The sequence below is a fragment of the Eschrichtius robustus genome, chromosome 1 (genome assembly GCF_028021215.1).
Source record: "Eschrichtius robustus isolate mEscRob2 chromosome 1, mEscRob2.pri, whole genome shotgun sequence".
Lineage (NCBI taxonomy): Eukaryota > Metazoa > Chordata > Mammalia > Artiodactyla > Eschrichtiidae > Eschrichtius > Eschrichtius robustus.
Window position 1 is genome coordinate 140,747,791 of NC_090824.1, and position 72,089 is coordinate 140,819,879.

Below are 72,089 nucleotides of genomic sequence, written 5' to 3' on the forward strand. Positions count from 1 at the left end.
GAAACCCGGGAGCTGTGCGAACAAAGAAGAGAAAGGGAAATTTCTCCCAGCAGCCTCAGAAGAAGTGCATTAAAGCTCCACAAACAACTTGATGTACCTGCATCTGTTGAATACCTGAATAGACAACGAATCACCCCAAATTGAGGAGGTGGACTTTGGGAGCAGGATATGTTATTTTTTCTCCTTTTGCTCTTTTTGTGAGTGTATATGTGTATGCTTTTGTGTGAGATTTTGTCTGTATAGCTTTGCTTTCACCATTTGTCCTAGGGTTCGGTCCATCTGTTATTTTGGGAGTTTTTTTTGTTTCTTTGTTTTAACTCAAAACTTTTTTTTTTCCATAATTTTTTCTTAATGATTTTTTTCTTATTTTCATTTAAAAAAATGAAATACATTTTTTCTTAAGAAGTTTTTTTTATTTTTTGTTTTAAAGAACTAAAAAAAATTTTTTCTACGTAATTTCATAATAATATTTTTCTTATATTTATTTGAAACAATTAAAAATCTTTTTTCTTAATAAATTTTTTTAAATAATTATTTCGTATTCTTTATTTTAAAAAATTTAAAAATTTATTTTAAAAAATTAATAATCTTTTATTAATAATTTTTTAAATAATATTTTTCTTATTTTTATTATACTAACTTTATTTTATTTTCTCTTATTTTATTTTATTTTATCCTCTTTATTTCTTTCTTTCTATTTATTCTCCCTTTTGTTCTGAGCCGTGTGGATGAAAGGCTCTCGGTGCTCCAGCCAGGCATCAGGGATGTGCCTCTGATGTGGGAGGGCCAACTTCAGGTCACGGGTCCACAAGAGACCTCCCCAGCTCCACGTAATACCAAACGGCAACAATCTCTCAGAGATCTCCGTCTCAACACCAAGACCCAGCTTCACTCAACGACCAGCAAGCTACAGTGCTGGACACCCTATGCCAAACAACTAGCAAGACAGGAACACAGCCCCATCCATTAGCAGAGAGGCTGCCAAAAATCATAATAAGGCCACAGACACCCCAAAACACACTACCAGACGTGGACGTGCCCACCGGAAAGACAAGATCCAGACTCATCCACCAGAACACAGGCACTAGTCCCCTCCACCAGGAAGCCTACACAACCCACTGAGCCAACCTCCGCCACTGGGGACAGATACCAAGACCAACAGGAACTACGAACCTGCAGCCTGTGAAAAGGAGACCCCAAACACAGTCAGATAAGCAAAATGAGAAGACAGAAAAACACACAGCAGATGAAGGAGCAAGGCAAAAACACACCAGACCTAACAAATGAAGAGGAAATAGGCAGTCTACCTGAGAAAGAATTCAGAATAATGATAGTAACGATGATCCAAAATCCTGGACATGGAATAGGCAAAATGCAAGAACCATTTAACAAGGACGTAGAAGAACGAAAGAGGAACCAAGCAACGATGAAAAACACAATAAATGAAATTTAAAATATTCTAGAAGGGATCAATAGCAGAATAACTGAGGCAGAAGAACGGGCAAGTGACCTGGAAGATAAAATAGCGGACATAACGACTGCAGAAGAGAAGAAAGAAAAAAGAATGAAAAGAACTGAGGACAGCCTCAGAGACCTCTGGGACAACATTAAACGCACCAACATTCGAATTATAGGGGTCCCAGAAGAAGAAGAGAAAAAGAAAGGGACTGAGAAAATATTTGAAGAGATTATAGTTGAAAACTTCCCTAATATGGGAAAGGAAATAGTTAGTCAAGTTCTGGAAGCACAGAGAGCCGCATACAGGATAAATCCAAGGAGAAACACGCCAAGACACATATTAATCAAATTATCAAAAATTAAATATAAAGAAAACATGTTAAAAGCAGCAAGGGAAAAACAACAAATAACACACAAGGGAATCCCCATAAGGTTAACAGCAGATCTTTCAGCAGAAACACTGCAAGCCAGAAGGGAGTGGCAGGATATACTAAAAGTGATGGAGAAAAACGTACAACCAAGATGACTCTACCCAGCAAGGATCTCATTCAGATCTGATGGAGAAATTAAAACCTTTACGGACAAGCAAAAGCTGAGAGAGCTCAGCACCACCAAACCAGCTTTACAACAAATGCTAAAGGAACTTCTCTAGGCAAGAAACACAAGAGAAGGAAAACACCTACAATAACAAACCCAAAACATTTAAGAAAATGGGAATAGGAACATACATATCCATAATTACCTGAAATGTAAATGGACTAAATGCTCCCACCAAAAGACACAGACTGGCTGAATGGATACAAAAACAAGACGCGTATATATGCTGTCTACAAGAGACCCACTTCAGACCTAGGGGCTCATACAGACGGAAAGTGAGCGGATGGAAAAAGATATTCCACGCAAATGGAAATCAAAAGAAAGCTGGAGTAGCAATTCTCGTATCAGACAAAATTGACTTTAAAATAAAGACTATTTCAAGAGACAAAGAAGGACACCACATAGTGATCAAGGGATCGATCCAAGAAGAAGGTAGAACAATTGTAACTATTTATGCACCCAACATAGGAGCACCTCAATACATAAGGCAAATACTAACAGCCATAAAAGGGGAAATCGACAGTAACACAATCATAGTAGGGGACTTTAACACCCCACTTTCACCAATGGACAGATCATCCAAAATGATACACTACTTAATACACTAGTTAATAACCAAGTGATCACGAAGAAATCAAAGGGGAAATCAAAAAATACCTAGAAACAAATGACAATGGAGACACGACGACCCAAAACCTGTGGGATGAAGCAAAAGCAGTTCTAAGAGTGAAGTTTATAGCAATACAAGCCTACCTCAGAAAACAGGAAACATCTCGAATAAACAACCTAACCTTGTACCTAAAGCAATAAGTCAAAGAAGAACAAAAATATCCCAAAGATAGCAGAAGCAAAACAATCATAAAGACCAGATCAGAACTACATGAAAAAGAAATGAAGGAAACAATAGCAAAGATCAATAAAACTAAAAGCTGGTTCTTTGAGAAGATAAACCAAATTGATAAACCAGTAGCCAGACTCATCAAGAAAAAAAGGGAGGGGTCTGGGCAAGAGGGCGTAAGAGTAAGACGCAGAGATAACCTTTCTCCCCACAGATACATCAGAAATACATCTACACGGGGAACTGCTCCAATGGAACTCCCACTGAACGCTGGCAGAAGAATTCAGACCACGCAAAAGGCAAGAAACTCCCCACGTACCTGGGTAGGGCAAAAGTAAAAAGAAGTAACAGGTACAAAAGAATAAGGACGGGACCTGCACCAGTGGGAGGGAGATGTGAAGGAGGAAAGGTTTCCACACACTAGGAAGCCCCTTCATGGGCGGACACTGCAGGTGGCAGAGGGGGGAAGCTTCAGAGCCACGGAGGAGAGCGCAGCCACAGGGGTGCAGAAGGCAAAGCGGAGAGATTCCCGAAGAGAGGACCGGTGCTGAGCAGCACTTAACAGCCCGAGAGGCTTGTCTGCTCACCCGCCGGAGCAGGCGGGGGCTGGGAACTGAGGCTCGGGCCTCGGTCGGATCCCAGGGAGACGACTGGGGTTGGCGGCGTAAACACAGCCTGAAGGGGGCTAGTGAACCACAGCTAGCCGGGAGGGAGTCCGGGAAAAGGTCTGGAGCTGCCGAACAGGCAAGAGCCTTTTTCTTGCCTCTTTGTTTCCCGGTGCATGAGGAGAGGGGATTCAGAGCGCCCGCTAAACGAGCTCCAGAGACGGGCGTAAGCCACGGTTATCAACGCGGACCCCACAGACGGGCATGAGTCGCTAAGCCTGCTGCTGCCGCCACCAAGAAACCTGTGTGCGAGCACAGGTCACTATCCACACGGCCCTTCCCGGGAGCCTGTGCAACCCCCCACTGCCAGGGACCGGTGATCCAGGGACAACTTCCCCGGGAGAACACACGGCGCACCTCAGACTGCTGCAACCTCACGCCTGCTTCTGCCGCCGGAAGCTCGCCCTGCATCCATACCCCTCCCTCCCCCAGGCCTGAGTGAGCCAGAAGCCCCGAGTCAGCTGCTCCTTTAACCCCGTCCTGTGTGAGCGATGAACAGATGCCCTCAGGGGACCTACACGCAGAGGTGGGTCCAAATCCAAAGCTGAAACCCGGGAGCTGTGCGAACAAAGAAGAGAAAGGGAAATTTCTCCCAGCAGCCTCAGAAGAAGTGCATTAAAGCTCCACAAACAACTTGATGTACCTGCATCTGTTGAATACCTGAATAGACAACGAATCACCCCAAATTGAGGAGGTGGACTTTGGGAGCAGGATATGTTATTTTTTCTCCTTTTGCTCTTTTTGTGAGTGTATATGTGTATGCTTTTGTGTGAGATTTTGTCTGTATAGCTTTGCTTTCACCATTTGTCCTAGGGTTCGGTCCATCTGTTATTTTGGGAGTTTTTTTTGTTTCTTTGTTTTAACTCAAAACTTTTTTTTTTCCATAATTTTTTCTTAATGATTTTTTTCTTATTTTCATTTAAAAAAATGAAATACATTTTTTCTTAAGAAGTTTTTTTTATTTTTTGTTTTAAAGAACTAAAAAAAATTTTTTCTACGTAATTTCATAATAATATTTTTCTTATATTTATTTGAAACAATTAAAAATCTTTTTTCTTAATAAATTTTTTTAAATAATTATTTCGTATTCTTTATTTTAAAAAATTTAAAAATTTATTTTAAAAAATTAATAATCTTTTATTAATAATTTTTTAAATAATATTTTTCTTATTTTTATTATACTAACTTTATTTTATTTTCTCTTATTTTATTTTATTTTATCCTCTTTATTTCTTTCTTTCTATTTTTTCTCCCTTTTGTTCTGAGCCGTGTGGATGAAAGGCTCTCGGTGCTCCAGCCAGGCATCAGGGATGTGCCTCTGATGTGGGAGGGCCAACTTCAGGTCACGGGTCCACAAGAGACCTCCCCAGCTCCACGTAATACCAAACGGCAACAATCTCTCAGAGATCTCCGTCTCAACACCAAGACCCAGCTTCACTCAACGACCAGCAAGCTACAGTGCTGGACACCCTATGCCAAACAACTAGCAAGACAGGAACACAGCCCCATCCATTAGCAGAGAGGCTGCCAAAAATCATAATAAGGCCACAGACACCCCAAAACACACTACCAGACGTGGACGTGCCCACCGGAAAGACAAGATCCAGACTCATCCACCAGAACACAGGCACTAGTCCCCTCCACCAGGAAGCCTACACAACCCACTGAGCCAACCTCCGCCACTGGGGACAGATACCAAGACCAACAGGAACTACGAACCTGCAGCCTGTGAAAAGGAGACCCCAAACACAGTCAGATAAGCAAAATGAGAAGACAGAAAAACACACAGCAGATGAAGGAGCAAGGCAAAAACACACCAGACCTAACAAATGAAGAGGAAATAGGCAGTCTACCTGAGAAAGAATTCAGAATAATGATAGTAACGATGATCCAAAATCCTGGACATGGAATAGGCAAAATGCAAGAACCATTTAACAAGGACGTAGAAGAACGAAAGAGGAACCAAGCAACGATGAAAAACACAATAAATGAAATTTAAAATATTCTAGAAGGGATCAATAGCAGAATAACTGAGGCAGAAGAACGGGCAAGTGACCTGGAAGATAAAATAGCGGACATAACGACTGCAGAAGAGAAGAAAGAAAAAAGAATGAAAAGAACTGAGGACAGCCTCAGAGACCTCTGGGACAACATTAAACGCACCAACATTCGAATTATAGGGGTCCCAGAAGAAGAAGAGAAAAAGAAAGGGACTGAGAAAATATTTGAAGAGATTATAGTTGAAAACTTCCCTAATATGGGAAAGGAAATAGTTAGTCAAGTTCTGGAAGCACAGAGAGCCCCATACAGGATAAATCCAAGGAGAAACACGCCAAGACACATATTAATCAAATTATCAAAAATTAAATATAAAGAAAACATGTTAAAAGCAGCAAGGGAAAAACAACAAATAACACACAAGGGAATCCCCATAAGGTTAACAGCTGATCTTTCAGCAGAAACTCTGCAAGCCAGAAGGGAGTGGCAGGATATACTAAAAGTGATGGAGAAAAACGTACAACCCAAGATGACTCTACCCAGCAAGGATCTCATTCAGATCTGATGGAGAAATTAAAACCTTTACGGACAAGCAAAAGCTGAGAGAGCTCAGCACCACCAAACCAGCTTTACAACAAATGCTAAAGGAACTTCTCTAGGCAAGAAACACAAGAGAAGGAAAACACCTACAATAACAAACCCAAAACATTTAAGAAAATGGGAATAGGAACATACATATCCATAATTACCTGAAATGTAAATGGACTAAATGCTCCCACCAAAAGACACAGACTGGCTGAATGGATACAAAAACAAGACGCGTATATATGCTGTCTACAAGAGACCCACTTCAGACCTAGGGGCTCATACAGACGGAAAGTGAGCGGATGGAAAAAGATATTCCACGCAAATGGAAATCAAAAGAAAGCTGGAGTAGCAATTCTCGTATCAGACAAAATTGACTTTAAAATAAAGACTATTTCAAGAGACAAAGAAGGACACCACATAGTGATCAAGGGATCGATCCAAGAAGAAGGTAGAACAATTGTAACTATTTATGCACCCAACATAGGAGCACCTCAATACATAAGGCAAATACTAACAGCCATAAAAGGGGAAATCGACAGTAACACAATCATAGTAGGGGACTTTAACACCCCACTTTCACCAATGGACAGATCATCCAAAATGATACACTACTTAATACACTAGTTAATAACCAAGTGATCACGAAGAAATCAAAGGGGAAATCAAAAAATACCTAGAAACAAATGACAATGGAGACACGACGACCCAAAACCTGTGGGATGAAGCAAAAGCAGTTCTAAGAGTGAAGTTTATAGCAATACAAGCCTACCTCAGAAAACAGGAAACATCTCGAATAAACAACCTAACCTTGTACCTAAAGCAATAAGTCAAAGAAGAACAAAAATATCCCAAAGATAGCAGAAGCAAAACAATCATAAAGACCAGATCAGAACTACATGAAAAAGAAATGAAGGAAACAATAGCAAAGATCAATAAAACTAAAAGCTGGTTCTTTGAGAAGATAAACCAAATTGATAAACCAGTAGCCAGACTCATCAAGAAAAAAAGGGAGGGGTCTGGGCAAGAGGGCGTAAGAGTAAGACGCAGAGATAACCTTTCTCCCCACAGATACATCAGAAATACATCTACACGGGGAACTGCTCCAATGGAACTCCCACTGAACGCTGGCAGAAGAATTCAGACCACGCAAAAGGCAAGAAACTCCCCACGTACCTGGGTAGGGCAAAAGTAAAAAGAAGTAACAGGTACAAAAGAATAAGGACGGGACCTGCACCAGTGGGAGGGAGATGTGAAGGAGGAAAGGTTTCCACACACTAGGAAGCCCCTTCATGGGCGGACACTGCAGGTGGCAGAGGGGGGAAGCTTCAGAGCCACGGAGGAGAGCGCAGCCACAGGGGTGCAGAAGGCAAAGCGGAGAGATTCCCGAAGAGAGGACCGGTGCTGAGCAGCACTTAACAGCCCGAGAGGCTTGTCTGCTCACCCGCCGGAGCAGGCGGGGGCTGGGAACTGAGGCTCGGGCCTCGGTCGGATCCCAGGGAGACGACTGGGGTTGGCGGCGTAAACACAGCCTGAAGGGGGCTAGTGAACCACAGCTAGCCGGGAGGGAGTCCGGGAAAAGGTCTGGAGCTGCCGAACAGGCAAGAGCCTTTTTCTTGCCTCTTTGTTTCCCGGTGCATGAGGAGAGGGGATTCAGAGCGCCCGCTAAACGAGCTCCAGAGACGGGCGTAAGCCACGGTTATCAACGCGGACCCCACAGACGGGCATGAGTCGCTAAGCCTGCTGCTGCCGCCACCAAGAAACCTGTGTGCGAGCACAGGTCACTATCCACACGGCCCTTCCCGGGAGCCTGTGCAACCCCCCACTGCCAGGGACCGGTGATCCAGGGACAACTTCCCCGGGAGAACACACGGCGCACCTCAGACTGCTGCAACCTCACGCCTGCTTCTGCCGCCGGAAGCTCGCCCCGCATCCATACCCCTCCCTCCCCCAGGCCTGAGTGAGCCAGAAGCCCCGAGTCAGCTGCTCCTTTAACCCCGTCCTGTGTGAGCGATGAACAGATGCCCTCAGGGGACCTACACGCAGAGGTGGGTCCAAATCCAAAGCTGAAACCCGGGAGCTGTGCGAACAAAGAAGAGAAAGGGAAATTTCTCCCAGCAGCCTCAGAAGAAGTGCATTAAAGCTCCACAAACAACTTGATGTACCTGCATCTGTTGAATACCTGAATAGACAACGAATCACCCCAAATTGAGGAGGTGGACTTTGGGAGCAGGATATGTTATTTTTTCTCCTTTTCCTCTTTTTGTGAGTGTATATGTGTATGCTTTTGTGTGAGATTTTGTCTGTATAGCTTTGCTTTCACCATTTGTCCTAGGGTTCGGTCCATCTGTTATTTTGGGAGTTTTTTTTGTTTCTTTGTTTTAACTCAAAACTTTTTTTTTTCCATAATTTTTTCTTAATGATTTTTTTCTTATTTTCATTTAAAAAAATGAAATACATTTTTTCTTAAGAAGTTTTTTTTATTTTTTGTTTTAAAGAACTAAAAAAAATTTTTTCTACGTAATTTCATAATAATATTTTTCTTATATTTATTTGAAACAATTAAAAATCTTTTTTCTTAATAAATTTTTTTAAATAATTATTTCGTATTCTTTATTTTAAAAAATTTAAAAATTTATTTTAAAAAATTAATAATCTTTTATTAATAATTTTTTAAATAATATTTTTCTTATTTTTATTATACTAACTTTATTTTATTTTCTCTTATTTTATTTTATTTTATCCTCTTTATTTCTTTCTTTCTATTTTTTCTCCCTTTTGTTCTGAGCCGTGTGGATGAAAGGCTCTCGGTGCTCCAGCCAGGCATCAGGGATGTGCCTCTGATGTGGGAGGGCCAACTTCAGGTCACGGGTCCACAAGAGACCTCCCCAGCTCCACGTAATACCAAACGGCAACAATCTCTCAGAGATCTCCGTCTCAACACCAAGACCCAGCTTCACTCAACGACCAGCAAGCTACAGTGCTGGACACCCTATGCCAAACAACTAGCAAGACAGGAACACAGCCCCATCCATTAGCAGAGAGGCTGCCAAAAATCATAATAAGGCCACAGACACCCCAAAACACACTACCAGACGTGGACGTGCCCACCGGAAAGACAAGATCCAGACTCATCCACCAGAACACAGGCACTAGTCCCCTCCACCAGGAAGCCTACACAACCCACTGAGCCAACCTCCGCCACTGGGGACAGATACCAAGACCAACAGGAACTACGAACCTGCAGCCTGTGAAAAGGAGACCCCAAACACAGTCAGATAAGCAAAATGAGAAGACAGAAAAACACACAGCAGATGAAGGAGCAAGGCAAAAACACACCAGACCTAACAAATGAAGAGGAAATAGGCAGTCTACCTGAGAAAGAATTCAGAATAATGATAGTAACGATGATCCAAAATCCTGGACATGGAATAGGCAAAATGCAAGAACCATTTAACAAGGACGTAGAAGAACGAAAGAGGAACCAAGCAACGATGAAAAACACAATAAATGAAATTTAAAATATTCTAGAAGGGATCAATAGCAGAATAACTGAGGCAGAAGAACGGGCAAGTGACCTGGAAGATAAAATAGCGGACATAACGACTGCAGAAGAGAAGAAAGAAAAAAGAATGAAAAGAACTGAGGACAGCCTCAGAGACCTCTGGGACAACATTAAACGCACCAACATTCGAATTATAGGGGTCCCAGAAGAAGAAGAGAAAAAGAAAGGGACTGAGAAAATATTTGAAGAGATTATAGTTGAAAACTTCCCTAATATGGGAAAGGAAATAGTTAGTCAAGTTCTGGAAGCACAGAGAGCCCCATACAGGATAAATCCAAGGAGAAACACGCCAAGACACATATTAATCAAATTATCAAAAATTAAATATAAAGAAAACATGTTAAAAGCAGCAAGGGAAAAACAACAAATAACACACTAGGGAATCCCCATAAGGTTAACAGCTGATCTTTCAGCAGAAACTCTGCAAGCCAGAAGGGAGTGGCAGGATATACTAAAAGTGATGGAGAAAAACGTACAACCAAGATGACTCTACCCAGCAAGGATCTCATTCAGATCTGATGGAGAAATTAAAACCTTTACGGACAAGCAAAAGCTGAGAGAGCTCAGCACTACCAAACCAGCTTTACAACAAATGCTAAAGGAACTTCTCTAGGCAAGAAACACAAGAGAAGGAAAACACCTACAATAACAAACCCAAAACATTTAAGAAAATGGGAATAGGAACATACATATCCATAATTACCTGAAATGTAAATGGACTAAATGCTCCCACCAAAAGACACAGACTGGCTGAATGGATACAAAAACAAGACGCGTATATATGCTGTCTACAAGAGACCCACTTCAGACCTAGGGGCTCATACAGACGGAAAGTGAGCGGATGGAAAAAGATATTCCACGCAAATGGAAATCAAAAGAAAGCTGGAGTAGCAATTCTCGTATCAGACAAAATTGACTTTAAAATAAAGACTATTTCAAGAGACAAAGAAGGACACCACATAGTGATCAAGGGATCGATCCAAGAAGAAGGTAGAACAATTATAACTATTTATGCACCCAACATAGGAGCACCTCAATACATAAGGCAAATACTAACAGCCATAAAAGGGGAAATCGACAGTAACACAATCATAGTAGGGGACTTTAACACCCCACTTTCACCAATGGACAGATCATCCAAAATGATACACTACTTAATACACTAGTTAATAACCAAGTGATCACGAAGAAATCAAAGGGGAAATCAAAAAATACCTAGAAACAAATGACAATGGAGACACGACGACCCAAAACCTGTGGGATGAAGCAAAAGCAGTTCTAAGAGTGAAGTTTATAGCAATACAAGCCTACCTCAGAAAACAGGAAACATCTCGAATAAACAACCTAACCTTGTACCTAAAGCAATAAGTCAAAGAAGAACAAAAATATCCCAAAGATAGCAGAAGCAAAACAATCATAAAGACCAGATCAGAACTACATGAAAAAGAAATGAAGGAAACAATAGCAAAGATCAACAAAACTAAAAGCTGGTTCTTTGAGAAGATAAACCAAATTGATAAACCAGTAGCCAGACTCATCAAGAAAAAAAGGGAGGGGTCTGGGCAAGAGGGCGTAAGAGTAAGACGCAGAGATAACCTTTCTCCCCACAGATACATCAGAAATACATCTACACGGGGAACTGCTCCAATGGAACTCCCACTGAACGCTGGCAGAAGAATTCAGACCACCCAAAAGGCAAGAAACTCCCCACGTACCTGGGTAGGGCAAAAGTAAAAAGAAGTAACAGGTACAAAAGAATAAGGACGGGACCTGCACCAGTGGGAGGGAGATGTGAAGGAGGAAAGGTTTCCACACACTAGGAAGCCCCTTCATGGGCGGACACTGCAGGTGGCAGAGGGGGGAAGCTTCAGAGCCACGGAGGAGAGCGCAGCCACAGGGGTGCAGAAGGCAAAGCGGAGAGATTCCCGAAGAGAGGACCGGTGCTGAGCAGCACTTAACAGCCCGAGAGGCTTGTCTGCTCACCCGCCGGAGCAGGCGGGGGCTGGGAACTGAGGCTCGGGCCTCGGTCGGATCCCAGGGAGACGACTGGGGTTGGCGGCGTAAACACAGCCTGAAGGGGGCTAGTGAACCACAGCTAGCCGGGAGGGAGTCCGGGAAAAGGTCTGGAGCTGCCGAACAGGCAAGAGCCTTTTTCTTGCCTCTTTGTTTCCCGGTGCATGAGGAGAGGGGATTCAGAGCGCCCGCTAAACGAGCTCCAGAGACGGGCATAAGCCACGGTTATCAACGCGGACCCCACAGACGGGCATGAGTCGCTAAGCCTGCTGCTGCCGCCACCAAGAAACCTGTGTGCGAGCACAGGTCACTATCCACACGGCCCTTCCCGGGAGCCTGTGCAACCCCCCACTGCCAGGGACCGGTGATCCAGGGACAACTTCCCCGGGAGAACACACGGCGCACCTCAGACTGCTGCAACCTCACGCCTGCTTCTGCCGCCGGAAGCTCGCCCCGCATCCATACCCCTCCCTCCCCCAGGCCTGAGTGAGCCAGAAGCCCCGAGTCAGCTGCTCCTTTAACCCCGTCCTGTGTGAGCGATGAACAGATGCCCTCAGGGGACCTACACGCAGAGGTGGGTCCAAATCCAAAGCTGAAACCCGGGAGCTGTGCGAACAAAGAAGAGAAAGGGAAATTTCTCCCAGCAGCCTCAGAAGAAGTGCATTAAAGCTCCACAAACAACTTGATGTACCTGCATCTGTTGAATACCTGAATAGACAACGAATCACCCCAAATTGAGGAGGTGGACTTTGGGAGCAGGATATGTTATTTTTTTCTCCTTTTGCTCTTTTTGTGAGTGTATATGTGTATGCTTTTGTGTGAGATTTTGTCTGTATAGCTTTGCTTTCACCATTTGTCCTAGGGTTCGGTCCATCTGTTTTTTTGGGAGTTTTTTTTGTTTCTTTGTTTTAACTCAAAACTTTTTTTTTTTCCATAATTTTTTCTTAATGATTTTTTTCTTATTTTCATTTAAAAAAATGAAATACATTTTTTCTTAAGAAGTTTTTTTTATTTTTTGTTTTAAAGAACTAAAAAAAATTTTTTCTACGTAATTTCATAATAATATTTTTCTTATATTTATTTGAAACAATTAAAAATCTTTTTTCTTAATAAATTTTTTTAAATAATTATTTCGTATTCTTTATTTTAAAAAATTTAAAAATTTATTTTAAAAAATTAATAATCTTTTATTAATAATTTTTTAAATAATATTTTTCTTATTTTTATTATACTAACTTTATTTTATTTTCTCTTATTTTATTTTATTTTATCCTCTTTATTTCTTTCTTTCTATTTTTTCTCCCTTTTGTTCTGAGCCGTGTGGATGAAAGGCTCTCGGTGCTCCAGCCAGGCATCAGGGATGTGCCTCTGATGTGGGAGGGCCAACTTCAGGTCACGGGTCCACAAGAGACCTCCCCAGCTCCACGTAATACCAAACGGCAACAATCTCTCAGAGATCTCCGTCTCAACACCAAGACCCAGCTTCACTCAACGACCAGCAAGCTACAGTGCTGGACACCCTATGCCAAACAACTAGCAAGACAGGAACACAGCCCCATCCATTAGCAGAGAGGCTGCCAAAAATCATAATAAGGCCACAGACACCCCAAAACACACTACCAGACGTGGACGTGCCCACCGGAAAGACAAGATCCAGACTCATCCACCAGAACACAGGCACTAGTCCCCTCCACCAGGAAGCCTACACAACCCACTGAGCCAACCTCCGCCACTGGGGACAGATACCAAGACCAACAGGAACTACGAACCTGCAGCCTGTGAAAAGGAGACCCCAAACACAGTCAGATAAGCAAAATGAGAAGACAGAAAAACACACAGCAAATGAAGGAGCAAGGTAAAAACACACCAGACCTAACAAATGAAGAGGAAATAGGCAGTCTACCTGAGAAAGAATTAAGAATAATGATAGTAACGATGATCCAAAATCCTGGACATGGAATAGGCAAAATGCAAGAACCATTTAACAAGGACGTAGAAGAACGAAAGAGGAACCAAGCAACGATGAAAAACACAATAAATGAAATTTAAAATATTCTAGAAGGGATCAATAGCAGAATAACTGAGGCAGAAGAACAGGCAAGTGACCTGGAAGATAAAATAGCGGACATAACGACTGCAGAAGAGAAGAAAGAAAAAAGAATGAAAAGAACTGAGGACAGCCTCAGAGACCTCTGGGACAACATTAAACACACCAACATTCGAATTATAGGGGTCCCAGAAGAAGAAGAGAAAAAGAAAGGGACTGAGAAAATATTTGAAGAGATTATAGTTGAAAACTTCCCTAATATGGGAAAGGAAATAGTTAGTCAAGTTCTGGAAGCACAGAGAGCCGCATACAGGATAAATCCAAGGAGAAACACGCCAAGACACATATTAATCAAATTATCAAAAATTAAATATAAAGAAAACATGTTAAAAGCAGCAAGGGAAAAACAACAAATAACACACAAGGGAATCCCCATAAGGTTAACAGCTGATCTTTCAGCAGAAACACTGCAAGCCAGAAGGGAGTGGCAGGATATACTAAAAGTGATGGAGAAAAACGTACAACCAAGATGACTCTACCCAGCAAGGATCTCATTCAGATCTGATGGAGAAATTAAAACCTTTACGGACAAGCAAAAGCTGAGAGAGCTCAGCACCACCAAACCAGCTTTACAACAAATGCTAAAGGAACTTCTCTAGGCAAGAAACACAAGAGAAGGAAAACACCTACAATAACAAACCCAAAACATTTAAGAAAATGGGAATAGGAACATACATATCCATAATTACCTGAAATGTAAATGGACTAAATGCTCCCACCAAAAGACACAGACTGGCTGAATGGATACAAAAACAAGACGCGTATATATGCTGTCTACAAGAGACCCACTTCAGACCTAGGGGCTCATACAGACGGAAAGTGAGCGGATGGAAAAAGATATTCCACGCAAATGGAAATCAAAAGAAAGCTGGAGTAGCAATTCTCGTATCAGACAAAATTGACTTTAAAATAAAGACTATTTCAAGAGACAAAGAAGGACACCACATAGTGATCAAGGGATCGATCCAAGAAGAAGGTAGAACAATTGTAACTATTTATGCACCCAACATAGGAGCACCTCAATACATAAGGCAAATACTAACAGCCATAAAAGGGGAAATCGACAGTAACACAATCATAGTAGGGGACTTTAACACCCCACTTTCACCAATGGACAGATCATCCAAAATGATACACTACTTAATACACTAGTTAATAACCAAGTGATCACGAAGAAATCAAAGGGGAAATCAAAAAATACCTAGAAACAAATGACAATGGAGACACGACGACCCAAAACCTGTGGGATGAAGCAAAAGCAGTTCTAAGAGTGAAGTTTATAGCAATACAAGCCTACCTCAGAAAACAGGAAACATCTCGAATAAACAACCTAACCTTGTACCTAAAGCAATAAGTCAAAGAAGAACAAAAATATCCCAAAGATAGCAGAAGCAAAACAATCATAAAGACCAGATCAGAACTACATGAAAAAGAAATGAAGGAAACAATAGCAAAGATCAACAAAACTAAAAGCTGGTTCTTTGAGAAGATAAACCAAATTGGTAAACCAGTAGCCAGACTCATCAAGAAAAAAAGGGAGGGGTCTGGGCAAGAGGGCGTAAGAGTAAGACGCAGAGATAACCTTTCTCCCCACAGATACATCAGAAATACATCTACACGGGGAACTGCTCCAATGGAACTCCCACTGAACGCTGGCAGAAGAATTCAGACCACCCAAAAGGCAAGAAACTCCCCACGTACCTGGGTAGGGCAAAAGTAAAAAGAAGTAACAGGTACAAAAGAATAAGGACGGGACCTGCACCAGTGGGAGGGAGATGTGAAGGAGGAAAGGTTTCCACACACTAGGAAGCCCCTTCATGGGCGGACACTGCAGGTGGCAGAGGGGGGAAGCTTCAGAGCCACGGAGGAGAGCGCAGCCACAGGGGTGCAGAAGGCAAAGCGGAGAGATTCCCGAAGAGAGGACCGGTGCTGAGCAGCACTTAACAGCCCGAGAGGCTTGTCTGCTCACCCGCCGGAGCAGGCGGGGGCTGGGAACTGAGGCTCGGGCCTCGGTCGGATCCCAGGGAGACGACTGGGGTTGGCGGCGTAAACACAGCCTGAAGGGGGCTAGTGAACCACAGCTAGCCGGGAGGGAGTCCGGGAAAAGGTCTGGAGCTGCCGAACAGGCAAGAGCCTTTTTCTTGCCTCTTTGTTTCCCGGTGCATGAGGAGAGGGGATTCAGAGCGCCCGCTAAACGAGCTCCAGAGACGGGCGTAAGCCACGGTTATCAACGCGGACCCCACAGACGGGCATGAGTCGCTAAGCCTGCTGCTGCCGCCACCAAGAAACCTGTGTGCGAGCACAGGTCACTATCCACACGGCCCTTCCCGGGAGCCTGTGCAACCCCCCACTGCCAGGGACCGGTGATCCAGGGACAACTTCCCCGGGAGAACACACGGCGCACCTCAGACTGCTGCAACCTCACGCCTGCTTCTGCCGCCGGAAGCTCGCCCCGCATCCATACCCCTCCCTCCCCCAGGCCTGAGTGAGCCAGAAGCCCCGAGTCAGCTGCTCCTTTAACCCCGTCCTGTGTGAGCGATGAACAGATGCCCTCAGGGGACCTACACGCAGAGGTGGGTCCAAATCCAAAGCTGAAACCCGGGAGCTGTGCGAACAAAGAAGAGAAAGGGAAATTTCTCCCAGCAGCCTCAGAAGAAGTGCATTAAAGCTCCACAAACAACTTGATGTACCTGCATCTGTTGAATACCTGAATAGACAACGAATCACCCCAAATTGAGGAGGTGGACTTTGGGAGCAGGATATGTTATTTTTTCTCCTTTTGCTCTTTTTGTGAGTGTATATGTGTATGCTTTTGTGTGAGATTTTGTCTGTATAGCTTTGCTTTCACCATTTGTCCTAGGGTTCGGTCCATCTGTTATTTTGGGAGTTTTTTTTGTTTCTTTGTTTTAACTCAAAACTTTTTTTTTTCCATAATTTTTTCTTAATGATTTTTTTCTTATTTTCATTTAAAAAAATGAAATACATTTTTTCTTAAGAAGTTTTTTTTATTTTTTGTTTTAAAGAACTAAAAAAAATTTTTTCTACGTAATTTCATAATAATATTTTTCTTATATTTATTTGAAACAATTAAAAATCTTTTTTCTTAATAAATTTTTTTAAATAATTATTTCGTATTCTTTATTTTAAAAAATTTAAAAATTTATTTTAAAAAATTAATAATCTTTTATTAATAATTTTTTAAATAATATTTTTCTTATTTTTATTATACTAACTTTATTTTATTTTCTCTTATTTTATTTTATTTTATCCTCTTTATTTCTTTCTTTCTATTTTTTCTCCCTTTTGTTCTGAGCCGTGTGGATGAAAGGCTCTCGGTGCTCCAGCCAGGCATCAGGGATGTGCCTCTGATGTGGGAGGGCCAACTTCAGGTCACGGGTCCACAAGAGACCTCCCCAGCTCCACGTAATACCAAACGGCAACAATCTCTCAGAGATCTCCGTCTCAACACCAAGACCCAGCTTCACTCAACGACCAGCAAGCTACAGTGCTGGACACCCTATGCCAAACAACTAGCAAGACAGGAACACAGCCCCATCCATTAGCAGAGAGGCTGCCAAAAATCATAATAAGGCCACAGACACCCCAAAACACACTACCAGACGTGGACGTGCCCACCGGAAAGACAAGATCCAGACTCATCCACCAGAACACAGGCACTAGTCCCCTCCACCAGGAAGCCTACACAACCCACTGAGCCAACCTCCGCCACTGGGGACAGATACCAAGACCAACAGGAACTACGAACCTGCAGCCTGTGAAAAGGAGACCCCAAACACAGTCAGATAAGCAAAATGAGAAGACAGAAAAACACACAGCAGATGAAGGAGCAAGGCAAAAACACACCAGACCTAACAAATGAAGAGGAAATAGGCAGTCTACCTGAGAAAGAATTCAGAATAATGATAGTAACGATGATCCAAAATCCTGGACATGGAATAGGCAAAATGCAAGAACCATTTAACAAGGACGTAGAAGAACGAAAGAGGAACCAAGCAACGATGAAAAACACAATAAATGAAATTTAAAATATTCTAGAAGGGATCAATAGCAGAATAACTGAGGCAGAAGAACGGGCAAGTGACCTGGAAGATAAAATAGCGGACATAACGACTGCAGAAGAGAAGAAAGAAAAAAGAATGAAAAGAACTGAGGACAGCCTCAGAGACCTCTGGGACAACATTAAACGCACCAACATTCGAATTATAGGGGTCCCAGAAGAAGAAGAGAAAAAGAAAGGGACTGAGAAAATATTTGAAGAGATTATAGTTGAAAACTTCCCTAATATGGGAAAGGAAATAGTTAGTCAAGTTCTGGAAGCACAGAGAGCCGCATACAGGATAAATCCAAGGAGAAACACGCCAAGACACATATTAATCAAATTATCAAAAATTAAATATAAAGAAAACATGTTAAAAGCAGCAAGGGAAAAACAACAAATAACACACAAGGGAATCCCCATAAGGTTAACAGCTGATCTTTCAGCAGAAACACTGCAAGCCAGAAGGGAGTGGCAGGATATACTAAAAGTGATGGAGAAAAACGTACAACCAAGATGACTCTACCCAGCAAGGATCTCATTCAGATCTGATGGAGAAATTAAAACCTTTACGGACAAGCAAAAGCTGAGAGAGCTCAGCACCACCAAACCAGCTTTACAACAAATGCTAAAGGAACTTCTCTAGGCAAGAAACACAAGAGAAGGAAAACACCTACAATAACAAACCCAAAACATTTAAGAAAATGGGAATAGGAACATACATATCCATAATTACCTGAAATGTAAATGGACTAAATGCTCCCACCAAAAGACACAGACTGGCTGAATGGATACAAAAACAAGACGCGTATATATGCTGTCTACAAGAGACCCACTTCAGACCTAGGGGCTCATACAGACGGAAAGTGAGCGGATGGAAAAAGATATTCCACGCAAATGGAAATCAAAAGAAAGCTGGAGTAGCAATTCTCGTATCAGACAAAATTGACTTTAAAATAAAGACTATTTCAAGAGACAAAGAAGGACACCACATAGTGATCAAGGGATCGATCCAAGAAGAAGGTAGAACAATTGTAACTATTTATGCACCCAACATAGGAGCACCTCAATACATAAGGCAAATACTAACAGCCATAAAAGGGGAAATCGACAGTAACACAATCATAGTAGGGGACTTTAACACCCCACTTTCACCAATGGACAGATCATCCAAAATGATACACTACTTAATACACTAGTTAATAACCAAGTGATCACGAAGAAATCAAAGGGGAAATCAAAAAATACCTAGAAACAAATGACAATGGAGACACGACGACCCAAAACCTGTGGGATGAAGCAAAAGCAGTTCTAAGAGTGAAGTTTATAGAAATACAAGCCTACCTCAGAAAACAGGAAACATCTCGAATAAACAACCTAACCTTGTACCTAAAGCAATAAGTCAAAGAAGAACAAAAATATCCCAAAGATAGCAGAAGCAAAACAATCATAAAGACCAGATCAGAACTACATGAAAAAGAAATGAAGGAAACAATAGCAAAGATCAATAAAACTAAAAGCTGGTTCTTTGAGAAGATAAACCAAATTGATAAACCAGTAGCCAGACTCATCAAGAAAAAAAGGGAGGGGTCTGGCCAAGAGGGCGTAAGAGTAAGACGCAGAGATAACCTTTCTCCCCACAGATACATCAGAAATACATCTACACGGGGAACTGCTCCAATGGAACTCCCACTGAACGCTGGCAGAAGAATTCAGACCACCCAAAAGGCAAGAAACTCCCCACGTACCTGGGTAGGGCAAAAGTAAAAAGAAGTAACAGGTACAAAAGAATAAGGACGGGACCTGCACCAGTGGGAGGGAGATGTGAAGGAGGAAAGGTTTCCACACACTAGGAAGCCCCTTCATGGGCGGACACTGCAGGTGGCAGAGGGGGGAAGCTTCAGAGCCACGGAGGAGAGCGCAGCCACAGGGGTGCAGAAGGCAAAGCGGAGAGATTCCCGAAGAGAGGACCGGTGCTGAGCAGCACTTAACAGCCCGAGAGGCTTGTCTGCTCACCCGCCGGAGCAGGCGGGGGCTGGGAACTGAGGCTCGGGCCTCGGTCGGATCCCAGGGAGACGACTGGGGTTGGCGGCGTAAACACAGCCTGAAGGGGGCTAGTGAACCACAGCTAGCCGGGAGGGAGTCCGGGAAAAGGTCTGGAGCTGCCGAACAGGCAAGAGCCTTTTTCTTGCCTCTTTGTTTCCCGGTGCATGAGGAGAGGGGATTCAGAGCGCCCGCTAAACGAGCTCCAGAGACGGGCGTAAGCCACGGTTATCAACGCGGACCCCACAGACGGGCATGAGTCGCTAAGCCTGCTGCTGCCGCCACCAAGAAACCTGTGTGCGAGCACAGGTCACTATCCACACGGCCCTTCCCGGGAGCCTGTGCAACCCCCCACTGCCAGGGACCGGTGATCCAGGGACAACTTCCCCGGGAGAACACACGGCGCACCTCAGACTGCTGCAACCTCACGCCTGCTTCTGCCGCCGGAAGCTCGCCCCGCATCCATACCCCTCCCTCCCCCAGGCCTGAGTGAGCCAGAAGCCCCGAGTCAGCTGCTCCTTTAACCCCGTCCTGTGTGAGCGATGAACAGATGCCCTCAGGGGACCTACACGCAGAGGTGGGTCCAAATCCAAAGCTGAAACCCGGGAGCTGTGCGAACAAAGAAGAGAAAGGGAAATTTCTCCCAGCAGCCTCAGAAGAAGTGCATTAAAGCTCCACAAACAACTTGATGTACCTGCATCTGTTGAATACCTGAATAGACAACGAATCACCCCAAATTGAGGAGGTGGACTTTGGGAGCAGGATATGTTATTTTTTCTCCTTTTGCTCTTTTTGTGAGTGTATATGTGTATGCTTTTGTGTGAGATTTTGTCTGTATAGCTTTGCTTTCACCATTTGTCCTAGGGTTCGGTCCATCTGTTATTTTGGGAGTTTTTTTTGTTTCTTTGTTTTAACTCAAAACTTTTTTTTTTCCATAATTTTTTCTTAATGATTTTTTTCTTATTTTCATTTAAAAAAATGAAATACATTTTTTCTTAAGAAGTTTTTTTTATTTTTTGTTTTAAAGAACTAAAAAAAATTTTTTCTACGTAATTTCATAATAATATTTTTCTTATATTTATTTGAAACAATTAAAAATCTTTTTTCTTAATAAATTTTTTTAAATAATTATTTCGTATTCTTTATTTTAAAAAATTTAAAAATTTATTTTAAAAAATTAATAATCTTTTATTAATAATTTTTTAAATAATATTTTTCTTATTTTTATTATACTAACTTTATTTTATTTTCTCTTATTTTATTTTATTTTATCCTCTTTATTTCTTTCTTTCTATTTTTTCTCCCTTTTGTTCTGAGCCGTGTGGATGAAAGGCTCTCGGTGCTCCAGCCAGGCATCAGGGATGTGCCTCTGATGTGGGAGGGCCAACTTCAGGTCACGGGTCCACAAGAGACCTCCCCAGCTCCACGTAATACCAAACGGCAACAATCTCTCAGAGATCTCCGTCTCAACACCAAGACCCAGCTTCACTCAACGACCAGCAAGCTACAGTGCTGGACACCCTATGCCAAACAACTAGCAAGACAGGAACACAGCCCCATCCATTAGCAGAGAGGCTGCCAAAAATCATAATAAGGCCACAGACACCCCAAAACACACTACCAGACGTGGACGTGCCCACCGGAAAGACAAGATCCAGACTCATCCACCAGAACACAGGCACTAGTCCCCTCCACCAGGAAGCCTACACAACCCACTGAGCCAACCTCCGCCACTGGGGACAGATACCAAGACCAACAGGAACTACGAACCTGCAGCCTGTGAAAAGGAGACCCCAAACACAGTCAGATAAGCAAAATGAGAAGACAGAAAAACACACAGCAGATGAAGGAGCAAGGCAAAAACACACCAGACCTAACAAATGAAGAGGAAATAGGCAGTCTACCTGAGAAAGAATTCAGAATAATGATAGTAACGATGATCCAAAATCCTGGACATGGAATAGGCAAAATGCAAGAACCATTTAACAAGGACGTAGAAGAACGAAAGAGGAACCAAGCAACGATGAAAAACACAATAAATGAAATTTAAAATATTCTAGAAGGGATCAATAGCAGAATAACTGAGGCAGAAGAACGGGCAAGTGACCTGGAAGATAAAATAGCGGACATAACGACTGCAGAAGAGAAGAAAGAAAAAAGAATGAAAAGAACTGAGGACAGCCTCAGAGACCTCTGGGACAACATTAAACGCACCAACATTCGAATTATAGGGGTCCCAGAAGAAGAAGAGAAAAAGAAAGGGACTGAGAAAATATTTGAAGAGATTATAGTTGAAAACTTCCCTAATATGGGAAAGGAAATAGTTAGTCAAGTTCTGGAAGCACAGAGAGCCGCATACAGGATAAATCCAAGGAGAAACACGCCAAGACACATATTAATCAAATTATCAAAAATTAAATATAAAGAAAACATGTTAAAAGCAGCAAGGGAAAAACAACAAATAACACACAAGGGAATCCCCATAAGGTTAACAGCTGATCTTTCAGCAGAAACACTGCAAGCCAGAAGGGAGTGGCAGGATATACTAAAAGTGATGGAGAAAAACGTACAACCAAGATGACTCTACCCAGCAAGGATCTCATTCAGATCTGATGGAGAAATTAAAACCTTTACGGACAAGCAAAAGCTGAGAGAGCTCAGCACCACCAAACCAGCTTTACAACAAATGCTAAAGGAACTTCTCTAGGCAAGAAACACAAGAGAAGGAAAACACCTACAATAACAAACCCAAAACATTTAAGAAAATGGGAATAGGAACATACATATCCATAATTACCTGAAATGTAAATGGACTAAATGCTCCCACCAAAAGACACAGACTGGCTGAATGGATACAAAAACAAGACGCGTATATATGCTGTCTACAAGAGACCCACTTCAGACCTAGGGGCTCATACAGACGGAAAGTGAGCGGATGGAAAAAGATATTCCACGCAAATGGAAATCAAAAGAAAGCTGGAGTAGCAATTCTCGTATCAGACAAAATTGACTTTAAAATAAAGACTATTTCAAGAGACAAAGAAGGACACCACATAGTGATCAAGGGATCGATCCAAGAAGAAGGTAGAACAATTGTAACTATTTATGCACCCAACATAGGAGCACCTCAATACATAAGGCAAATACTAACAGCCATAAAAGGGGAAATCGACAGTAACACAATCATAGTAGGGGACTTTAACACCCCACTTTCACCAATGGACAGATCATCCAAAATGATACACTACTTAATACACTAGTTAATAACCAAGTGATCACGAAGAAATCAAAGGGGAAATCAAAAAATACCTAGAAACAAATGACAATGGAGACACGACGACCCAAAACCTGTGGGATGAAGCAAAAGCAGTTCTAAGAGTGAAGTTTATAGAAATACAAGCCTACCTCAGAAAACAGGAAACATCTCGAATAAACAACCTAACCTTGTACCTAAAGCAATAAGTCAAAGAAGAACAAAAATATCCCAAAGATAGCAGAAGCAAAACAATCATAAAGACCAGATCAGAACTACATGAAAAAGAAATGAAGGAAACAATAGCAAAGATCAATAAAACTAAAAGCTGGTTCTTTGAGAAGATAAACCAAATTGATAAACCAGTAGCCAGACTCATCAAGAAAAAAAGGGAGGGGTCTGGCCAAGAGGGCGTAAGAGTAAGACGCAGAGATAACCTTTCTCCCCACAGATACATCAGAAATACATCTACACGGGGAACTGCTCCAATGGAACTCCCACTGAACGCTGGCAGAAGAATTCAGACCACCCAAAAGGCAAGAAACTCCCCACGTACCTGGGTAGGGCAAAAGTAAAAAGAAGTAACAGGTACAAAAGAATAAGGACGGGACCTGCACCAGTGGGAGGGAGATGTGAAGGAGGAAAGGTTTCCACACACTAGGAAGCCCCTTCATGGGCGGACACTGCAGGTGGCAGAGGGGGGAAGCTTCAGAGCCACGGAGGAGAGCGCAGCCACAGGGGTGCAGAAGGCAAAGCGGAGAGATTCCCGAAGAGAGGACCGGTGCTGAGCAGCACTTAACAGCCCGAGAGGCTTGTCTGCTCACCCGCCGGAGCAGGCGGGGGCTGGGAACTGAGGCTCGGGCCTCGGTCGGATCCCAGGGAGACGACTGGGGTTGGCGGCGTAAACACAGCCTGAAGGGGGCTAGTGAACCACAGCTAGCCGGGAGGGAGTCCGGGAAAAGGTCTGGAGCTGCCGAACAGGCAAGAGCCTTTTTCTTGCCTCTTTGTTTCCCGGTGCATGAGGAGAGGGGATTCAGAGCGCCCGCTAAACGAGCTCCAGAGACGGGCGTAAGCCACGGTTATCAACGCGGACCCCACAGACGGGCATGAGTCGCTAAGCCTGCTGCTGCCGCCACCAAGAAACCTGTGTGCGAGCACAGGTCACTATCCACACGGCCCTTCCCGGGAGCCTGTGCAACCCCCCACTGCCAGGGACCGGTGATCCAGGGACAACTTCCCCGGGAGAACACACGGCGCACCTCAGACTGCTGCAACCTCACGCCTGCTTCTGCCGCCGGAAGCTCGCCCCGCATCCATACCCCTCCCTCCCCCAGGCCTGAGTGAGCCAGAAGCCCCGAGTCAGCTGCTCCTTTAACCCCGTCCTGTGTGAGCGATGAACAGATGCCCTCAGGGGACCTACACGCAGAGGTGGGTCCAAATCCAAAGCTGAAACCCGGGAGCTGTGCGAACAAAGAAGAGAAAGGGAAATTTCTCCCAGCAGCCTCAGAAGAAGTGCATTAAAGCTCCACAAACAACTTGATGTACCTGCATCTGTTGAATACCTGAATAGACAACGAATCACCCCAAATTGAGGAGGTGGACTTTGGGAGCAGGATATGTTATTTTTTCTCCTTTTGCTCTTTTTGTGAGTGTATATGTGTATGCTTTTGTGTGAGATTTTGTCTGTATAGCTTTGCTTTCACCATTTGTCCTAGGGTTCGGTCCATCTGTTATTTTGGGAGTTTTTTTTGTTTCTTTGTTTTAACTCAAAACTTTTTTTTTTCCATAATTTTTTCTTAATGATTTTTTTCTTATTTTCATTTAAAAAAATGAAATACATTTTTTCTTAAGAAGTTTTTTTTATTTTTTGTTTTAAAGAACTAAAAAAAATTTTTTCTACGTAATTTCATAATAATATTTTTCTTATATTTATTTGAAACAATTAAAAATCTTTTTTCTTAATAAATTTTTTAAAATAATTATTTCGTATTCTTTATTTTAAAAAATTTAAAAATTTATTTTAAAAAATTAATAATCTTTTATTAATAATTTTTTAAATAATATTTTTCTTATTTTTATTATACTAACTTTATTTTATTTTCTCTTATTTTATTTTATTTTATCCTCTTTATTTCTTTCTTTCTATTTTTTCTCCCTTTTGTTCTGAGCCGTGTGGATGAAAGGCTCTCGGTGCTCCAGCCAGGCATCAGGGATGTGCCTCTGATGTGGGAGGGCCAACTTCAGGTCACGGGTCCACAAGAGACCTCCCCAGCTCCACGTAATACCAAACGGCAACAATCTCTCAGAGATCTCCGTCTCAACACCAAGACCCAGCTTCACTCAACGACCAGCAAGCTACAGTGCTGGACACCCTATGCCAAACAACTAGCAAGACAGGAACACAGCCCCATCCATTAGCAGAGAGGCTGCCAAAAATCATAATAAGGCCACAGACACCCCAAAACACACTACCAGACGTGGACGTGCCCACCGGAAAGACAAGATCCAGACTCATCCACCAGAACACAGGCACTAGTCCCCTCCACCAGGAAGCCTACACAACCCACTGAGCCAACCTCCGCCACTGGGGACAGATACCAAGACCAACAGGAACTACGAACCTGCAGCCTGTGAAAAGGAGACCCCAAACACAGTCAGATAAGCAAAATGAGAAGACAGAAAAACACACAGCAGATGAAGGAGCAAGGCAAAAACACACCAGACCTAACAAATGAAGAGGAAATAGGCAGTCTACCTGAGAAAGAATTCAGAATAATGATAGTAACGATGATCCAAAATCCTGGACATGGAATAGGCAAAATGCAAGAACCATTTAACAAGGACGTAGAAGAACGAAAGAGGAACCAAGCAACGATGAAAAACACAATAAATGAAATTTAAAATATTCTAGAAGGGATCAATAGCAGAATAACTGAGGCAGAAGAACGGGCAAGTGACCTGGAAGATAAAATAGCGGACATAACGACTGCAGAAGAGAAGAAAGAAAAAAGAATGAAAAGAACTGAGGACAGCCTCAGAGACCTCTGGGACAACATTAAACGCACCAACATTCGAATTATAGGGGTCCCAGAAGAAGAAGAGAAAAAGAAAGGGACTGAGAAAATATTTGAAGAGATTATAGTTGAAAACTTCCCTAATATGGGAAAGGAAATAGTTAGTCAAGTTCTGGAAGCACAGAGAGCCGCATACAGGATAAATCCAAGGATAAACACGCCAAGACACATATTAATCAAATTATCAAAAATTAAATATAAAGAAAACATGTTAAAAGCAGCAAGGGAAAAACAACAAATAACACACAAGGGAATCCCCATAAGGTTAACAGCTGATCTTTCAGCAGAAACACTGCAAGCCAGAAGGGAGTGGCAGGATATACTAAAAGTGATGGAGAAAAACGTACAACCAAGATGACTCTACCCAGCAAGGATCTCATTCAGATCTGATGGAGAAATTAAAACCTTTACGGACAAGCAAAAGCTGAGAGAGCTCAGCACCACCAAACCAGCTTTACAACAAATGCTAAAGGAACTTCTCTAGGCAAGAAACACAAGAGAAGGAAAACACCTACAATAACAAACCCAAAACATTTAAGAAAATGGGAATAGGAACATACATATCCATAATTACCTGAAATGTAAATGGACTAAATGCTCCCACCAAAAGACACAGACTGGCTGAATGGATACAAAAACAAGACGCGTATATATGCTGTCTACAAGAGACCCACTTCAGACCTAGGGGCTCATACAGACGGAAAGTGAGCGGATGGAAAAAGATATTCCACGCAAATGGAAATCAAAAGAAAGCTGGAGTAGCAATTCTCGTATCAGACAAAATTGACTTTAAAATAAAGACTATTTCAAGAGACAAAGAAGGACACCACATAGTGATCAAGGGATCGATCCAAGAAGAAGGTAGAACAATTGTAACTATTTATGCACCCAACATAGGAGCACCTCAATACATAAGGCAAATACTAACAGCCATAAAAGGGGAAATCGACAGTAACACAATCATAGTAGGGGACTTTAACACCCCACTTTCACCAATGGACAGATCATCCAAAATGATACACTACTTAATACACTAGTTAATAACCAAGTGATCACGAAGAAATCAAAGGGGAAATCAAAAAATACCTAGAAACAAATGACAATGGAGACACGACGACCCAAAACCTGTGGGATGAAGCAAAAGCAGTTCTAAGAGTGAAGTTTATAGCAATACAAGCCTACCTCAGAAAACAGGAAACATCTCGAATAAACAACCTAACCTTGTACCTAAAGCAATAAGTCAAAGAAGAACAAAAATATCCCAAAGATAGCAGAAGCAAAACAATCATAAAGACCAGATCAGAACTACATGAAAAAGAAATGAAGGAAACAATAGCAAAGATCAATAAAACTAAAAGCTGGTTCTTTGAGAAGATAAACCAAATTGATAAACCAGTAGCCAGACTCATCAAGAAAAAAAGGGAGGGGTCTGGGCAAGAGGGCGTAAGAGTAAGACGCAGAGATAACCTTTCTCCCCACAGATACATCAGAAATACATCTACACGGGGAACTGCTCCAATGGAACTCCCACTGAACGCTGGCAGAAGAATTCAGACCACCCAAAAGGCAAGAAACTCCCCACGTACCTGGGTAGGGCAAAAGTAAAAAGAAGTAACAGGTACAAAAGAATAAGGACGGGACCTGCACCAGTGGGAGGGAGATGTGAAGGAGGAAAGGTTTCCACACACTAGGAAGCCCCTTCATGGGCGGACACTGCAGGTGGCAGAGGGGGGAAGCTTCAGAGCCACGGAGGAGAGCGCAGCCACAGGGGTGCAGAAGGCAAAGCGGAGAGATTCCCGAAGAGAGGACCGGTGCTGAGCAGCACTTAACAGCCCGAGAGGCTTGTCTGCTCACCCGCCGGAGCAGGCGGGGGCTGGGAACTGAGGCTCGGGCCTCGGTCGGATCCCAGGGAGACGACTGGGGTTGGCGGCGTAAACACAGCCTGAAGGGGGCTAGTGAACCACAGCTAGCCGGGAGGGAGTCCGGGAAAAGGTCTGGAGCTGCCGAACAGGCAAGAGCCTTTTTCTTGCCTCTTTGTTTCCCGGTGCATGAGGAGAGGGGATTCAGAGCGCCCGCTAAACGAGCTCCAGAGACGGGCGTAAGCCACGGTTATCAACGCGGACCCCACAGACGGGCATGAGTCGCTAAGCCTGCTGCTGCCGCCACCAAGAAACCTGTGTGCGAGCACAGGTCACTATCCACACGGCCCTTCCCGGGAGCCTGTGCAACCCCCCACTGCCAGGGACCGGTGATCCAGGGACAACTTCCCCGGGAGAACACACGGCGCACCTCAGACTGCTGCAACCTCACGCCTGCTTCTGCCGCCGGAAGCTCGCCCCGCATCCATACCCCTCCCTCCCCCAGGCCTGAGTGAGCCAGAAGCCCCGAGTCAGCTGCTCCTTTAACCCCGTCCTGTGTGAGCGATGAACAGATGCCCTCAGGGGACCTACACGCAGAGGTGGGTCCAAATCCAAAGCTGAAACCCGGGAGCTGTGCGAACAAAGAAGAGAAAGGGAAATTTCTCCCAGCAGCCTCAGAAGAAGTGCATTAAAGCTCCACAAACAACTTGATGTACCTGCATCTGTTGAATACCTGAATAGACAACGAATCACCCCAAATTGAGGAGGTGGACTTTGGGAGCAGGATATGTTATTTTTTCTCCTTTTGCTCTTTTTGTGAGTGTATATGTGTATGCTTTTGTGTGAGATTTTGTCTGTATAGCTTTGCTTTCACCATTTGTCCTAGGGTTCGGTCCATCTGTTATTTTGGGAGTTTTTTTTGTTTCTTTGTTTTAACTCAAAACTTTTTTTTTTCCATAATTTTTTCTTAATGATTTTTTTCTTATTTTCATTTAAAAAAATGAAATACATTTTTTCTTAAGAAGTTTTTTTTATTTTTTGTTTTAAAGAACTAAAAAAAATTTTTTCTACGTAATTTCATAATAATATTTTTCTTATATTTATTTGAAACAATTAAAAATCTTTTTTCTTAATAAATTTTTTTAAATAATTATTTCGTATTCTTTATTTTAAAAAATTTAAAAATTTATTTTAAAAAATTAATAATCTTTTATTAATAATTTTTTAAATAATATTTTTCTTATTTTTATTATACTAACTTTATTTTATTTTCTCTTATTTTATTTTATTTTATCCTCTTTATTTCTTTCTTTCTATTTATTCTCCCTTTTGTTCTGAGCCGTGTGGATGAAAGGCTCTCGGTGCTCCAGCCAGGCATCAGGGATGTGCCTCTGATGTGGGAGGGCCAACTTCAGGTCACGGGTCCACAAGAGACCTCCCCAGCTCCACGTAATACCAAACGGCAACAATCTCTCAGAGATCTCCGTCTCAACACCAAGACCCAGCTTCACTCAACGACCAGCAAGCTACAGTGCTGGACACCCTATGCCAAACAACTAGCAAGACAGGAACACAGCCCCATCCATTAGCAGAGAGGCTGCCAAAAATCATAATAAGGCCACAGACACCCCAAAACACACTACCAGACGTGGACGTGCCCACCGGAAAGACAAGATCCAGACTCATCCACCAGAACACAGGCACTAGTCCCCTCCACCAGGAAGCCTACACAACCCACTGAGCCAACCTCCGCCACTGGGGACAGATACCAAGACCAACAGGAACTACGAACCTGCAGCCTGTGAAAAGGAGACCCCAAACACAGTCAGATAAGCAAAATGAGAAGACAGAAAAACACACAGCAGATGAAGGAGCAAGGCAAAAACACACCAGACCTAACAAATGAAGAGGAAATAGGCAGTCTACCTGAGAAAGAATTCAGAATAATGATAGTAACGATGATCCAAAATCCTGGACATGGAATAGGCAAAATGCAAGAACCATTTAACAAGGACGTAGAAGAACGAAAGAGGAACCAAGCAACGATGAAAAACACAATAAATGAAATTTAAAATATTCTAGAAGGGATCAATAGCAGAATAACTGAGGCAGAAGAACGGGCAAGTGACCTGGAAGATAAAATAGCGGACATAACGACTGCAGAAGAGAAGAAAGAAAAAAGAATGAAAAGAACTGAGGACAGCCTCAGAGACCTCTGGGACAACATTAAACGCACCAACATTCGAATTATAGGGGTCCCAGAAGAAGAAGAGAAAAAGAAAGGGACTGAGAAAATATTTGAAGAGATTATAGTTGAAAACTTCCCTAATATGGGAAAGGAAATAGTTAGTCAAGTTCTGGAAGCACAGAGAGCCCCATACAGGATAAATCCAAGGAGAAACACGCCAAGACACATATTAATCAAATTATCAAAAATTAAATATAAAGAAAACATGTTAAAAGCAGCAAGGGAAAAACAACAAATAACACACAAGGGAATCCCCATAAGGTTAACAGCTGATCTTTCAGCAGAAACTCTGCAAGCCAGAAGGGAGTGGCAGGATATACTAAAAGTGATGGAGAAAAACGTACAACCCAAGATGACTCTACCCAGCAAGGATCTCATTCAGATCTGATGGAGAAATTAAAACCTTTACGGACAAGCAAAAGCTGAGAGAGCTCAGCACCACCAAACCAGCTTTACAACAAATGCTAAAGGAACTTCTCTAGGCAAGAAACACAAGAGAAGGAAAACACCTACAATAACAAACCCAAAACATTTAAGAAAATGGGAATAGGAACATACATATCCATAATTACCTGAAATGTAAATGGACTAAATGCTCCCACCAAAAGACACAGACTGGCTGAATGGATACAAAAACAAGACGCGTATATATGCTGTCTACAAGAGACCCACTTCAGACCTAGGGGCTCATACAGACGGAAAGTGAGCGGATGGAAAAAGATATTCCACGCAAATGGAAATCAAAAGAAAGCTGGAGTAGCAATTCTCGTATCAGACAAAATTGACTTTAAAATAAAGACTATTTCAAGAGACAAAGAAGGACACCACATAGTGATCAAGGGATCGATCCAAGAAGAAGGTAGAACAATTGTAACTATTTATGCACCCAACATAGGAGCACCTCAATACATAAGGCAAATACTAACAGCCATAAAAGGGGAAATCGACAGTAACACAATCATAGTAGGGGACTTTAACACCCCACTTTCACCAATGGACAGATCATCCAAAATGATACACTACTTAATACACTAGTTAATAACCAAGTGATCACGAAGAAATCAAAGGGGAAATCAAAAAATACCTAGAAACAAATGACAATGGAGACACGACGACCCAAAACCTGTGGGATGAAGCAAAAGCAGTTCTAAGAGTGAAGTTTATAGCAATACAAGCCTACCTCAGAAAACAGGAAACATCTCGAATAAACAACCTAACCTTGTACCTAAAGCAATAAGTCAAAGAAGAACAAAAATATCCCAAAGATAGCAGAAGCAAAACAATCATAAAGACCAGATCAGAACTACATGAAAAAGAAATGAAGGAAACAATAGCAAAGATCAATAAAACTAAAAGCTGGTTCTTTGAGAAGATAAACCAAATTGATAAACCAGTAGCCAGACTCATCAAGAAAAAAAGGGAGGGGTCTGGGCAAGAGGGCGTAAGAGTAAGACGCAGAGATAACCTTTCTCCCCACAGATACATCAGAAATACATCTACACGGGGAACTGCTCCAATGGAACTCCCACTGAACGCTGGCAGAAGAATTCAGACCACGCAAAAGGCAAGAAACTCCCCACGTACCTGGGTAGGGCAAAAGTAAAAAGAAGTAACAGGTACAAAAGAATAAGGACGGGACCTGCACCAGTGGGAGGGAGATGTGAAGGAGGAAAGGTTTCCACACACTAGGAAGCCCCTTCATGGGCGGACACTGCAGGTGGCAGAGGGGGGAAGCTTCAGAGCCACGGAGGAGAGCGCAGCCACAGGGGTGCAGAAGGCAAAGCGGAGAGATTCCCGAAGAGAGGACCGGTGCTGAGCAGCACTTAACAGCCCGAGAGGCTTGTCTGCTCACCCGCCGGAGCAGGCGGGGGCTGGGAACTGAGGCTCGGGCCTCGGTCGGATCCCAGGGAGACGACTGGGGTTGGCGGCGTAAACACAGCCTGAAGGGGGCTAGTGAACCACAGCTAGCCGGGAGGGAGTCCGGGAAAAGGTCTGGAGCTGCCGAACAGGCAAGAGCCTTTTTCTTGCCTCTTTGTTTCCCGGTGCATGAGGAGAGGGGATTCAGAGCGCCCGCTAAACGAGCTCCAGAGACGGGCGTAAGCCACGGTTATCAACGCGGACCCCACAGACGGGCATGAGTCGCTAAGCCTGCTGCTGCCGCCACCAAGAAACCTGTGTGCGAGCACAGGTCACTATCCACACGGCCCTTCCCGGGAGCCTGTGCAACCCCCCACTGCCAGGGACCGGTGATCCAGGGACAACTTCCCCGGGAGAACACACGGCGCACCTCAGACTGCTGCAACCTCACGCCTGCTTCTGCCGCCGGAAGCTCGCCCCGCATCCATACCCCTCCCTCCCCCAGGCCTGAGTGAGCCAGAAGCCCCGAGTCAGCTGCTCCTTTAACCCCGTCCTGTGTGAGCGATGAACAGATGCCCTCAGGGGACCTACACGCAGAGGTGGGTCCAAATCCAAAGCTGAAACCCGGGAGCTGTGCGAACAAAGAAGAGAAAGGGAAATTTCTCCCAGCAGCCTCAGAAGAAGTGCATTAAAGCTCCACAAACAACTTGATGTACCTGCATCTGTTGAATACCTGAATAGACAACGAATCACCCCAAATTGAGGAGGTGGACTTTGGGAGCAGGATATGTTATTTTTTCTCCTTTTCCTCTTTTTGTGAGTGTATATGTGTATGCTTTTGTGTGAGATTTTGTCTGTATAGCTTTGCTTTCACCATTTGTCCTAGGGTTCGGTCCATCTGTTATTTTGGGAGTTTTTTTTGTTTCTTTGTTTTAACTCAAAACTTTTTTTTTTCCATAATTTTTTCTTAATGATTTTTTTCTTATTTTCATTTAAAAAAATGAAATACATTTTTTCTTAAGAAGTTTTTTTTATTTTTTGTTTTAAAGAACTAAAAAAAATTTTTTCTACGTAATTTCATAATAATATTTTTCTTATATTTATTTGAAACAATTAAAAATCTTTTTTCTTAATAAATTTTTTTAAATAATTATTTCGTATTCTTTATTTTAAAAAATTTAAAAATTTATTTTAAAAAATTAATAATCTTTTATTAATAATTTTTTAAATAATATTTTTCTTATTTTTATTATACTAACTTTATTTTATTTTCTCTTATTTTATTTTATTTTATCCTCTTTATTTCTTTCTTTCTATTTTTTCTCCCTTTTGTTCTGAGCCGTGTGGATGAAAGGCTCTCGGTGCTCCAGCCAGGCATCAGGGATGTGCCTCTGATGTGGGAGGGCCAACTTCAGGTCACGGGTCCACAAGAGACCTCCCCAGCTCCACGTAATACCAAACGGCAACAATCTCTCAGAGATCTCCGTCTCAACACCAAGACCCAGCTTCACTCAACGACCAGCAAGCTACAGTGCTGGACACCCTATGCCAAACAACTAGCAAGACAGGAACACAGCCCCATCCATTAGCAGAGAGGCTGCCAAAAATCATAATAAGGCCACAGACACCCCAAAACACACTACCAGACGTGGACGTGCCCACCGGAAAGACAAGATCCAGACTCATCCACCAGAACACAGGCACTAGTCCCCTCCACCAGGAAGCCTACACAACCCACTGAGCCAACCTCCGCCACTGGGGACAGATACCAAGACCAACAGGAACTACGAACCTGCAGCCTGTGAAAAGGAGACCCCAAACACAGTCAGATAAGCAAAATGAGAAGACAGAAAAACACACAGCAGATGAAGGAGCAAGGCAAAAACACACCAGACCTAACAAATGAAGAGGAAATAGGCAGTCTACCTGAGAAAGAATTCAGAATAATGATAGTAACGATGATCCAAAATCCTGGACATGGAATAGGCAAAATGCAAGAACCATTTAACAAGGACGTAGAAGAACGAAAGAGGAACCAAGCAACGATGAAAAACACAATAAATGAAATTTAAAATATTCTAGAAGGGATCAATAGCAGAATAACTGAGGCAGAAGAACGGGCAAGTGACCTGGAAGATAAAATAGCGGACATAACGACTGCAGAAGAGAAGAAAGAAAAAAGAATGAAAAGAACTGAGGACAGCCTCAGAGACCTCTGGGACAACATTAAACGCACCAACATTCGAATTATAGGGGTCCCAGAAGAAGAAGAGAAAAAGAAAGGGACTGAGAAAATATTTGAAGAGATTATAGTTGAAAACTTCCCTAATATGGGAAAGGAAATAGTTAGTCAAGTTCTGGAAGCACAGAGAGCCCCATACAGGATAAATCCAAGGAGAAACACGCCAAGACACATATTAATCAAATTATCAAAAATTAAATATAAAGAAAACATGTTAAAAGCAGCAAGGGAAAAACAACAAATAACACACTAGGGAATCCCCATAAGGTTAACAGCTGATCTTTCAGCAGAAACTCTGCAAGCCAGAAGGGAGTGGCAGGATATACTAAAAGTGATGGAGAAAAACGTACAACCAAGATGACTCTACCCAGCAAGGATCTCATTCAGATCTGATGGAGAAATTAAAACCTTTACGGACAAGCAAAAGCTGAGAGAGCTCAGCACTACCAAACCAGCTTTACAACAAATGCTAAAGGAACTTCTCTAGGCAAGAAACACAAGAGAAGGAAAACACCTACAATAACAAACCCAAAACATTTAAGAAAATGGGAATAGGAACATACATATCCATAATTACCTGAAATGTAAATGGACTAAATGCTCCCACCAAAAGACACAGACTGGCTGAATGGATACAAAAACAAGACGCGTATATATGCTGTCTACAAGAGACCCACTTCAGACCTAGGGGCTCATACAGACGGAAAGTGAGCGGATGGAAAAAGATATTCCACGCAAATGGAAATCAAAAGAAAGCTGGAGTAGCAATTCTCGTATCAGACAAAATTGACTTTAAAATAAAGACTATTTCAAGAGACAAAGAAGGACACCACATAGTGATCAAGGGATCGATCCAAGAAGAAGGTAGAACAATTATAACTATTTATGCACCCAACATAGGAGCACCTCAATACATAAGGCAAATACTAACAGCCATAAAAGGGGAAATCGACAGTAACACAATCATAGTAGGGGACTTTAACACCCCACTTTCACCAATGGACAGATCATCCAAAATGATACACTACTTAATACACTAGTTAATAACCAAGTGATCACGAAGAAATCAAAGGGGAAATCAAAAAATACCTAGAAACAAATGACAATGGAGACACGACGACCCAAAACCTGTGGGATGAAGCAAAAGCAGTTCTAAGAGTGAAGTTTATAGCAATACAAGCCTACCTCAGAAAACAGGAAACATCTCGAATAAACAACCTAACCTTGTACCTAAAGCAATAAGTCAAAGAAGAACAAAAATATCCCAAAGATAGCAGAAGCAAAACAATCATAAAGACCAGATCAGAACTACATGAAAAAGAAATGAAGGAAACAATAGCAAAGATCAACAAAACTAAAAGCTGGTTCTTTGAGAAGATAAACCAAATTGATAAACCAGTAGCCAGACTCATCAAGAAAAAAAGGGAGGGGTCTGGGCAAGAGGGCGTAAGAGTAAGACGCAGAGATAACCTTTCTCCCCACAGATACATCAGAAATACATCTACACGGGGAACTGCTCCAATGGAACTCCCACTGAACGCTGGCAGAAGAATTCAGACCACCCAAAAGGCAAGAAACTCCCCACGTACCTGGGTAGGGCAAAAGTAAAAAGAAGTAACAGGTACAAAAGAATAAGGACGGGACCTGCACCAGTGGGAGGGAGATGTGAAGGAGGAAAGGTTTCCACACACTAGGAAGCCCCTTCATGGGCGGACACTGCAGGTGGCAGAGGGGGGAAGCTTCAGAGCCACGGAGGAGAGCGCAGCCACAGGGGTGCAGAAGGCAAAGCGGAGAGATTCCCGAAGAGAGGACCGGTGCTGAGCAGCACTTAACAGCCCGAGAGGCTTGTCTGCTCACCCGCCGGAGCAGGCGGGGGCTGGGAACTGAGGCTCGGGCCTCGGTCGGATCCCAGGGAGACGACTGGGGTTGGCGGCGTAAACACAGCCTGAAGGGGGCTAGTGAACCACAGCTAGCCGGGAGGGAGTCCGGGAAAAGGTCTGGAGCTGCCGAACAGGCAAGAGCCTTTTTCTTGCCTCTTTGTTTCCCGGTGCATGAGGAGAGGGGATTCAGAGCGCCCGCTAAACGAGCTCCAGAGACGGGCATAAGCCACGGTTATCAACGCGGACCCCACAGACGGGCATGAGTCGCTAAGCCTGCTGCTGCCGCCACCAAGAAACCTGTGTGCGAGCACAGGTCACTATCCACACGGCCCTTCCCGGGAGCCTGTGCAACCCCCCACTGCCAGGGACCGGTGATCCAGGGACAACTTCCCCGGGAGAACACACGGCGCACCTCAGACTGCTGCAACCTCACGCCTGCTTCTGCCGCCGGAAGCTCGCCCCGCATCCATACCCCTCCCTCCCCCAGGCCTGAGTGAGCCAGAAGCCCCGAGTCAGCTGCTCCTTTAACCCCGTCCTGTGTGAGCGATGAACAGATGCCCTCAGGGGACCTACACGCAGAGGTGGGTCCAAATCCAAAGCTGAAACCCGGGAGCTGTGCGAACAAAGAAGAGAAAGGGAAATTTCTCCCAGCAGCCTCAGAAGAAGTGCATTAAAGCTCCACAAACAACTTGATGTACCTGCATCTGTTGAATACCTGAATAGACAACGAATCACCCCAAATTGAGGAGGTGGACTTTGGGAGCAGGATATGTTATTTTTTTCTCCTTTTGCTCTTTTTGTGAGTGTATATGTGTATGCTTTTGTGTGAGATTTTGTCTGTATAGCTTTGCTTTCACCATTTGTCCTAGGGTTCGGTCCATCTGTTTTTTTGGGAGTTTTTTTTGTTTCTTTGTTTTAACTCAAAACTTTTTTTTTTTCCATAATTTTTTCTTAATGATTTTTTTCTTATTTTCATTTAAAAAAATGAAATACATTTTTTCTTAAGAAGTTTTTTTTATTTTTTGTTTTAAAGAACTAAAAAAAATTTTTTCTACGTAATTTCATAATAATATTTTTCTTATATTTATTTGAAACAATTAAAAATCTTTTTTCTTAATAAATTTTTTTAAATAATTATTTCGTATTCTTTATTTTAAAAAATTTAAAAATTTATTTTAAAAAATTAATAATCTTTTATTAATAATTTTTTAAATAATATTTTTCTTATTTTTATTATACTAACTTTATTTTATTTTCTCTTATTTTATTTTATTTTATCCTCTTTATTTCTTTCTTTCTATTTTTTCTCCCTTTTGTTCTGAGCCGTGTGGATGAAAGGCTCTCGGTGCTCCAGCCAGGCATCAGGGATGTGCCTCTGATGTGGGAGGGCCAACTTCAGGTCACGGGTCCACAAGAGACCTCCCCAGCTCCACGTAATACCAAACGGCAACAATCTCTCAGAGATCTCCGTCTCAACACCAAGACCCAGCTTCACTCAACGACCAGCAAGCTACAGTGCTGGACACCCTATGCCAAACAACTAGCAAGACAGGAACACAGCCCCATCCATTAGCAGAGAGGCTGCCAAAAATCATAATAAGGCCACAGACACCCCAAAACACACTACCAGACGTGGACGTGCCCACCGGAAAGACAAGATCCAGACTCATCCACCAGAACACAGGCACTAGTCCCCTCCACCAGGAAGCCTACACAACCCACTGAGCCAACCTCCGCCACTGGGGACAGATACCAAGACCAACAGGAACTACGAACCTGCAGCCTGTGAAAAGGAGACCCCAAACACAGTCAGATAAGCAAAATGAGAAGACAGAAAAACACACAGCAAATGAAGGAGCAAGGTAAAAACACACCAGACCTAACAAATGAAGAGGAAATAGGCAGTCTACCTGAGAAAGAATTAAGAATAATGATAGTAACGATGATCCAAAATCCTGGACATGGAATAGGCAAAATGCAAGAACCATTTAACAAGGACGTAGAAGAACGAAAGAGGAACCAAGCAACGATGAAAAACACAATAAATGAAATTTAAAATATTCTAGAAGGGATCAATAGCAGAATAACTGAGGCAGAAGAACAGGCAAGTGACCTGGAAGATAAAATAGCGGACATAACGACTGCAGAAGAGAAGAAAGAAAAAAGAATGAAAAGAACTGAGGACAGCCTCAGAGACCTCTGGGACAACATTAAACACACCAACATTCGAATTATAGGGGTCCCAGAAGAAGAAGAGAAAAAGAAAGGGACTGAGAAAATATTTGAAGAGATTATAGTTGAAAACTTCCCTAATATGGGAAAGGAAATAGTTAGTCAAGTTCTGGAAGCACAGAGAGCCGCATACAGGATAAATCCAAGGAGAAACACGCCAAGACACATATTAATCAAATTATCAAAAATTAAATATAAAGAAAACATGTTAAAAGCAGCAAGGGAAAAACAACAAATAACACACAAGGGAATCCCCATAAGGTTAACAGCTGATCTTTCAGCAGAAACACTGCAAGCCAGAAGGGAGTGGCAGGATATACTAAAAGTGATGGAGAAAAACGTACAACCAAGATGACTCTACCCAGCAAGGATCTCATTCAGATCTGATGGAGAAATTAAAACCTTTACGGACAAGCAAAAGCTGAGAGAGCTCAGCACCACCAAACCAGCTTTACAACAAATGCTAAAGGAACTTCTCTAGGCAAGAAACACAAGAGAAGGAAAACACCTACAATAACAAACCCAAAACATTTAAGAAAATGGGAATAGGAACATACATATCCATAATTACCTGAAATGTAAATGGACTAAATGCTCCCACCAAAAGACACAGACTGGCTGAATGGATACAAAAACAAGACGCGTATATATGCTGTCTACAAGAGACCCACTTCAGACCTAGGGGCTCATACAGACGGAAAGTGAGCGGATGGAAAAAGATATTCCACGCAAATGGAAATCAAAAGAAAGCTGGAGTAGCAATTCTCGTATCAGACAAAATTGACTTTAAAATAAAGACTATTTCAAGAGACAAAGAAGGACACCACATAGTGATCAAGGGATCGATCCAAGAAGAAGGTAGAACAATTGTAACTATTTATGCACCCAACATAGGAGCACCTCAATACATAAGGCAAATACTAACAGCCATAAAAGGGGAAATCGACAGTAACACAATCATAGTAGGGGACTTTAACACCCCACTTTCACCAATGGACAGATCATCCAAAATGATACACTACTTAATACACTAGTTAATAACCAAGTGATCACGAAGAAATCAAAGGGGAAATCAAAAAATACCTAGAAACAAATGACAATGGAGACACGACGACCCAAAACCTGTGGGATGAAGCAAAAGCAGTTCTAAGAGTGAAGTTTATAGCAATACAAGCCTACCTCAGAAAACAGGAAACATCTCGAATAAACAACCTAACCTTGTACCTAAAGCAATAAGTCAAAGAAGAACAAAAATATCCCAAAGATAGCAGAAGCAAAACAATCATAAAGACCAGATCAGAACTACATGAAAAAGAAATGAAGGAAACAATAGCAAAGATCAACAAAACTAAAAGCTGGTTCTTTGAGAAGATAAACCAAATTGGTAAACCAGTAGCCAGACTCATCAAGAAAAAAAGGGAGGGGTCTGGGCAAGAGGGCGTAAGAGTAAGACGCAGAGATAACCTTTCTCCCCACAGATACATCAGAAATACATCTACACGGGGAACTGCTCCAATGGAACTCCCACTGAACGCTGGCAGAAGAATTCAGACCACCCAAAAGGCAAGAAACTCCCCACGTACCTGGGTAGGGCAAAAGTAAAAAGAAGTAACAGGTACAAAAGAATAAGGACGGGACCTGCACCAGTGGGAGGGAGATGTGAAGGAGGAAAGGTTTCCACACACTAGGAAGCCCCTTCATGGGCGGACACTGCAGGTGGCAGAGGGGGGAAGCTTCAGAGCCACGGAGGAGAGCGCAGCCACAGGGGTGCAGAAGGCAAAGCGGAGAGATTCCCGAAGAGAGGACCGGTGCTGAGCAGCACTTAACAGCCCGAGAGGCTTGTCTGCTCACCCGCCGGAGCAGGCGGGGGCTGGGAACTGAGGCTCGGGCCTCGGTCGGATCCCAGGGAGACGACTGGGGTTGGCGGCGTAAACACAGCCTGAAGGGGGCTAGTGAACCACAGCTAGCCGGGAGGGAGTCCGGGAAAAGGTCTGGAGCTGCCGAACAGGCAAGAGCCTTTTTCTTGCCTCTTTGTTTCCCAGTGCATGAGGAGAGGGGATTCAGAGCGCCCGCTAAACGAGCTCCAGAAACGGGCGTAAGCCACGGTTATCAACGCGGACCCCACAGACGGGCATGAGTCGCTAAGCCTGCTGCTGCCGCCACCAAGAAACCTGTGTGCGAGCACAGGTCACTATCCACACGGCCCTTCCCGGGAGCCTGTGCAACCCCCCACTGCCAGGGACCGGTGATCCAGGGACAACTTCCCCGGGAGAACACACGGCGCACCTCAGACTGCTGCAACCTCACGCCTGCTTCTGCCGCCGGAAGCTCGCCCTGCATCCATACCCCTCCCTCCCCCAGGCCTGAGTGAGCCAGAAGCCCCGAGTCAGCTGCTCCTTTAACCCCGTCCTGTGTGAGCGATGAACAGATGCCCTCAGGGGACCTACACGCAGAGGTGGGTCCAAATCCAAAGCTGAAACCCGGGAGCTGTGCGAACAAAGAAGAGAAAGGGAAATTTCTCCCAGCAGCCTCAGAAGAAGTGCATTAAAGCTCCACAAACAACTTGATGTACCTGCATCTGTTGAATACCTGAATAGACAACGAATCACCCCAAATTGAGGAGGTGGACTTTGGGAGCAGGATATGTTATTTTTTCTCCTTTTCCTCTTTTTGTGAGTGTATATGTGTATGCTTTTGTGTGAGATTTTGTCTGTATAGCTTTGCTTTCACCATTTGTCCTAGGGTTCGGTCCATCTGTTATTTTGGGAGTTTTTTTTGTTTCTTTGTTTTAACTCAAAACTTTTTTTTTTCCATAATTTTTTCTTAATGATTTTTTTCTTATTTTCATTTAAAAAAATGAAATACATTTTTTCTTAAGAAGTTTTTTTTATTTTTTGTTTTAAAGAACTAAAAAAAATTTTTTCTACGTAATTTCATAATAATATTTTTCTTATATTTATTTGAAACAATTAAAAATCTTTTTTCTTAATAAATTTTTTTAAATAATTATTTCGTATTCTTTATTTTAAAAAATTTAAAAATTTATTTTAAAAAATTAATAATCTTTTATTAATAATTTTTTAAATAATATTTTTCTTATTTTTATTATACTAACTTTATTTTATTTTCTCTTATTTTATTTTATTTTATCCTCTTTATTTCTTTCTTTCTATTTTTTCTCCCTTTTGTTCTGAGCCGTGTGGATGAAAGGCTCTCGGTGCTCCAGCCAGGCATCAGGGATGTGCCTCTGATGTGGGAGGGCCAACTTCAGGTCACGGGTCCACAAGAGACCTCCCCAGCTCCACGTAATACCAAACGGCAAAAATCTCTCAGAGATCTCCGTCTCAACACCAAGACCCAGCTTCACTCAACGACCAGCAAGCTACAGTGCTGGACACCCTATGCCAAACAACTAGCAAGACAGGAACACAGCCCCATCCATTAGCAGAGAGGCTGCCAAAAATCATAATAAGGCCACAGACACCCCAAAACACACTACCAGACGTGGACGTGCCCACCGGAAAGACAAGATCCAGACTCATCCACCAGAACACAGGCACTAGTCCCCTCCACCAGGAAGCCTACACAACCCACTGAGCCAACCTCCGCCACTGGGGACAGATACCAAGACCAACAGGAACTACGAACCTGCAGCCTGTGAAAAGGAGACCCCAAACACAGTCAGATAAGCAAAATGAGAAGACAGAAAAACACACAGCAGATGAAGGAGCAAGGTAAAAACACACCAGACCTAACAAATGAAGAGGAAATAGGCAGTCTACCTGAGAAAGAATTCAGAATAATGATAGTAACGATGATCCAAAATCCTGGACATGGAATAGGCAAAATGCAAGAACCATTTAACAAGGACGTAGAAGAACGAAAGAGGAACCAAGCAACGATGAAAAACACAATAAATGAAATTTAAAATATTCTAGAAGGGATCAATAGCAGAATAACTGAGGCAGAAGAACGGGCAAGTGACCTGGAAGATAAAATAGCGGACATAACGACTGCAGAAGAGAAGAAAGAAAAAAGAATGAAAAGAACTGAGGACAGCCTCAGAGACCTCTGGGACAACATTAAACGCACCAACATTCGAATTATAGGGGTCCCAGAAGAAGAAGAGAAAAAGAAAGGGACTGAGAAAATATTTGAAGAGATTATAGTTGAAAACTTCCCTAATATGGGAAAGGAAATAGTTAGTCAAGTTCTGGAAGCACAGAGAGCCCCATACAGGATAAATCCAAGGAGAAACACGCCAAGACACATATTAATCAAATTATCAAAAATTAAATATAAAGAAAACATGTTAAAAGCAGCAAGGGAAAAACAACAAATAACACACAAGGGAATCCCCATAAGGTTAACAGCTGATCTTTCAGCAGAAACTCTGCAAGCCAGAAGGGAGTGGCAGGATATACTAAAAGTGATGGAGAAAAACGTACAACCAAGATGACTCTACCCAGCAAGGATCTCATTCAGATCTGATGGAGAAATTAAAACCTTTACGGACAAGCAAAAGCTGAGAGAGCTCAGCACCACCAAACCAGCTTTACAACAAATGCTAAAGGAACTTCTCTAGGCAAGAAACACAAGAGAAGGAAAACACCTACAATAACAAACCCAAAACATTTAAGAAAATGGGAATAGGAACATACATATCCATAATTACCTGAAATGTAAATGGACTAAATGCTCCCACCAAAAGACACAGACTGGCTGAATGGATACAAAAACAAGACGCGTATATATGCTGTCTACAAGAGACCCACTTCAGACCTAGGGGCTCATACAGACGGAAAGTGAGCGGATGGAAAAAGATATTCCACGCAAATGGAAATCAAAAGAAAGCTGGAGTAGCAATTCTCGTATCAGACAAAATTGACTTTAAAATAAAGACTATTTCAAGAGACAAAGAAGGACACCACATAGTGATCAAGGGATCGATCCAAGAAGAAGGTAGAACAATTGTAACTATTTATGCACCCAACATAGGAGCACCTCAATACATAAGGCAAATACTAACAGCCATAAAAGGGGAAATCGACAGTAACACAATCATAGTAGGGGACTTTAACACCCCACTTTCACCAATGGACAGATCATCCAAAATGATACACTACTTAATACACTAGTTAATAACCAAGTGATCACGAAGAAATCAAAGGGGAAATCAAAAAATACCTAGAAACAAATGACAATGGAGACACGACGACCCAAAACCTGTGGGATGAAGCAAAAGCAGTTCTAAGAGTGAAGTTTATAGCAATACAAGCCTACCTCAGAAAACAGGAAACATCTCGAATAAACAACCTAACCTTGTACCTAAAGCAATAAGTCAAAGAAGAACAAAAATATCCCAAAGATAGCAGAAGCAAAACAATCATAAAGACCAGATCAGAACTACATGAAAAAGAAATGAAGGAAACAATAGCAAAGATCAATAAAACTAAAAGCTGGTTCTTTGAGAAGATAAACCAAATTGATAAACCAGTAGCCAGACTCATCAAGAAAAAAAGGGAGGGGTCTGGGCAAGAGGGCGTAAGAGTAAGACGCAGAGATAACCTTTCTCCCCACAGATACATCAGAAATACATCTACACGGGGAACTGCTCCAATGGAACTCCCACTGAACGCTGGCAGAAGAATTCAGACCACCCAAAAGGCAAGAAACTCCCCACGTACCTGGGTAGGGCAAAAGTAAAAAGAAGTAACAGGTACAAAAGAATAAGGACGGGACCTGCACCAGTGGGAGGGAGATGTGAAGGAGGAAAGGTTTCCACACACTAGGAAGCCCCTTCATGGGCGGACACTGCAGGTGGCAGAGGGGGGAAGCTTCAGAGCCACGGAGGAGAGCGCAGCCACAGGGGTGCAGAAGGCAAAGCGGAGAGATTCCCGAAGAGAGGACCGGTGCTGAGCAGCACTTAACAGCCCGAGAGGCTTGTCTGCTCACCCGCCGGAGCAGGCGGGGGCTGGGAACTGAGGCTCGGGCCTCGGTCGGATCCCAGGGAGACGACTGGGGTTGGCGGCGTAAACACAGCCTGAAGGGGGCTAGTGAACCACAGCTAGCCGGGAGGGAGTCCGGGAAAAGGTCTGGAGCTGCCGAACAGGCAAGAGCCTTTTTCTTGCCTCTTTGTTTCCCGGTGCATGAGGAGAGGGGATTCAGAGCGCCCGCTAAACGAGCTCCAGAGACGGGCGTAAGCCACGGTTATCAACGCGGACCCCACAGACGGGCATGAGTCGCTAAGCCTGCTGCTGCCGCCACCAAGAAACCTGTGTGCGAGCACAGGTCACTATCCACACGGCCCTTCCCGGGAGCCTGTGAAACCCCCCACTGCCAGGGACCGGTGATCCAGGGACAACTTCCCCGGGAGAACACACGGCGCACCTCAGACTGCTGCAACCTCACGCCTGCTTCTGCCGCCGGAAGCTCGCCCTGCATCCATACCCCTCCCTCCCCCAGGCCTGAGTGAGCCAGAAGCCCCGAGTCAGCTGCTCCTTTAACCCCGTCCTGTGTGAGCGATGAACAGATGCCCTCAGGGGACCTACACGCAGAGGTGGGTCCAAATCCAAAGCTGAAACCCGGGAGCTGTGCGAACAAAGAAGAGAAAGGGAAATTTCTCCCAGCAGCCTCAGAAGAAGTGCATTAAAGCTCCACAAACAACTTGATGTACCTGCATCTGTTGAATACCTGAATAGACAACGAATCACCCCAAATTGAGGAGGTGGACTTTGGGAGCAGGATATGTTATTTTTTCTCCTTTTGCTCTTTTTGTGAGTGTATATGTGTATGCTTTTGTGTGAGATTTTGTCTGTATAGCTTTGCTTTCACCATTTGTCCTAGGGTTCGGTCCATCTGTTATTTTGGGAGTTTTTTTTGTTTCTTTGTTTTAACTCAAAACTTTTTTTTTTCCATAATTTTTTCTTAATGATTTTTTTCTTATTTTCATTTAAAAAAATGAAATACATTTTTTCTTAAGAAGTTTTTTTTATTTTTTGTTTTAAAGAACTAAAAAAAATTTTTTCTACGTAATTTCATAATAATATTTTTCTTATATTTATTTGAAACAATTAAAAATCTTTTTTCTTAATAAATTTTTTTAAATAATTATTTCGTATTCTTTATTTTAAAAAATTTAAAAATTTATTTTAAAAAATTAATAATCTTTTATTAATAATTTTTTAAATAATATTTTTCTTATTTTTATTATACTAACTTTATTTTATTTTCTCTTATTTTATTTTATTTTATCCTCTTTATTTCTTTCTTTCTATTTTTTCTCCCTTTTGTTCTGAGCCGTGTGGATGAAAGGCTCTCGGTGCTCCAGCCAGGCATCAGGGATGTGCCTCTGATGTGGGAGGGCCAACTTCAGGTCACGGGTCCACAAGAGACCTCCCCAGCTCCACGTAATACCAAACGGCAAAAATCTCTCAGAGATCTCCGTCTCAACACCAAGACCCAGCTTCACTCAACGACCAGCAAGCTACAGTGCTGGACACCCTATGCCAAACAACTAGCAAGACAGGAACACAGCCCCATCCATTAGCAGAGAGGCTGCCAAAAATCATAATAAGGCCACAGACACCCCAAAACACACTACCAGACGTGGACGTGCCCACCGGAAAGACAAGATCCAGACTCATCCACCAGAACACAGGCACTAGTCCCCTCCACCAGGAAGCCTACACAACCCACTGAGCCAACCTCCGCCACTGGGGACAGATACCAAGACCAACAGGAACTACGAACCTGCAGCCTGTGAAAAGGAGACCCCAAACACAGTCAGATAAGCAAAATGAGAAGACAGAAAAACACACAGCAGATGAAGGAGCAAGGTAAAAACACACCAGACCTAACAAATGAAGAGGAAATAGGCAGTCTACCTGAGAAAGAATTAAGAATAATGATAGTAACGATGATCCAAAATCCTGGACATGGAATAGGCAAAATGCAAGAACCATTTAACAAGGACGTAGAAGAACGAAAGAGGAACCAAGCAACGATGAAAAACACAATAAATGAAATTTAAAATATTCTAGAAGGGATCAATAGCAGAATAACTGAGGCAGAAGAACGGGCAAGTGACCTGGAAGATAAAATAGCGGACATAACGACTGCAGAAGAGAAGAAAGAAAAAAGAATGAAAAGAACTGAGGACAGCCTCAGAGACCTCTGGGACAACATTAAACGCACCAACATTCGAATTATAAGGGTCCCAGAAGAAGAAGAGAAAAAGAAAGGGACTGAGAAAATATTTGAAGAGATTATAGTTGAAAACTTCCCTAATATGGGAAAGGAAATAGTTAGTCAAGTTCTGGAAGCACAGAGAGCCGCATACAGGATAAATCCAAGGAGAAACACGCCAAGACACATATTAATCAAATTATCAAAAATTAAATATAAAGAAAACATGTTAAAAGCAGCAAGGGAAAAACAACAAATAACACACAAGGGAATCCCCATAAGGTTAACAGCAGATCTTTCAGCAGAAACACTGCAAGCCAGAAGGGAGTGGCAGGATATACTAAAAGTGATGGAGAAAAACGTACAACCAAGATGACTCTACCCAGCAAGGATCTCATTCAGATCTGATGGAGAAATTAAAACCTTTACGGACAAGCAAAAGCTGAGAGAGCTCAGCACCACCAAACCAGCTTTACAACAAATGCTAAAGGAACTTCTCTAGGCAAGAAACACAAGAGAAGGAAAACACCTACAATAACAAACCCAAAACATTTAAGAAAATGGGAATAGGAACATACATATCCATAATTACCTGAAATGTAAATGGACTAAATGCTCCCACCAAAAGACACAGACTGGCTGAATGGATACAAAAACAAGACGCGTATATATGCTGTCTACAAGAGACCCACTTCAGACCTAGGGGCTCATACAGACGGAAAGTGAGCGGATGGAAAAAGATATTCCACGCAAATGGAAATCAAAAGAAAGCTGGAGTAGCAATTCTCGTATCAGACAAAATTGACTTTAAAATAAAGACTATTTCAAGAGACAAAGAAGGACACCACATAGTGATCAAGGGATCGATCCAAGAAGAAGGTAGAACAATTGTAACTATTTATGCACCCAACATAGGAGCACCTCAATACATAAGGCAAATACTAACAGCCATAAAAGGGGAAATCGACAGTAACACAATCATAGTAGGGGACTTTAACACCCCACTTTCACCAATGGACAGATCATCCAAAATGATACACTACTTAATACACTAGTTAATAACCAAGTGATCACGAAGAAATCAAAGGGGAAATCAAAAAATACCTAGAAACAAATGACAATGGAGACACGACGACCCAAAACCTGTGGGATGAAGCAAAAGCAGTTCTAAGAGTGAAGTTTATAGCAATACAAGCCTACCTCAGAAAACAGGAAACATCTCGAATAAACAACCTAACCTTGTACTTAAAGCAATAAGTCAAAGAAGAACAAAAATATCCCAAAGATAGCAGAAGCAAAACAATCATAAAGACCAGATCAGAACTACATGAAAAAGAAATGAAGGAAACAATAGCAAAGATCAATAAAACTAAAAGCTGGTTCTTTGAGAAGATAAACCAAATTGATAAACCAGTAGCCAGACTCATCAAGAAAAAAAGGGAGGGGTCTGGGCAAGAGGGCGTAAGAGTAAGACGCAGAGATAACCTTTCTCCCCACAGATACATCAGAAATACATCTACACGGGGAACTGCTCCAATGGAACTCCCACTGAACGCTGGCAGAAGAATTCAGACCACCCAAAAGGCAAGAAACTCCCCACGTACCTGGGTAGGGCAAAAGTAAAAAGAAGTAACAGGTACAAAAGAATAAGGACGGGACCTGCACCAGTGGGAGGGAGATGTGAAGGAGGAAAGGTTTCCACACACTAGGAAGCCCCTTCATGGGCGGACACTGCAGGTGGCAGAGGGGGGAAGCTTCAGAGCCACGGAGGAGAGCGCAGCCACAGGGGTGCAGAAGGCAAAGCGGAGAGATTCCCGAAGAGAGGACCGGTGCTGAGCAGCACTTAACAGCCCGAGAGGCTTGTCTGCTCACCCGCCGGAGCAGGCGGGGGCTGGGAACTGAGGCTCGGGCCTCGGTCGGATCCCAGGGAGACGACTGGGGTTGGCGGCGTAAACACAGCCTGAAGGGGGCTAGTGAACCACAGCTAGCCGGGAGGGAGTCCGGGAAAAGGTCTGGAGCTGCCGAACAGGCAAGAGCCTTTTTCTTGCCTCTTTGTTTCCCGGTGCATGAGGAGAGGGGATTCAGAGCGCCCGCTAAACGAGCTCCAGAGACGGGCGTAAGCCACGGTTATCAACGCGGACCCCACAGACGGGCATGAGTCGCTAAGCCTGCTGCTGCCGCCACCAAGAAACCTGTGTGCGAGCACAGGTCACTATCCACACGGCCCTTCCCGGGAGCCTGTGAAACCCCCCACTGCCAGGGACCGGTGATCCAGGGACAACTTCCCCGGGAGAACACACGGCGCACCTCAGACTGCTGCAACCTCACGCCTGCTTCTGCCGCCGGAAGCTCGCCCTGCATCCATACCCCTCCCTCCCCCAGGCCTGAGTGAGCCAGAAGCCCCGAGTCAGCTGCTCCTTTAACCCCGTCCTGTGTGAGCGATGAACAGATGCCCTCAGGGGACCTACACGCAGAGGTGGGTCCAAATCCAAAGCTGAAACCCGGGAGCTGTGCGAACAAAGAAGAGAAAGGGAAATTTCTCCCAGCAGCCTCAGAAGAAGTGCATTAAAGCTCCACAAACAACTTGATGTACCTGCATCTGTTGAATACCTGAATAGACAACGAATCACCCCAAATTGAGGAGGTGGACTTTGGGAGCAGGATATGTTATTTTTTCTCCTTTTGCTCTTTTTGTGAGTGTATATGTGTATGCTTTTGTGTGAGATTTTGTCTGTATAGCTTTGCTTTCACCATTTGTCCTAGGGTTCGGTCCATCTGTTATTTTGGGAGTTTTTTTTGTTTCTTTGTTTTAACTCAAAACTTTTTTTTTTCCATAATTTTTTCTTAATGATTTTTTTCTTATTTTCATTTAAAAAAATGAAATACATTTTTTCTTAAGAAGTTTTTTTTATTTTTTGTTTTAAAGAACTAAAAAAAATTTTTTCTACGTAATTTCATAATAATATTTTTCTTATATTTATTTGAAACAATTAAAAATCTTTTTTCTTAATAAATTTTTTTAAATAATTATTTCGTATTCTTTATTTTAAAAAATTTAAAAATTTATTTTAAAAAATTAATAATCTTTTATTAATAATTTTTTAAATAATATTTTTCTTATTTTTATTATACTAACTTTATTTTATTTTCTCTTATTTTATTTTATTTTATCCTCTTTATTTCTTTCTTTCTATTTTTTCTCCCTTTTGTTCTGAGCCGTGTGGATGAAAGGCTCTCGGTGCTCCAGCCAGGCATCAGGGATGTGCCTCTGATGTGGGAGGGCCAACTTCAGGTCACGGGTCCACAAGAGACCTCCCCAGCTCCACGTAATACCAAACGGCAAAAATCTCTCAGAGATCTCCGTCTCAACACCAAGACCCAGCTTCACTCAACGACCAGCAAGCTACAGTGCTGGACACCCTATGCCAAACAACTAGCAAGACAGGAACACAGCCCCATCCATTAGCAGAGAGGCTGCCAAAAATCATAATAAGGCCACAGACACCCCAAAACACACTACCAGACGTGGACGTGCCCACCGGAAAGACAAGATCCAGACTCATCCACCAGAACACAGGCACTAGTCCCCTCCACCAGGAAGCCTACACAACCCACTGAGCCAACCTCCGCCACTGGGGACAGATACCAAGACCAACAGGAACTACGAACCTGCAGCCTGTGAAAAGGAGACCCCAAACACAGTCAGATAAGCAAAATGAGAAGACAGAAAAACACACAGCAGATGAAGGAGCAAGGTAAAAACACACCAGACCTAACAAATGAAGAGGAAATAGGCAGTCTACCTGAGAAAGAATTAAGAATAATGATAGTAACGATGATCCAAAATCCTGGACATGGAATAGGCAAAATGCAAGAACCATTTAACAAGGACGTAGAAGAACGAAAGAGGAACCAAGCAACGATGAAAAACACAATAAATGAAATTTAAAATATTCTAGAAGGGATCAATAGCAGAATAACTGAGGCAGAAGAACGGGCAAGTGACCTGGAAGATAAAATAGCGGACATAACGACTGCAGAAGAGAAGAAAGAAAAAAGAATGAAAAGAACTGAGGACAGCCTCAGAGACCTCTGGGACAACATTAAACGCACCAACATTCGAATTATAAGGGTCCCAGAAGAAGAAGAGAAAAAGAAAGGGACTGAGAAAATATTTGAAGAGATTATAGTTGAAAACTTCCCTAATATGGGAAAGGAAATAGTTAGTCAAGTTCTGGAAGCACAGAGAGCCGCATACAGGATAAATCCAAGGAGAAACACGCCAAGACACATATTAATCAAATTATCAAAAATTAAATATAAAGAAAACATGTTAAAAGCAGCAAGGGAAAAACAACAAATAACACACAAGGGAATCCCCATAAGGTTAACAGCAGATCTTTCAGCAGAAACACTGCAAGCCAGAAGGGAGTGGCAGGATATACTAAAAGTGATGGAGAAAAACGTACAACCAAGATGACTCTACCCAGCAAGGATCTCATTCAGATCTGATGGAGAAATTAAAACCTTTACGGACAAGCAAAAGCTGAGAGAGCTCAGCACCACCAAACCAGCTTTACAACAAATGCTAAAGGAACTTCTCTAGGCAAGAAACACAAGAGAAGGAAAACACCTACAATAACAAACCCAAAACATTTAAGAAAATGGGAATAGGAACATACATATCCATAATTACCTGAAATGTAAATGGACTAAATGCTCCCACCAAAAGACACAGACTGGCTGAATGGATACAAAAACAAGACGCGTATATATGCTGTCTACAAGAGACCCACTTCAGACCTAGGGGCTCATACAGACGGAAAGTGAGCGGATGGAAAAAGATATTCCACGCAAATGGAAATCAAAAGAAAGCTGGAGTAGCAATTCTCGTATCAGACAAAATTGACTTTAAAATAAAGACTATTTCAAGAGACAAAGAAGGACACCACATAGTGATCAAGGGATCGATCCAAGAAGAAGGTAGAACAATTGTAACTATTTATGCACCCAACATAGGAGCACCTCAATACATAAGGCAAATACTAACAGCCATAAAAGGGGAAATCGACAGTAACACAATCATAGTAGGGGACTTTAACACCCCACTTTCACCAATGGACAGATCATCCAAAATGATACACTACTTAATACACTAGTTAATAACCAAGTGATCACGAAGAAATCAAAGGGGAAATCAAAAAATACCTAGAAACAAATGACAATGGAGACACGACGACCCAAAACCTGTGGGATGAAGCAAAAGCAGTTCTAAGAGTGAAGTTTATAGCAATACAAGCCTACCTCAGAAAACAGGAAACATCTCGAATAAACAACCTAACCTTGTACTTAAAGCAATAAGTCAAAGAAGAACAAAAATATCCCAAAGATAGCAGAAGCAAAACAATCATAAAGACCAGATCAGAACTACATGAAAAAGAAATGAAGGAAACAATAGCAAAGATCAATAAAACTAAAAGCTGGTTCTTTGAGAAGATAAACCAAATTGATAAACCAGTAGCCAGACTCATCAAGAAAAAAAGGGAGGGGTCTGGGCAAGAGGGCGTAAGAGTAAGACGCAGAGATAACCTTTCTCCCCACAGATACATCAGAAATACATCTACACGGGGAACTGCTCCAATGGAACTCCCACTGAACGCTGGCAGAAGAATTCAGACCACCCAAAAGGCAAGAAACTCCCCACGTACCTGGGTAGGGCAAAAGTAAAAAGAAGTAACAGGTACAAAAGAATAAGGACGGGACCTGCACCAGTGGGAGGGAGATGTGAAGGAGGAAAGGTTTCCACACACTAGGAAGCCCCTTCATGGGCGGACACTGCAGGTGGCAGAGGGGGGAAGCTTCAGAGCCACGGAGGAGAGCGCAGCCACAGGGGTGCAGAAGGCAAAGCGGAGAGATTCCCGAAGAGAGGACCGGTGCTGAGCAGCACTTAACAGCCCGAGAGGCTTGTCTGCTCACCCGCCGGAGCAGGCGGGGGCTGGGAACTGAGGCTCGGGCCTCGGTCGGATCCCAGGGAGACGACTGGGGTTGGCGGCGTAAACACAGCCTGAAGGGGGCTAGTGAACCACAGCTAGCCGGGAGGGAGTCCGGGAAAAGGTCTGGAGCTGCCGAACAGGCAAGAGCCTTTTTCTTGCCTCTTTGTTTCCCGGTGCATGAGGAGAGGGGATTCAGAGCGCCCGCTAAACGAGCTCCAGAGACGGGCGTAAGCCACGGTTATCAACGCGGACCCCACAGACGGGCATGAGTCGCTAAGCCTGCTGCTGCCGCCACCAAGAAACCTGTGTGCGAGCACAGGTCACTATCCACACGGCCCTTCCCGGGAGCCTGTGAAACCCCCCACTGCCAGGGACCGGTGATCCAGGGACAACTTCCCCGGGAGAACACACGGCGCACCTCAGACTGCTGCAACCTCACGCCTGCTTCTGCCGCCGGAAGCTCGCCCTGCATCCATACCCCTCCCTCCCCCAGGCCTGAGTGAGCCAGAAGCCCCGAGTCAGCTGCTCCTTTAACCCCGTCCTGTGTGAGCGATGAACAGATGCCCTCAGGGGACCTACACGCAGAGGTGGGTCCAAATCCAAAGCTGAAACCCGGGAGCTGTGCGAACAAAGAAGAGAAAGGGAAATTTCTCCCAGCAGCCTCAGAAGAAGTGCATTAAAGCTCCACAAACAACTTGATGTACCTGCATCTGTTGAATACCTGAATAGACAACGAATCACCCCAAATTGAGGAGGTGGACTTTGGGAGCAGGATATGTTATTTTTTCTCCTTTTGCTCTTTTTGTGAGTGTATATGTGTATGCTTTTGTGTGAGATTTTGTCTGTATAGCTTTGCTTTCACCATTTGTCCTAGGGTTCGGTCCATCTGTTATTTTGGGAGTTTTTTTTGTTTCTTTGTTTTAACTCAAAACTTTTTTTTTTCCATAATTTTTTCTTAATGATTTTTTTCTTATTTTCATTTAAAAAAATGAAATACATTTTTTCTTAAGAAGTTTTTTTTATTTTTTGTTTTAAAGAACTAAAAAAAATGTTTTCTACGTAATTTCATAATAATATTTTTCTTATATTTATTTGAAACAATTAAAAATCTTTTTTCTTAATAAATTTTTTTAAATAATTATTTCGTATTCTTTATTTTAAAAAATTTAAAAATTTATTTTAAAAAATTAATAATCTTTTATTAATAATTTTTTAAATAATATTTTTCTTATTTTTATTATACTAACTTTATTTTATTTTCTCTTATTTTATTTTATTTTATCCTCTTTATTTCTTTCTTTCTATTTTTTCTCCCTTTTGTTCTGAGCCGTGTGGATGAAAGGCTCTCGGTGCTCCAGCCAGGCATCAGGGATGTGCCTCTGATGTGGGAGGGCCAACTTCAGGTCACGGGTCCACAAGAGACCTCCCCAGCTCCACGTAATACCAAACGGCAAAAATCTCTCAGAGATCTCCGTCTCAACACCAAGACCCAGCTTCACTCAACGACCAGCAAGCTACAGTGCTGGACACCCTATGCCAAACAACTAGCAAGACAGGAACACAGCCCCATCCATTAGCAGAGAGGCTGCCAAAAATCATAATAAGGCCACAGACACCCCAAAACACACTACCAGACGTGGACGTGCCCACCGGAAAGACAAGATCCAGACTCATCCACCAGAACACAGGCACTAGTCCCCTCCACCAGGAAGCCTACACAACCCACTGAGCCAACCTCCGCCACTGGGGACAGATACCAAGACCAACAGGAACTACGAACCTGCAGCCTGTGAAAAGGAGACCCCAAACACAGTCAGATAAGCAAAATGAGAAGACAGAAAAACACACAGCAGATGAAGGAGCAAGGTAAAAACACACCAGACCTAACAAATGAAGAGGAAATAGGCAGTCTACCTGAGAAAGAATTCAGAATAATGATAGTAACGATGATCCAAAATCCTGGACATGGAATAGGCAAAATGCAAGAACCATTTAACAAGGACGTAGAAGAACGAAAGAGGAACCAAGCAACGATGAAAAACACAATAAATGAAATTTAAAATATTCTAGAAGGGATCAATAGCAGAATAACTGAGGCAGAAGAACGGGCAAGTGACCTGGAAGATAAAATAGCGGACATAACGACTGCAGAAGAGAAGAAAGAAAAAAGAATGAAAAGAACTGAGGACAGCCTCAGAGACCTCTGGGACAACATTAAACGCACCAACATTCGAATTATAGGGGTCCCAGAAGAAGAAGAGAAAAAGAAAGGGACTGAGAAAATATTTGAAGAGATTATAGTTGAAAACTTCCCTAATATGGGAAAGGAAATAGTTAGTCAAGTTCTGGAAGCACAGAGAGCCGCATACAGGATAAATCCAAGGAGAAACACGCCAAGACACATATTAATCAAATTATCAAAAATTAAATATAAAGAAAACATGTTAAAAGCAGCAAGGGAAAAACAACAAATAACACACAAGGGAATCCCCATAAGGTTAACAGCTGATCTTTCAGCAGAAACTCTGCAAGCCAGAAGGGAGTGGCAGGATATACTAAAAGTGATGGAGAAAAACGTACAACCAAGATGACTCTACCCAGCAAGGATCTCATTCAGATCTGATGGAGAAATTAAAACCTTTACGGACAAGCAAAAGCTGAGAGAGCTCAGCACCACCAAACCAGCTTTACAACAAATGCTAAAGGAACTTCTCTAGGCAAGAAACACAAGAGAAAGAAAACACCTACAATAACAAACCCAAAACATTTAAGAAAATGGGAATAGGAACATACATATCCATAATTACCTGAAATGTAAATGGACTAAATGCTCCCACCAAAAGACACAGACTGGCTGAATGGATACAAAAACAAGACGCGTATATATGCTGTCTACAAGAGACCCACTTCAGACCTAGGGGCTCATACAGACGGAAAGTGAGCGGATGGAAAAAGATATTCCACGCAAATGGAAATCAAAAGAAAGCTGGAGTAGCAATTCTCGTATCAGACAAAATTGACTTTAAAATAAAGACTATTTCAAGAGACAAAGAAGGACACCACATAGTGATCAAGGGATCGATCCAAGAAGAAGGTAGAACAATTGTAACTATTTATGCACCCAACATAGGAGCACCTCAATACATAAGGCAAATACTAACAGCCATAAAAGGGGAAATCGACAGTAACACAATCATAGTAGGGGACTTTAACACCCCACTTTCACCAATGGACAGATCATCCAAAATGATACACTACTTAATACACTAGTTAATAACCAAGTGATCACGAAGAAATCAAAGGGGAAATCAAAAAATACCTAGAAACAAATGACAATGGAGACACGACGACCCAAAACCTGTGGGATGAAGCAAAAGCAGTTCTAAGAGTGAAGTTTATAGCAATACAAGCCTACCTCAGAAAACAGGAAACATCTCGAATAAACAACCTAACCTTGTACCTAAAGCAATAAGTCAAAGAAGAACAAAAATATCCCAAAGATAGCAGAAGCAAAACAATCATAAAGACCAGATCAGAACTACATGAAAAAGAAATGAAGGAAACAATAGCAAAGATCAATAAAACTAAAAGCTGGTTCTTTGAGAAGATAAACCAAATTGATAAACCAGTAGCCAGACTCATCAAGAAAAAAAGGGAGGGGTCTGGCCAAGAGGGCGTAAGAGTAAGACGCAGAGATAACCTTTCTCCCCACAGATACATCAGAAATACATCTACACGGGGAACTGCTCCAATGGAACTCCCACTGAACGCTGGCAGAAGAATTCAGACCACCCAAAAGGCAAGAAACTCCCCACGTACCTGGGTAGGGCAAAAGTAAAAAGAAGTAACAGGTACAAAAGAATAAGGACGGGACCTGCACCAGTGGGAGGGAGATGTGAAGGAGGAAAGGTTTCCACACACTAGGAAGCCCCTTCATGGGCGGACACTGCAGGTGGCAGAGGGGGGAAGCTTCAGAGCCACGGAGGAGAGCGCAGCCACAGGGGTGCAGAAGGCAAAGCGGAGAGATTCCCGAAGAGAGGACCGGTGCTGAGCAGCACTTAACAGCCCGAGAGGCTTGTCTGCTCACCCGCCGGAGCAGGCGGGGGCTGGGAACTGAGGCTCGGGCCTCGGTCGGATCCCAGGGAGACGACTGGGGTTGGCGGCGTAAACACAGCCTGAAGGGGGCTAGTGAACCACAGCTAGCCGGGAGGGAGTCCGGGAAAAGGTCTGGAGCTGCCGAACAGGCAAGAGCCTTTTTCTTGCCTCTTTGTTTCCCGGTGCATGAGGAGAGGGGATTCAGAGCGCCCGCTAAACGAGCTCCAGAGACGGGCGTAAGCCACGGTTATCAACGCGGACCCCACAGACGGGCATGAGTCGCTAAGCCTGCTGCTGCCGCCACCAAGAAACCTGTGTGCGAGCACAGGTCACTATCCACACGGCCCTTCCCGGGAGCCTGTGCAACCCCCCACTGCCAGGGACCGGTGATCCAGGGACAACTTCCCCGGGAGAACACACGGCGCACCTCAGACTGCTGCAACCTCACGCCTGCTTCTGCCGCCGGAAGCTCGCCCCGCATCCATACCCCTCCCTCCCCCAGGCCTGAGTGAGCCAGAAGCCCCGAGTCAGCTGCTCCTTTAACCCCGTCCTGTGTGAGCGATGAACAGATGCCCTCAGGGGACCTACACGCAGAGGTGGGTCCAAATCCAAAGCTGAAACCCGGGAGCTGTGCGAACAAAGAAGAGAAAGGGAAATTTCTCCCAGCAGCCTCAGAAGAAGTGCATTAAAGCTCCACAAACAACTTGATGTACCTGCATCTGTTGAATACCTGAATAGACAACGAATCACCCCAAATTGAGGAGGTGGACTTTGGGAGCAGGATATGTTATTTTTTCTCCTTTTGCTCTTTTTGTGAGTGTATATGTGTATGCTTTTGTGTGAGATTTTGTCTGTATAGCTTTGCTTTCACCATTTGTCCTAGGGTTCGGTCCATCTGTTATTTTGGGAGTTTTTTTTGTTTCTTTGTTTTAACTCAAAACTTTTTTTTTTCCATAATTTTTTCTTAATGATTTTTTTCTTATTTTCATTTAAAAAAATGAAATACATTTTTTCTTAAGAAGTTTTTTTTATTTTTTGTTTTAAAGAACTAAAAAAAATTTTTTCTACGTAATTTCATAATAATATTTTTCTTATATTTATTTGAAACAATTAAAAATCTTTTTTCTTAATAAATTTTTTTAAATAATTATTTCGTATTCTTTATTTTAAAAAATTTAAAAATTTATTTTAAAAAATTAATAATCTTTTATTAATAATTTTTTAAATAATATTTTTCTTATTTTTATTATACTAACTTTATTTTATTTTCTCTTATTTTATTTTATTTTATCCTCTTTATTTCTTTCTTTCTATTTTTTCTCCCTTTTGTTCTGAGCCGTGTGGATGAAAGGCTCTCGGTGCTCCAGCCAGGCATCAGGGATGTGCCTCTGATGTGGGAGGGCCAACTTCAGGTCACGGGTCCACAAGAGACCTCCCCAGCTCCACGTAATACCAAACGGCAACAATCTCTCAGAGATCTCCGTCTCAACACCAAGACCCAGCTTCACTCAACGACCAGCAAGCTACAGTGCTGGACACCCTATGCCAAACAACTAGCAAGACAGGAACACAGCCCCATCCATTAGCAGAGAGGCTGCCAAAAATCATAATAAGGCCACAGACACCCCAAAACACACTACCAGACGTGGACGTGCCCACCGGAAAGACAAGATCCAGACTCATCCACCAGAACACAGGCACTAGTCCCCTCCACCAGGAAGCCTACACAACCCACTGAGCCAACCTCCGCCACTGGGGACAGATACCAAGACCAACAGGAACTACGAACCTGCAGCCTGTGAAAAGGAGACCCCAAACACAGTCAGATAAGCAAAATGAGAAGACAGAAAAACACACAGCAGATGAAGGAGCAAGGCAAAAACACACCAGACCTAACAAATGAAGAGGAAATAGGCAGTCTACCTGAGAAAGAATTCAGAATAATGATAGTAACGATGATCCAAAATCCTGGACATGGAATAGGCAAAATGCAAGAACCATTTAACAAGGACGTAGAAGAACGAAAGAGGAACCAAGCAACGATGAAAAACACAATAAATGAAATTTAAAATATTCTAGAAGGGATCAATAGCAGAATAACTGAGGCAGAAGAACGGGCAAGTGACCTGGAAGATAAAATAGCGGACATAACGACTGCAGAAGAGAAGAAAGAAAAAAGAATGAAAAGAACTGAGGACAGCCTCAGAGACCTCTGGGACAACATTAAACGCACCAACATTCGAATTATAAGGGTCCCAGAAGAAGAAGAGAAAAAGAAAGGGACTGAGAAAATATTTGAAGAGATTATAGTTGAAAACTTCCCTAATATGGGAAAGGAAATAGTTAGTCAAGTTCTGGAAGCACAGAGAGCCGCATACAGGATAAATCCAAGGAGAAACACGCCAAGACACATATTAATCAAATTATCAAAAATTAAATATAAAGAAAACATGTTAAAAGCAGCAAGGGAAAAACAACAAATAACACACAAGGGAATCCCCATAAGGTTAACAGCAGATCTTTCAGCAGAAACACTGCAAGCCAGAAGGGAGTGGCAGGATATACTAAAAGTGATGGAGAAAAACGTACAACCAAGATGACTCTACCCAGCAAGGATCTCATTCAGATCTGATGGAGAAATTAAAACCTTTACGGACAAGCAAAAGCTGAGAGAGCTCAGCACCACCAAACCAGCTTTACAACAAATGCTAAAGGAACTTCTCTAGGCAAGAAACACAAGAGAAGGAAAACACCTACAATAACAAACCCAAAACATTTAAGAAAATGGGAATAGGAACATACATATCCATAATTACCTGAAATGTAAATGGACTAAATGCTCCCACCAAAAGACACAGACTGGCTGAATGGATACAAAAACAAGACGCGTATATATGCTGTCTACAAGAGACCCACTTCAGACCTAGGGGCTCATACAGACGGAAAGTGAGCGGATGGAAAAAGATATTCCACGCAAATGGAAATCAAAAGAAAGCTGGAGTAGCAATTCTCGTATCAGACAAAATTGACTTTAAAATAAAGACTATTTCAAGAGACAAAGAAGGACACCACATAGTGATCAAGGGATCGATCCAAGAAGAAGGTAGAACAATTGTAACTATTTATGCACCCAACATAGGAGCACCTCAATACATAAGGCAAATACTAACAGCCATAAAAGGGGAAATCGACAGTAACACAATCATAGTAGGGGACTTTAACACCCCACTTTCACCAATGGACAGATCATCCAAAATGATACACTACTTAATACACTAGTTAATAACCAAGTGATCACGAAGAAATCAAAGGGGAAATCAAAAAATACCTAGAAACAAATGACAATGGAGACACGACGACCCAAAACCTGTGGGATGAAGCAAAAGCAGTTCTAAGAGTGAAGTTTATAGCAATACAAGCCTACCTCAGAAAACAGGAAACATCTCGAATAAACAACCTAACCTTGTACTTAAAGCAATAAGTCAAAGAAGAACAAAAATATCCCAAAGATAGCAGAAGCAAAACAATCATAAAGACCAGATCAGAACTACATGAAAAAGAAATGAAGGAAACAATAGCAAAGATCAATAAAACTAAAAGCTGGTTCTTTGAGAAGATAAACCAAATTGATAAACCAGTAGCCAGACTCATCAAGAAAAAAAGGGAGGGGTCTGGGCAAGAGGGCGTAAGAGTAAGACGCAGAGATAACCTTTCTCCCCACAGATACATCAGAAATACATCTACACGGGGAACTGCTCCAATGGAACTCCCACTGAACGCTGGCAGAAGAATTCAGACCACCCAAAAGGCAAGAAACTCCCCACGTACCTGGGTAGGGCAAAAGTAAAAAGAAGTAACAGGTACAAAAGAATAAGGACGGGACCTGCACCAGTGGGAGGGAGATGTGAAGGAGGAAAGGTTTCCACACACTAGGAAGCCCCTTCATGGGCGGACACTGCAGGTGGCAGAGGGGGGAAGCTTCAGAGCCACGGAGGAGAGCGCAGCCACAGGGGTGCAGAAGGCAAAGCGGAGAGATTCCCGAAGAGAGGACCGGTGCTGAGCAGCACTTAACAGCCCGAGAGGCTTGTCTGCTCACCCGCCGGAGCAGGCGGGGGCTGGGAACTGAGGCTCGGGCCTCGGTCGGATCCCAGGGAGACGACTGGGGTTGGCGGCGTAAACACAGCCTGAAGGGGGCTAGTGAACCACAGCTAGCCGGGAGGGAGTCCGGGAAAAGGTCTGGAGCTGCCGAACAGGCAAGAGCCTTTTTCTTGCCTCTTTGTTTCCCGGTGCATGAGGAGAGGGGATTCAGAGCGCCCGCTAAACGAGCTCCAGAGACGGGCGTAAGCCACGGTTATCAACGCGGACCCCACAGACGGGCATGAGTCGCTAAGCCTGCTGCTGCCGCCACCAAGAAACCTGTGTGCGAGCACAGGTCACTATCCACACGGCCCTTCCCGGGAGCCTGTGAAACCCCCCACTGCCAGGGACCGGTGATCCAGGGACAACTTCCCCGGGAGAACACACGGCGCACCTCAGACTGCTGCAACCTCACGCCTGCTTCTGCCGCCGGAAGCTCGCCCTGCATCCATACCCCTCCCTCCCCCAGGCCTGAGTGAGCCAGAAGCCCCGAGTCAGCTGCTCCTTTAACCCCGTCCTGTGTGAGCGATGAACAGATGCCCTCAGGGGACCTACACGCAGAGGTGGGTCCAAATCCAAAGCTGAAACCCGGGAGCTGTGCGAACAAAGAAGAGAAAGGGAAATTTCTCCCAGCAGCCTCAGAAGAAGTGCATTAAAGCTCCACAAACAACTTGATGTACCTGCATCTGTTGAATACCTGAATAGACAACGAATCACCCCAAATTGAGGAGGTGGACTTTGGGAGCAGGATATGTTATTTTTTCTCCTTTTGCTCTTTTTGTGAGTGTATATGTGTATGCTTTTGTGTGAGATTTTGTCTGTATAGCTTTGCTTTCACCATTTGTCCTAGGGTTCGGTCCATCTGTTATTTTGGGAGTTTTTTTTGTTTCTTTGTTTTAACTCAAAACTTTTTTTTTTCCATAATTTTTTCTTAATGATTTTTTTCTTATTTTCATTTAAAAAAATGAAATACATTTTTTCTTAAGAAGTTTTTTTTATTTTTTGTTTTAAAGAACTAAAAAAAATGTTTTCTACGTAATTTCATAATAATATTTTTCTTATATTTATTTGAAACAATTAAAAATCTTTTTTCTTAATAAATTTTTTTAAATAATTATTTCGTATTCTTTATTTTAAAAAATTTAAAAATTTATTTTAAAAAATTAATAATCTTTTATTAATAATTTTTTAAATAATATTTTTCTTATTTTTATTATACTAACTTTATTTTATTTTCTCTTATTTTATTTTATTTTATCCTCTTTATTTCTTTCTTTCTATTTTTTCTCCCTTTTGTTCTGAGCCGTGTGGATGAAAGGCTCTCGGTGCTCCAGCCAGGCATCAGGGATGTGCCTCTGATGTGGGAGGGCCAACTTCAGGTCACGGGTCCACAAGAGACCTCCCCAGCTCCACGTAATACCAAACGGCAAAAATCTCTCAGAGATCTCCGTCTCAACACCAAGACCCAGCTTCACTCAACGACCAGCAAGCTACAGTGCTGGACACCCTATGCCAAACAACTAGCAAGACAGGAACACAGCCCCATCCATTAGCAGAGAGGCTGCCAAAAATCATAATAAGGCCACAGACACCCCAAAACACACTACCAGACGTGGACGTGCCCACCGGAAAGACAAGATCCAGACTCATCCACCAGAACACAGGCACTAGTCCCCTCCACCAGGAAGCCTACACAACCCACTGAGCCAACCTCCGCCACTGGGGACAGATACCAAGACCAACAGGAACTACGAACCTGCAGCCTGTGAAAAGGAGACCCCAAACACAGTCAGATAAGCAAAATGAGAAGACAGAAAAACACACAGCAGATGAAGGAGCAAGGTAAAAACACACCAGACCTAACAAATGAAGAGGAAATAGGCAGTCTACCTGAGAAAGAATTCAGAATAATGATAGTAACGATGATCCAAAATCCTGGACATGGAATAGGCAAAATGCAAGAACCATTTAACAAGGACGTAGAAGAACGAAAGAGGAACCAAGCAACGATGAAAAACACAATAAATGAAATTTAAAATATTCTAGAAGGGATCAATAGCAGAATAACTGAGGCAGAAGAACGGGCAAGTGACCTGGAAGATAAAATAGCGGACATAACGACTGCAGAAGAGAAGAAAGAAAAAAGAATGAAAAGAACTGAGGACAGCCTCAGAGACCTCTGGGACAACATTAAACGCACCAACATTCGAATTATAGGGGTCCCAGAAGAAGAAGAGAAAAAGAAAGGGACTGAGAAAATATTTGAAGAGATTATAGTTGAAAACTTCCCTAATATGGGAAAGGAAATAGTTAGTCAAGTTCTGGAAGCACAGAGAGCCGCATACAGGATAAATCCAAGGAGAAACACGCCAAGACACATATTAATCAAATTATCAAAAATTAAATATAAAGAAAACATGTTAAAAGCAGCAAGGGAAAAACAACAAATAACACACAAGGGAATCCCCATAAGGTTAACAGCTGATCTTTCAGCAGAAACTCTGCAAGCCAGAAGGGAGTGGCAGGATATACTAAAAGTGATGGAGAAAAACGTACAACCAAGATGACTCTACCCAGCAAGGATCTCATTCAGATCTGATGGAGAAATTAAAACCTTTACGGACAAGCAAAAGCTGAGAGAGCTCAGCACCACCAAACCAGCTTTACAACAAATGCTAAAGGAACTTCTCTAGGCAAGAAACACAAGAGAAAGAAAACACCTACAATAACAAACCCAAAACATTTAAGAAAATGGGAATAGGAACATACATATCCATAATTACCTGAAATGTAAATGGACTAAATGCTCCCACCAAAAGACACAGACTGGCTGAATGGATACAAAAACAAGACGCGTATATATGCTGTCTACAAGAGACCCACTTCAGACCTAGGGGCTCATACAGACGGAAAGTGAGCGGATGGAAAAAGATATTCCACGCAAATGGAAATCAAAAGAAAGCTGGAGTAGCAATTCTCGTATCAGACAAAATTGACTTTAAAATAAAGACTATTTCAAGAGACAAAGAAGGACACCACATAGTGATCAAGGGATCGATCCAAGAAGAAGGTAGAACAATTGTAACTATTTATGCACCCAACATAGGAGCACCTCAATACATAAGGCAAATACTAACAGCCATAAAAGGGGAAATCGACAGTAACACAATCATAGTAGGGGACTTTAACACCCCACTTTCACCAATGGACAGATCATCCAAAATGATACACTACTTAATACACTAGTTAATAACCAAGTGATCACGAAGAAATCAAAGGGGAAATCAAAAAATACCTAGAAACAAATGACAATGGAGACACGACGACCCAAAACCTGTGGGATGAAGCAAAAGCAGTTCTAAGAGTGAAGTTTATAGCAATACAAGCCTACCTCAGAAAACAGGAAACATCTCGAATAAACAACCTAACCTTGTACCTAAAGCAATAAGTCAAAGAAGAACAAAAATATCCCAAAGATAGCAGAAGCAAAACAATCATAAAGACCAGATCAGAACTACATGAAAAAGAAATGAAGGAAACAATAGCAAAGATCAATAAAACTAAAAGCTGGTTCTTTGAGAAGATAAACCAAATTGATAAACCAGTAGCCAGACTCATCAAGAAAAAAAGGGAGGGGTCTGGCCAAGAGGGCGTAAGAGTAAGACGCAGAGATAACCTTTCTCCCCACAGATACATCAGAAATACATCTACACGGGGAACTGCTCCAATGGAACTCCCACTGAACGCTGGCAGAAGAATTCAGACCACCCAAAAGGCAAGAAACTCCCCACGTACCTGGGTAGGGCAAAAGTAAAAAGAAGTAACAGGTACAAAAGAATAAGGACGGGACCTGCACCAGTGGGAGGGAGATGTGAAGGAGGAAAGGTTTCCACACACTAGGAAGCCCCTTCATGGGCGGACACTGCAGGTGGCAGAGGGGGGAAGCTTCAGAGCCACGGAGGAGAGCGCAGCCACAGGGGTGCAGAAGGCAAAGCGGAGAGATTCCCGAAGAGAGGACCGGTGCTGAGCAGCACTTAACAGCCCGAGAGGCTTGTCTGCTCACCCGCCGGAGCAGGCGGGGGCTGGGAACTGAGGCTCGGGCCTCGGTCGGATCCCAGGGAGACGACTGGGGTTGGCGGCGTAAACACAGCCTGAAGGGGGCTAGTGAACCACAGCTAGCCGGGAGGGAGTCCGGGAAAAGGTCTGGAGCTGCCGAACAGGCAAGAGCCTTTTTCTTGCCTCTTTGTTTCCCGGTGCATGAGGAGAGGGGATTCAGAGCGCCCGCTAAACGAGCTCCAGAGACGGGCGTAAGCCACGGTTATCAACGCGGACCCCACAGACGGGCATGAGTCGCTAAGCCTGCTGCTGCCGCCACCAAGAAACCTGTGTGCGAGCACAGGTCACTATCCACACGGCCCTTCCCGGGAGCCTGTGCAACCCCCCACTGCCAGGGACCGGTGATCCAGGGACAACTTCCCCGGGAGAACACACGGCGCACCTCAGACTGCTGCAACCTCACGCCTGCTTCTGCCGCCGGAAGCTCGCCCCGCATCCATACCCCTCCCTCCCCCAGGCCTGAGTGAGCCAGAAGCCCCGAGTCAGCTGCTCCTTTAACCCCGTCCTGTGTGAGCGATGAACAGATGCCCTCAGGGGACCTACACGCAGAGGTGGGTCCAAATCCAAAGCTGAAACCCGGGAGCTGTGCGAACAAAGAAGAGAAAGGGAAATTTCTCCCAGCAGCCTCAGAAGAAGTGCATTAAAGCTCCACAAACAACTTGATGTACCTGCATCTGTTGAATACCTGAATAGACAACGAATCACCCCAAATTGAGGAGGTGGACTTTGGGAGCAGGATATGTTATTTTTTCTCCTTTTGCTCTTTTTGTGAGTGTATATGTGTATGCTTTTGTGTGAGATTTTGTCTGTATAGCTTTGCTTTCACCATTTGTCCTAGGGTTCGGTCCATCTGTTATTTTGGGAGTTTTTTTTGTTTCTTTGTTTTAACTCAAAACTTTTTTTTTTCCATAATTTTTTCTTAATGATTTTTTTCTTATTTTCATTTAAAAAAATGAAATACATTTTTTCTTAAGAAGTTTTTTTTATTTTTTGTTTTAAAGAACTAAAAAAAATTTTTTCTACGTAATTTCATAATAATATTTTTCTTATATTTATTTGAAACAATTAAAAATCTTTTTTCTTAATAAATTTTTTTAAATAATTATTTCGTATTCTTTATTTTAAAAAATTTAAAAATTTATTTTAAAAAATTAATAATCTTTTATTAATAATTTTTTAAATAATATTTTTCTTATTTTTATTATACTAACTTTATTTTATTTTCTCTTATTTTATTTTATTTTATCCTCTTTATTTCTTTCTTTCTATTTTTTCTCCCTTTTGTTCTGAGCCGTGTGGATGAAAGGCTCTCGGTGCTCCAGCCAGGCATCAGGGATGTGCCTCTGATGTGGGAGGGCCAACTTCAGGTCACGGGTCCACAAGAGACCTCCCCAGCTCCACGTAATACCAAACGGCAACAATCTCTCAGAGATCTCCGTCTCAACACCAAGACCCAGCTTCACTCAACGACCAGCAAGCTACAGTGCTGGACACCCTATGCCAAACAACTAGCAAGACAGGAACACAGCCCCATCCATTAGCAGAGAGGCTGCCAAAAATCATAATAAGGCCACAGACACCCCAAAACACACTACCAGACGTGGACGTGCCCACCGGAAAGACAAGATCCAGACTCATCCACCAGAACACAGGCACTAGTCCCCTCCACCAGGAAGCCTACACAACCCACTGAGCCAACCTCCGCCACTGGGGACAGATACCAAGACCAACAGGAACTACGAACCTGCAGCCTGTGAAAAGGAGACCCCAAACACAGTCAGATAAGCAAAATGAGAAGACAGAAAAACACACAGCAGATGAAGGAGCAAGGCAAAAACACACCAGACCTAACAAATGAAGAGGAAATAGGCAGTCTACCTGAGAAAGAATTCAGAATAATGATAGTAACGATGATCCAAAATCCTGGACATGGAATAGGCAAAATGCAAGAACCATGTAACAAGGACGTAGAAGAACGAAAGAGGAACCAAGCAACGATGAAAAACACAATAAATGAAATTTAAAATATTCTAGAAGGGATCAATAGCAGAATAACTGAGGCAGAAGAACGGGCAAGTGACCTGGAAGATAAAATAGCGGACATAACGACTGCAGAAGAGAAGAAAGAAAAAAGAATGAAAAGAACTGAGGACAGCCTCAGAGACCTCTGGGACAACATTAAACGCACCAACATTCGAATTATAGGGGTCCCAGAAGAAGAAGAGAAAAAGAAAGGGACTGAGAAAATATTTGAAGAGATTATAGTTGAAAACTTCCCTAATATGGGAAAGGAAATAGTTAGTCAAGTTCTGGAAGCACAGAGAGCCGCATACAGGATAAATCCAAGGAGAAACACGCCAAGACACATATTAATCAAATTATCAAAAATTAAATATAAAGAAAACATGTTAAAAGCAGCAAGGGAAAAACAACAAATAACACACAAGGGAATCCCCATAAGGTTAACAGCTGATCTTTCAGCAGAAACACTGCAAGCCAGAAGGGAGTGGCAGGATATACTAAAAGTGATGGAGAAAAACGTACAACCAAGATGACTCTACCCAGCAAGGATCTCATTCAGATCTGATGGAGAAATTAAAACCTTTACGGACAAGCAAAAGCTGAGAGAGCTCAGCACCACCAAACCAGCTTTACAACAAATGCTAAAGGAACTTCTCTAGGCAAGAAACACAAGAGAAGGAAAACACCTACAATAACAAACCCAAAACATTTAAGAAAATGGGAATAGGAACATACATATCCATAATTACCTGAAATGTAAATGGACTAAATGCTCCCACCAAAAGACACAGACTGGCTGAATGGATACAAAAACAAGACGCGTATATATGCTGTCTACAAGAGACCCACTTCAGACCTAGGGGCTCATACAGACGGAAAGTGAGCGGATGGAAAAAGATATTCCACGCAAATGGAAATCAAAAGAAAGCTGGAGTAGCAATTCTCGTATCAGACAAAATTGACTTTAAAATAAAGACTATTTCAAGAGACAAAGAAGGACACCACATAGTGATCAAGGGATCGATCCAAGAAGAAGGTAGAACAATTGTAACTATTTATGCACCCAACATAGGAGCACCTCAATACATAAGGCAAATACTAACAGCCATAAAAGGGGAAATCGACAGTAACACAATCATAGTAGGGGACTTTAACACCCCACTTTCACCAATGGACAGATCATCCAAAATGATACACTACTTAATACACTAGTTAATAACCAAGTGATCACGAAGAAATCAAAGGGGAAATCAAAAAATACCTAGAAACAAATGACAATGGAGACACGACGACCCAAAACCTGTGGGATGAAGCAAAAGCAGTTCTAAGAGTGAAGTTTATAGAAATACAAGCCTACCTCAGAAAACAGGAAACATCTCGAATAAACAACCTAACCTTGTACCTAAAGCAATAAGTCAAAGAAGAACAAAAATATCCCAAAGATAGCAGAAGCAAAACAATCATAAAGACCAGATCAGAACTACATGAAAAAGAAATGAAGGAAACAATAGCAAAGATCAATAAAACTAAAAGCTGGTTCTTTGAGAAGATAAACCAAATTGATAAACCAGTAGCCAGACTCATCAAGAAAAAAAGGGAGGGGTCTGGCCAAGAGGGCGTAAGAGTAAGACGCAGAGATAACCTTTCTCCCCACAGATACATCAGAAATACATCTACACGGGGAACTGCTCCAATGGAACTCCCACTGAACGCTGGCAGAAGAATTCAGACCACCCAAAAGGCAAGAAACTCCCCACGTACCTGGGTAGGGCAAAAGTAAAAAGAAGTAACAGGTACAAAAGAATAAGGACGGGACCTGCACCAGTGGGAGGGAGATGTGAAGGAGGAAAGGTTTCCACACACTAGGAAGCCCCTTCATGGGCGGACACTGCAGGTGGCAGAGGGGGGAAGCTTCAGAGCCACGGAGGAGAGCGCAGCCACAGGGGTGCAGAAGGCAAAGCGGAGAGATTCCCGAAGAGAGGACCGGTGCTGAGCAGCACTTAACAGCCCGAGAGGCTTGTCTGCTCACCCGCCGGAGCAGGCGGGGGCTGGGAACTGAGGCTCGGGCCTCGGTCGGATCCCAGGGAGACGACTGGGGTTGGCGGCGTAAACACAGCCTGAAGGGGGCTAGTGAACCACAGCTAGCCGGGAGGGAGTCCGGGAAAAGGTCTGGAGCTGCCGAACAGGCAAGAGCCTTTTTCTTGCCTCTTTGTTTCCCGGTGCATGAGGAGAGGGGATTCAGAGCGCCCGCTAAACGAGCTCCAGAGACGGGCGTAAGCCACGGTTATCAACGCGGACCCCACAGACGGGCATGAGTCGCTAAGCCTGCTGCTGCCGCCACCAAGAAACCTGTGTGCGAGCACAGGTCACTATCCACACGGCCCTTCCCGGGAGCCTGTGCAACCCCCCACTGCCAGGGACCGGTGATCCAGGGACAACTTCCCCGGGAGAACACACGGCGCACCTCAGACTGCTGCAACCTCACGCCTGCTTCTGCCGCCGGAAGCTCGCCCCGCATCCATACCCCTCCCTCCCCCAGGCCTGAGTGAGCCAGAAGCCCCGAGTCAGCTGCTCCTTTAACCCCGTCCTGTGTGAGCGATGAACAGATGCCCTCAGGGGACCTACACGCAGAGGTGGGTCCAAATCCAAAGCTGAAACCCGGGAGCTGTGCGAACAAAGAAGAGAAAGGGAAATTTCTCCCAGCAGCCTCAGAAGAAGTGCATTAAAGCTCCACAAACAACTTGATGTACCTGCATCTGTTGAATACCTGAATAGACAACGAATCACCCCAAATTGAGGAGGTGGACTTTGGGAGCAGGATATGTTATTTTTTCTCCTTTTGCTCTTTTTGTGAGTGTATATGTGTATGCTTTTGTGTGAGATTTTGTCTGTATAGCTTTGCTTTCACCATTTGTCCTAGGGTTCGGTCCATCTGTTATTTTGGGAGTTTTTTTTGTTTCTTTGTTTTAACTCAAAACTTTTTTTTTTCCATAATTTTTTCTTAATGATTTTTTTCTTATTTTCATTTAAAAAAATGAAATACATTTTTTCTTAAGAAGTTTTTTTTATTTTTTGTTTTAAAGAACTAAAAAAAATTTTTTCTACGTAATTTCATAATAATATTTTTCTTATATTTATTTGAAACAATTAAAAATCTTTTTTCTTAATAAATTTTTTAAAATAATTATTTCGTATTCTTTATTTTAAAAAATTTAAAAATTTATTTTAAAAAATTAATAATCTTTTATTAATAATTTTTTAAATAATATTTTTCTTATTTTTATTATACTAACTTTATTTTATTTTCTCTTATTTTATTTTATTTTATCCTCTTTATTTCTTTCTTTCTATTTTTTCTCCCTTTTGTTCTGAGCCGTGTGGATGAAAGGCTCTCGGTGCTCCAGCCAGGCATCAGGGATGTGCCTCTGATGTGGGAGGGCCAACTTCAGGTCACGGGTCCACAAGAGACCTCCCCAGCTCCACGTAATACCAAACGGCAACAATCTCTCAGAGATCTCCGTCTCAACACCAAGACCCAGCTTCACTCAACGACCAGCAAGCTACAGTGCTGGACACCCTATGCCAAACAACTAGCAAGACAGGAACACAGCCCCATCCATTAGCAGAGAGGCTGCCAAAAATCATAATAAGGCCACAGACACCCCAAAACACACTACCAGACGTGGACGTGCCCACCGGAAAGACAAGATCCAGACTCATCCACCAGAACACAGGCACTAGTCCCCTCCACCAGGAAGCCTACACAACCCACTGAGCCAACCTCCGCCACTGGGGACAGATACCAAGACCAACAGGAACTACGAACCTGCAGCCTGTGAAAAGGAGACCCCAAACACAGTCAGATAAGCAAAATGAGAAGACAGAAAAACACACAGCAGATGAAGGAGCAAGGCAAAAACACACCAGACCTAACAAATGAAGAGGAAATAGGCAGTCTACCTGAGAAAGAATTCAGAATAATGATAGTAACGATGATCCAAAATCCTGGACATGGAATAGGCAAAATGCAAGAACCATTTAACAAGGACGTAGAAGAACGAAAGAGGAACCAAGCAACGATGAAAAACACAATAAATGAAATTTAAAATATTCTAGAAGGGATCAATAGCAGAATAACTGAGGCAGAAGAACGGGCAAGTGACCTGGAAGATAAAATAGCGGACATAACGACTGCAGAAGAGAAGAAAGAAAAAAGAATGAAAAGAACTGAGGACAGCCTCAGAGACCTCTGGGACAACATTAAACGCACCAACATTCGAATTATAGGGGTCCCAGAAGAAGAAGAGAAAAAGAAAGGGACTGAGAAAATATTTGAAGAGATTATAGTTGAAAACTTCCCTAATATGGGAAAGGAAATAGTTAGTCAAGTTCTGGAAGCACAGAGAGCCGCATACAGGATAAATCCAAGGATAAACACGCCAAGACACATATTAATCAAATTATCAAAAATTAAATATAAAGAAAACATGTTAAAAGCAGCAAGGGAAAAACAACAAATAACACACAAGGGAATCCCCATAAGGTTAACAGCTGATCTTTCAGCAGAAACACTGCAAGCCAGAAGGGAGTGGCAGGATATACTAAAAGTGATGGAGAAAAACGTACAACCAAGATGACTCTACCCAGCAAGGATCTCATTCAGATCTGATGGAGAAATTAAAACCTTTACGGACAAGCAAAAGCTGAGAGAGCTCAGCACCACCAAACCAGCTTTACAACAAATGCTAAAGGAACTTCTCTAGGCAAGAAACACAAGAGAAGGAAAACACCTACAATAACAAACCCAAAACATTTAAGAAAATGGGAATAGGAACATACATATCCATAATTACCTGAAATGTAAATGGACTAAATGCTCCCACCAAAAGACACAGACTGGCTGAATGGATACAAAAACAAGACGCGTATATATGCTGTCTACAAGAGACCCACTTCAGACCTAGGGGC